Consider the following 72089-nt stretch of genomic DNA (forward strand, 5'->3'; position numbering starts at 1 on the left):
ATGTCACTTCATCTGGAGAGACACCTTCATGTTGCATACATCGGAAAGAACTGATGGCATCCACATCGAGATTACGTTCCACAAATCCTACAAGCAATGCATTCCATGAGATGACATCTCGAAAATCAAGCTTGTAAAAAACATCTTGCGCTTCTGAAAGAGATCCACATTTCACATACATATCTACAATAGTACTTCCAATAACAATATCTCTATCCATTCCTTTACTTGTAACTTCACCATGTATATTCATCCCTCCATCTAAGCATCCTACAGCACCATATAGTCTCAAGATGCAAGTATATGTTATAGCACTTGGAGATACGTTATCATTATACATTTTTCCTAAACAATCATTTGCTTCCTGAATGAATCCATTTTCCAAATATGCGGCTATGATTGAATTCCATGTGACTACATTCCGACCTTTAAGCATACTGAAAACCACTTGTGCACTTTTAATGGAACCGCATTTGGCATACATATCAACCAAAGCACTTCCAATCATGAGATTTCCCTCTTCAAAACCTTTCTTTACAATTTCAATATGCATTTCTTTACCTTTACTTGCGTCTCCTATTGCACTACAAGCTTTCAAACTGTAAAGAGATGTGACATCATCTGAAGAGATACCATCACAGTGCATCAATTTATACATATCAAGTCCTCTCTCATAATACCCGTGTTCTATATACCCTCCTATAAGGACATTGCAGCATACCACATTTCTAACTGGAAGCGTATCAAATACCTCTTGAGATCTTGCAAGAGATCCGCATTTGGCATACATATCAACCAAAGTACTACCAACGAACACATTTTTTTCCAACAACCCAATCCTCGCAACTTCACCATGTATCATACAACCTCTGGCAAGATCCTTTACGCTGATACAAGACTTCAACAACCCGACAAATGCATAGCAACTAAGTCCTTGATGTAGTGACAAGCGGCCCTCGAGCCATCTCTTGTATAGCCCAAGGGAATATTCTGATATCGATCCATGTCCCAATTCCTGTCTATCAAAGCAAGCCATGACGTGAGATTCTGAAGACTAATGCTCATTTGAGAGACCCAACCCACCTTTGTTCAAATAGGCATGGATGTATGATATGTGAGAAGTCATGCTCTTCGTCTTCCTACATTGGAGAAGGATGTATGATAACATCTCGGCAGATGGCAAAACAACCACTACCACAACCATCATCATCATCATCCTTTATTCAAGTTGACAAACGATTCGCATTATGTCGAACATGAAACGCGCCCTCACAGGGTCATCCATAGCCATGCTCTTCATGCATGGAAATCAATAAACATAGATACATAGGAGAAATCACCATCCAAAGACATGAACTTGATGCAGAGGGAGCAATCATGTGAGGTGACTCCCATGGGGATGGAAGGTCATCCATGGTGATGTTCCTGCTCTGTTCAGCTTCTCAACAATCTTGGACAATCTCCAAGATATATCTGTTATACATTTGGAGGAGATAGTGGGGGGGGGGGGGGGGGGAGGGGGAGATGGATTTGTTTTGATTAGAATGCCCCTCTATTTTCCGAAAATGCCTAAAATACCCCTAATGGTTTCTGAAATTTTCAAACTACCCCTCATTGCTTGTAATCCTTCAACACACACACACACTTCAAACAACACTACAAACTATATGTATATACATATCGATCATTTGTAGACAAATGATGATGATGGTATATTCACATCCGAAGGGACCACACATGACCCATGGGACCAATCCATCGTTACATTCAGCATTTTGTCTGTGCGCATTGTGCACTCTGCTTGGGGTTTCTCTCGAGTGGGGGTGGAGGAGGAGATATATGATAAAACTCTAGACTCAAAGTTGGAAATTGAAATGAAAAAGTTAGCCTCTTTCCGAAACTTTAACTGCTCCAACCTTCACATCGGTTTGGTTACGTGGTCAAGTAAACGTGGAAAGTGCTTCTTGGTGTTGTGACGACGAGGCTTTTTTTTTACTTCGCTAGGCCTCCTTGAAAGCTCGTATGACCTTGAAGGAATTCCCTCAATGTCCATCGCGTTTGCAATATGCGAGGAGGCATTCCTAGAGTGGCATGCTCTTCAATTTCTAGCACGCTTTTGCGACATATGCATGCCACATCTTCTCATTTGTCTCCCCGAAATGTTCAACAAACCCCCACTTTCTATTTTCAATGTTTTTCAACGTGTTACCAGTGTGCTAACTATGTACATCTCAACTTCGAGGATTTTGAAACTTTGAACCACTTTCGATTGCCTCTTTTGTATGGTTACACTATTGGCAATAAACTTCCATGTTTGATAATGCTAACCATGTTGATTACTATGATGATATGCTCAAAAAAGTATGCACTACATCTAGAAGCTTTTTTTAAATCTTAGTTAAGAATATGCTAGAAGTAACACCATCCTTCTAATATTTGCTTGATTCTCATTACCAATATATGCAAGATAGATCGTTGCAACCATTGTGATGTGGATTTGTCTAATTGCAATATAAGTTTGTTCAATTTCAATATTGCACACCGCAAATCTTGGTGCATGGCATCACTAGGTGTGTGAGAGATTAAGGGAGATGTCACTTTGTTCTTTGTGCACTTTCACCTAGAGTTTCTTTATATATTGATGGTTTGGCCATATCTTGCTCAATCAAATGTTCCTGTTGTAGCTATAAATTATTCACATGTCATGCTCTTTTATGTGAGAATATTTTTGTGTGAGATGATCATTTATTGATGATGGCAGTTGTGTTGTTTTTTCACAATATAACTCATAAGTAATTTGAGAATCAGAAGGTAAGGTTAGTGTGATTGATCATGTGTACTCTTAGGTTTAGCTTGGGCTATACATGATATTTGTCTATCATCCCCTCTCACATTACAACACAATGAATTGGATTATTTTCAACACTTTCGTGTGGATGAGATCCTTTTGTGCCCTACATTCCACACGTATCTCATTTCAATTAACCTTTCATGTTTTGTCTCTTCTTTCTAGAAACAAGCAACCAATAAGAATAAAAAGTGGTTTCATACATTGATTGGAGGCCCCATGCATCAAATGATGAGATGTTGCCAACCATTGTGAAATGGGTCTTTTCGAATGTGATACTTTTGATTCGATTGGCTCAATTTCATTGGGGCATTGTACAAATGTGGACTTAAATTGTATGTCTAAGCCACTGCCATGATAAATGTTATGATATGTGTGTTGTGTGCGAGTATTTTGTCTAGATTGTACTTTAATGTGTAAAGTTGTTCAGAATGTTGAGCGAGACATGGAGGAAATATCAACATTGCGGATGTGGAAATTATTTGAGTTGTTATTTTTTTTGCTTTGCTTTAAACAACTCCTCTCTCGGCCCCTCCAAAAAAAGGGTATTTGAACAACTACCTATTGTCGCTACCTTCACATCAAGACCCACGATTGTCTAATATGGATAACGAGATCATCATACTAGAACCATATCTCACTTGGAGTAGACAGAATTATCACTCAGTTGTTAAACACGTGATGAATACTTTCACGAGATATTTACCAATGGAATCCATGGCTAGTTAGAATAAACAAGTTATATCAGGCTCCGGTGGACTAATGTAAGTCTTTACAATATCTACATACATGGATGGATTGGAGTCTGTGGTGGATTATATACATAAACAAGCATATGCAAAGTCCACTCTAAAGGCACATGTAACATGTACAACTAGAGTTAGAGAAACATACATACGCGTACACAAGCACAAGCACATACATATACACAGTCACAAACTACCGTCAGAGAAACATACATACGCATACACAAGCAGAAGCATACATATACACAGCCAGAGAAACATGCATATGCATATACAAGCACAAGTACATATACACAGTCACAAAGTACCGTCAGAGAAACATACATACGCATACACAAGCAGAAGCATACATATACACAACCAGAGAAACATGCATATGCATATACAAGCACAAGTACATATACACATGGACATACACATACACATGGACATCCACATCCACATGCACATCCACATCCACATGCATATCCACATCCATATCCACATCCACATGCATATCCACATGCACATCCACATCCACATGCACATACACATACACATACACATACACATACACATACACATACACATACACATACACATACACATACACATACACATACACATACACATACACATACACATACACATACACATACACATACACATACACATACACATACACATACACATACACATACACATACACAAACACATACACATACACATACACATGTATGACTAAATGAAATAAATAGATAAAATATGATTGTAGTAGGCTGTATAAGCATAGATATATGTTGTATATGCCCTAAAAATGGGAAAACAAGAAGGAAAAATATGAGTCTTCCAAAACTAAATGAGATAATTCATTAATTAAGAAAGAAAAAAACAAAATAAATGGAAGTTGCATCTTTGTCCTTATCCATATATCACTTCCATCTGCCCACCTTCTCCCTCCCCTGTTCTTGCCCTAACCCTAACCTAACCCTAACCCTAACCCTAACCTTAACCCTAATTCAACTCTAATCCTAATCCTGAAAACCCTATCTCTTGCTCTCTCAAGCTTCCTTTTCCTCTGTTTTGATCCGACAACTCTTCTATTCTAATCTTAAAAATCCCCCTTTTCTGCTTTCTGGAGTTTTCCTTCTCTGTTTTACTCAACCCTAATTCTGCTGTATCAAGCGTGTCTTCAATCAGTTTAACCCCAACCCTAAAACTAATTCTGCTACACAAGTCTCTGAAATGGCATATTGTGATACGGAATCAAAAGGAGGCAATTGGATCTGTGAAGGAATATCATCAACACGATTGAATGTTGGTCTCGATACAAAATGCTCAGAGGCTAATGCCACCCAAACTTCACAGTTCAGACCCAATTTATCAACATTACCATCACCATCACCACCAATAAATAAAACAGAGCAAAACAATTATAGCGATGAAGGTTTTGTGAATCAGATTACGACGAAACAGAAGTGTAGGGAAGGTAATACGAGAATCATGAATCATGGATTTTGGGAAACCTCTGTTTTGGCTGTGGTATCTGAAGAAACACCTTGGGAGAATATATCAGAAATGAAGGATTTTCACGATGATAATGATGATGATGATTGCTTTTGCTCATCTTCTGCCTCTTCTTCCACCAAAGTTAGTAGTGAAATTTGTATTACATCACGAGAAGAAGAAGAAGAAGAAATTCAAAGTTGCCATAGAAGGAGAGGAGGTTTGGATACTTTGGCCTCACTTCAAGAAGCACTTCCTTGCAAGTAAGTAAATCTAATCTAATATGATGTTAACCTAGTTTAGTCTAGCCTAATCTAATCTAATTTCACTGTAATGTAGTCTAGTTTAGGCTTATCTAATCTAATCTAGCCTAGTTTAATATAATGTAGTTTAGTCTAGTTCGGTTTAATCTAGTTTAGCCTAGTCCAGCATAGTGCAGTCCTGTATAACCTAAATGAAACGAAACTAAAGAAATCTAATCTAATCCTTGCACCCCTTTTCAGTCGGATCAAATGTCCAAATCGTACTTTTCATTGAGCACTATGAAGCTTGTTATGTATCCGGTGATAGAAATCCTACTTATAACAGTTTCAATTTCATATTTTCAATGTCCTACATACAGCACATATGGATATGTACATTTAAAAAGAAGAAAGATGGCTTTGCTATAAGTTTAACTATATATTGATCCAATTATAAGAAAAGGTTTTTATGTTGTGCAACCAGGAAAGGTTTATCACAATTCTTTACAGGGAAATCTCGTTCATTCAGTTGTCTAGCAGATGTGTCAATCAAAGACATTGCCAAGCCGGAGAACCCATATGCAAAGAGAAGGAAGCTGGATAATTTGTCCTCAGATACCTATTCAAGTAAATCGCGGTTTCACGCAATGCAAGGTGTGGTGACACCATCAACGAAAACCTTATGTTCCGCTGTTGTCGAGAGCAAATATACAATGTGTTTGGCTACCACAACTTTAATCAATGAAAAAAAGGATGCACCACCACTGCAGAGAAGTTGCCATAATATAGTTGCGAAACGGAGAAGAAATCCTGCACCAATGAGGTCTTCTTATTCCCTCTCTGATCTACAGAGACAAGATTCAAAGCCAATCATTTTTCCTCTCAAGTTGAAGTGAAGAATGGTTTCAGTTTGCCACATATAAAGCACTCTTCCCTCATCAGCATACAAGAGTTTTTCTGTTTTGGAAAGAAACATAGTGTGGATACATTTGTACATTCGATGAATCCCAGCCTTTTCTTATAGATTTGATAAATTTTGTAACATACAGTAATACAAGTAGTGTTTTCCTGCCTTTATTATCTATAAAACTATCTGTCCATCTTTCTTCTTTCTTGAATGGCTACAATTGGGACTCAGAAAATCATGGCAATGATTTTTTGTGAGTTACCCCATTATTTCCACCTGGCTCTATAACTAAGGTAAAGATATGTTACTATAGCACTATGTGCATATATTGCCAAAAGGCGAGGATAACTATGTGGTGATGTGCATAGTATTGCTCTATTGATTGATGCATATTAACCAATACAATATCCTCTGTAATGTGGCATTGTCAATAAATAATATGCATGTCTCTAGATCTTACATTTTGTAATCTAATCAAGATAAACAAAAAAAAAACTAAACGGATGTTACAAAAGCTTTCAACACCATAGCCTTGATAAGTCTAAAAATGACAAAACAATGTATTGAATTTATGAATATATTGCAATACATTCAGTAGTTAAACAATATAGAAGAAGAATTTGAAAAAGCTAATAATAATATCCAGAATATGGTTTGTTCTTGAGAACTGAATTGCATAAAGAAGTCTGTTCTTCAATACTCTTTATCAACACAGAAACGCAAGAATAATCACCATACATTGAGTAAACATCACCATCATGTATTACAATCATCAATCACAGCAAAGAATATTATCATGTACTCGCGATCAATTCATTACAAGCTAAACTTTATACTTTAAAACACATTAACAAAATGATTGAGTTTTTCATATGTAATCAATCAAGCATACTACATAATAATCAACATCAAGGAAACAATACTGCTATGCATTTACCAACAAATAGAATGTGATTTCTCGTTTGCCACAGAGAGAGAGTGAGAGAAGAGAGACTTGGGCAACATAATCATATCCTTTTCTGTTAAAAAAACTGTGATGTAGACATCATACATATGGGAATCTCCACGAAAGGAAAACAAACACTAAGGAAATAATGAAACATATAATTGAGGTCCAAACACTAGTACAAGAAAAACAAGTGTTTTTTCCTTTTCTTTTTTGCTTCGAAGGAGAACCAAAATATTTAATCTAACCAAACCAACCAATAGCATAGAGGTTATAAGCAAAACATCTGTTTTCCATTTCATCATCTCATCTTGAGAAACTTCACTTCACACCATACTCAAAAGTAGTCGATATATATTTATATATAAGCATCCTCTTCCTTATTGTGTATCGACTGAAAACACTTACTTTGGCTTGAAGGGATCATAATTGCTACGATTCTGTAACACTAATTCTACATTTGGAACGTAACCTGTATGATTCATATGCCGTCTCATCTTCTTGATCTTGTCATAAATATGGGAACTCTCTTGATGGGTTTCATCTCCAACAATGAATTCATGCACTTTACTCTTGCATTCTATCCATGCTTTACCTGGTTTCTTCCAAGCTCGAGCTTGAATTCTCATCTCGTTTATTCGTTTGACTTCGTCCCACTTTCCACCATCAGCATATATATTCGACATAAGTACATAGCTTGCAGCATTATCAGGATTTACTTGTGCAGGTCCCATCGGTAACGAGCTTTGTTCTTTCGTACTCTGTTCTGGTGGAGTTGCATCTTCAACACTATCAGGTTTTTCATCTGTTTCCGCCAATGAAGACAAGAATGACCTCTGAAAGGCAACATTATGCGATATGGGAAATACCCTTCTCACATATGAACCACTGCCTTTACTTAACCTTGAACTGAGGATTGGTGCATTACTGAAGAAGCTCGGAAGAGTTTGTGTTTGCTTCTTCCTTCCGGTTGGATTTATACCATTGTTTATACAGCATCGACAACTACAAGGCATCTCCATAAATAAATAAATAAAATAATGCAATTAAGTAATTAAATCAGATATGCATGTACACGGCTATTAGTAGTGTCGCCCCATTATAATCAACTTGTCGTTTTTCCATGCTTTGAAATGTATAATATTGTTGTATTCACAATGTCACCTTCACTTGCAACCACGAGAATATCAATAAGCATGAGAAGGTAACTAAGTGGCTGCTAGGTAGCTAAGTACTACACATATAAAACATGAAATTTGGCAAAACTAACAATTCCCAACTAGCTGATTTTTGGGAAGTGAGATGATATAATCAAAAGGTGTTTGAAGTCAGAATCTTGAAACTTCTCTTTCAATTGGTGTGCCAAACGTTTACGATCAAGATATAGCTTTTTCGGGGAAAAACATTTCATTTAGTGGCAAAATTTCATTCTCTAACAGTCTCTTTATCAAGATAGACTCTATTGGACCCAAAAAATGCATAATGGTTCAAAGCAGATACTTCCTCATGTCAAACTTTAAGTGAAACAAGATGAGAATTATTTTATCTTATTAAACAATATCCTCTATCCATAGCCTAACTTTCCAAAAGAAAAACATATTTGTTCAAAAAATACTTTATCATATCACACTTGGAAGTGAAACATAAACAAGAATCATTGCTCATCATCCAGCTAAAAACACCATTTTCTATCTATAGACTAATTCTTAGGCTGAAGTTCAAAGATCCACTGACATTACCAATAATCTCTTATTGCATTAAATTATGAACAAATCAAACTTTAACAGTACTAAAAAGAAACGGTTTTACTTACGGCTCATTTTTTGATATGCACACATGATCATTATCTCGAACCACAGAATTCAACAACCCTCGGGTACCCTCCAAAGTACCTTGCTTTGTGCATGACTTATAACCCTACATAATATAGAATAATTTGTTTGCATATACTCATATACATAATATAAAACAACTTGTTGGGATATTCATACAATATATAGTAGAAATGTTGTGAAAATCTACAAAATAAAATCCGACAAAACAATCTGCACTAACAGTAGAGTTATAAATCCAGATAATCCTAACAGTTAATCTTAAACTCTAGAACCTGACGCTATGGATAAAATGGAAAGCTAAATACTAGGATATTCTGATCCCAGCACTACACAAAAACGAGCATATAACCTTAACCATAACCATAACAATAAACATAAAAGATAACTTAAACAAAATCACCATTGGAAGGAATGTGAAATAGAATTAGTGAGATCTGTAAATATGCAGATTGGATTATAACTTTAAACGTTTAACCAAAGCCTAACTTTAAACGTTTAACCAAAGCCTAACTTTAAACGTTTAACCAAAGCCTATAGGCAGATAGTATATATAGATTTCTAAATCCAATTAAAACATGTGAAGTTATTACTGCTACAACTAAACCGAGGGTAAGATTGATAATACTGTATGATTCGAAATATTTTGCCCTAGCCATCAAATCAAATCCAAACGAAATGGAAATACATCTATTTACATTTGACCCACCCAGCATTAGGGTCCGATACACACAAATCCTGACTTCCTGCACACAAGCACTGACTTCCTGGGCACGGAACTAACATAAAACGGCTCTCTGAAGACATAAAAAAACTGTTTTCAAGAAAACAGAGAGAGAGAGAGAGTGTGTGTGTACCAAGAGAGAAGAAGAACGACTCCTGAGAGAGACGATGATGGCATAGGTAGAAGAAGAAGAAGCCATGGCTTTTATCTCTGATTTCTCTCTTTCTTTTTCTCTTCTAACGCTCTCGCTGTGTGTTTTTCCTCTCTGCAGAAAAAACAGAGCAGGTAGGGTTTTGAAGGGTTTCAGGCTATTATTCTTATTATTAGTATTATTACTACTACAACATATTATTATTATTATTATTATTATTATTATTATTATTCTAAACCACATACCCCTCATGCTCAGGCTTAGGCCCAAGCTCATGCTCAAGGGGTGCTAATTTTTTGTAATTTATGAAAACTATGAAACTCTCCTCTCCATTCCTAAACCATGGAACTCTTCTCGTGATGATGATGATGATGAACCCAATTCCTGAGTCGCCCGACCAAGTTACTGATATACATCTATATATGGATTCAAAACTCTTCTCATGATGATGAGTGATACTCACCACATGACACACGCACGTGAAAAGTCTGTAAGGTGGTCTGCTTGATTCCCATCGAGTCACCGAAGTTAATGATTGTGTGGAACCAGAACTGCTACCCAACCAAGTTCCTGGTATACATCTATATATAGATTTGAAACTCTTCTCGTGATGATGAGCGATACTCACCACATGACACGCACGTGAAAAGTCCGTAAGGTGGTCTGTCTGATTCCTAGCGAGTCACCGAAGTTAATGATTGTGTGGAACCATAACTATTTCCTATGAAAGGTGGTCATCAGCTTCGTCCATGTGCACCCAGACTTAGAACTCTTCTATTGATGATGAGATCATCCCACAACAACCCACTTGAAAAGTCGGTCACCTCATGCTCAAAATGTAGTTATTGGATTCTCGACCAACCACCAAGTTAATGATATAATGAATCGGAGAACTCTTCTCATGATGATATCAATCGCATTGACAACCACTTTGAAATTTCAATCGCCTTGTTGTCAAAAGTGGTCCTTGAAATCCCTACCAATAACCAAGTTAACGAATAAGGAATCAGAACTTAGTAATATTATCCTAATCCCTACCAACAACCAAGTTAACAAATAAGGAATTAGAACTCAGTAATATTATCACAAGACGCAACCACTTGAAAACTCACTCGCCTCTCAATTGAAAGGTTTCCTTCTAAATGTTTTTTTGTTTTTGTATCGAACCTCATTTTCTCATTTTCTTTTTCCACACATAGCTAATGTTCGTGTGCTAATACATGCTTCGCACTTTCTTGAGATTCTAGCTAATGAAGTTTATACCAATGTGTCACAAATACCCCACATCATACATCTATGTTCGTATCACTTTTAATAGAGATGCATATAAATCACATACCTCTTTACATAGTGAAGTATTAACGAGATATGACCAAGAACAAAGCTTCATAAATCGTCTACTACATCTACACACAATAATAGGACAATACAAGTTTTACTACACACATGTACCATAATGGTTCTAGGTGAGACATTCTTTTGTGATCCAAATTGCATATGATAGTCACAAAGAAAGTTTTTGAAAGCTACTCATTGCGCCTCTGTGGGTTTGCCACCCATCGGCTCGCGCACATGTTAGACTCCTTGGTCCTTGTTTCAAGACAGGTCGGATGGAAAGCCCAGAGCGCCAAATCCCGAGCATGCAAGTGCATATAGCCCGCCTAACAGCACATGTTTCGTTCCTCGGCTGGTACAGCAGCATCGGCGAGCCAACGAAAGCTCGCCGTTGTCCCATCGTGCCAACCCACACTGACCAACGCCCCACATCAAGCAATGGACCACCTCACACCATTCGACAATATTAGACCTTCAATTTTATTGCAATGCCAACAATTTTCAAAAACCAACATACACTAATCATTTTTTTTGTTAGGTTCTTCACAATTAGACAAAATTTGGCTGTTTCTCTTGAGACCTATGACAATGCATCTCCGCATAGAGAATTTGTTAACAATTTATTTATTTTCCATTGATTCCATTATGAAGATCACCTTCAGATGTGTAAGTGTCACAAAGATCATCACTGGTTGAGAATTCAACAATATGCTCTACCATGGAAGGGGAGATGGAACAAAAAATAGTGAGAATTGTAAAAACCCTCCTTGCCAGCAACTACTTATACAATTCTCCCTACAAAGCTTATAGATGTGTGCGCCTTGAATCATCTTTGTCTCTCTAATGCAACTGGGATACATTTAGAATTGCAACCACCCACATCTCCTGTTTTCTTTAACAAGTACACAAATGTTATGTTCAGCTTTTTTTGGCACTTCTTCAAACAAATTAATAACAGTAATTAAGCTTCTTTATGAAGACACAATACACCACAATACTGTGTCATATTGCACTTCGATATTCTACCAAACACTTGATATCCTCGATTATACAAATGTATTATATAAATCACAAATTTATACACACGGATCGTAAATCAATCTAGACAATCAATTACAAAGCCTTGCGAGCCATGTAGGAAGTATTAAAGAAGATTCAAGTCCGAGGCGCTTCTGGAAGATGACATACAGTATGTGGAGAAGAAAAACAAATGAGCCACAATTCACCAAAACCTGCACAATATCGGTTAGCTTCTCAATACTTATCAAATGTTAGCACAATTCTATTGATTGAAAAAACTTTATAAGGACCTATCTTTCTTTTCTTTTCTTTTTTCTACACAAGACCCTTTTGCTTTATGAGAATACCCCAAGATTTTATTTCTTTTGCAAAGGGTAAAACTCAAGAATGCCCCCTAACGTATCAGAATCACTCCTGGATTTTTCTCCTACAAGGTAGAGGAAAACATGAGAATAGCCCTGAAATTTGGATATTCTACCAGAAATACTTCCCTGATTTAGCTTTTCAATACTTGGGAGTAAGCTAGTCATTACTTGAAACCAAGGGTATTCTGGTCATTCTTTGAAACTGGAGGTTTTGCTTGTCATGTTTCAACACTGAGGGGTATTAGTCATCTTTTAAGGCCAAACAGTATTCTCGTCATTCCAGTCACCCTTGAAAACCGTGGGATATCCTCTCGTGGTAACAATACCCAAATATGGGGGTATTCTCATGTTTTCCTTTCCCCAAAAGAATTCTTGAAGGAAAGACCTACCAAACTCCCAAATATGAAATAAATGGTTCCCATTGAAGGTACAAAATTGATTCCCATTGCCGAAAGCAGGTAAGCTATCGATGCATGCGCATTAATTGTGATCTGAAAACCGATAAAACATTATATTACATTTCAAAGAGTTGTTAGTAGAGGGTTCCTCCAAATCTAGTTTCTTTGGTTAAAGAAAAATATAAAAATGTTTCTTTAAATGTCATATAAATGCATGATTTAAACTTACAAGTGCAAGAAGATTATCTCGTAACAACCATGAAGAGAGAAGCACAAAGCCAATTGCACCCATGCTTCGGACCTGGTATACAACACACACACACACACACACACACAACATTGAAATTTGGTGTGAATGAGATATTTTGGAACGTAATAAATAAAACCTTGAATTCTAGAAATAAAAAACTGTAGTTCACGTAGTAATCTTTCACATTCCTATTCTGCCATGGTAGGCATACAAGAATGCAAAAAATGTCATTACTTTCTAGAGCATGACTGCATTTTCAGTGCATGTATGTGTGTGACATATCCCAAAGAAATTCAAATCTATCAACATAACTTACCAATGTGCAAATCATAAGTGAAAAAACCCATCTAACCTCCAACCTACACAAAGAAATGGATGTTACTGTCATTTGTGAAAACATATATGATGATGTAGAGAGAGGATAGACTTTAAAAAGTCACCTCCATAGTGCCCCCATTGTTAAGCCAAGAAAACCATGCATGAGCTGCAAAAATGACAGAAGAAAAACGTATATATGGTTATCTCAACATTTTCATTCATTCCACAATGATTAGTCCTATATTGAAGATCAAATTAATGACTTAGCTTTCAATATACATACCAAATAAGAGGCAGCTCTTATGGGACCAGATAACACAAGAAGTAACACAGCAGTTGCAACCTGAAAAGATTGTAATAGTTCGTATTGTCATTCTTGTAATTCTTGAGGTTTAAATACAGCCACAAAAATGAGATATCATAATATTCACACATATTTTCTTGATATATCCTTATATTTACAATCTGAAAATTTATCAGAATGTTTCTCGACTACAAGGATATTGGATGATCTATGACATTGATAAAAAAAACGTTTAATTTGGAAAACGTTTAATAAGAATGTCTCATATAGAATGATAGTAATACCCATACACCGACATATGGAATTCTGCTTTTCAACATATTTCCTCAAAGGATAAGGCTTCCTTAGAAGACAGGAAAATTATCATCAGTCCCAAGGCTCCTCTTGTGCCTTTTTCATAAGATAAGTCAAACATATTCCAGCATTGCTCACATTCCCTACTTAGTTTTGTGACTTCCCCTCAAATTATGCACCTCTTGACATTCTTTTGTGATTTATTTATAGCTTGAGGTACAGGTTTTCATTCTCTTAACAGATTCTGCATAAATTATTTTTATTAGTGATGCATTTCATTTACTACTGTTACCCGGCCGGCAAAGGAGCTAAGGACGCCAAGACTGTTGTTATTTGGGAATCTGTTGTAATTACTAGTCTTAATATATTAATATATGAGAAGATGTGGACAGACGGACCAGAATCGGTATGCCGATCCGGATACGAACCGATCCCGAATAGGTGCCGGTTGGCACCGTTTTGTACTTCGCACCGGTGACCTATATAAAAGGCCGGTTACAATGTAGTCATCAACGGAGAGTAATATAAACCTTTTGTTTAATCATTGAGTATTGTTCACCGTTCTGTGCTTATTGTATATCTTACTCGTGTTAATGACGTATTACTAAGTAACCGATTAAGGTCCAATTAAGCGTTGTGTCGTAAGTTATCTCGTCGTAACACCCTTTGGTGAAGTGTCTTAAGTGGACACCCTATGTTAGGCTATTGTCCGGTCCTAAGGATTAACAACTACTGCAAGTGGGACACCTCAACATGATGTGATAATCCACAAAGAATATTAACATGTTTGATTAGAAACATTTCAAAAAATATGCATAAAAGTGCCTCCCAATGTCATGAGCTACATGACAATGAAAGGGATCATTCGAGGATAAACCTAAATAGCTGTTAGGGATTAAAAGATTGTGGAATAGTCCATATTGTGCCTAGAGGCCCCAAAAAACAGACCCATGCAAAAAAGATAGCATGTGGCTCAAGCTCCCATGCTAAAAATCCAAAGAGCTAGAAGAACTTGAATTGATAAGCAAAAATATGCAGTTTAGCTTTAGTAATACGTACACCTAAACATACAAACAAGCACACATACACAAAGCAATACGAAAAACACTAACTACACACATGATGAGAAGTTTTATTGGTATGCTTTTTGAGGTTTGCAAGTGAAAAAGGAGATATACATCAACATTTTGTGCTACTAAGGATTAACACATTGGATTTAGGTGTCGGCCTAACATAATCACTCTTAGGTTTCTTATGTTCCACATCAATCCCAAGATGATAGGATCTGGGGAACAAGCTCACAGGTCTTCCATGTCATGAGTAAATTTGAAATGGCAACATCGATTTGGATGAGTTGTCTATTATCCTCACAAACAGTAAGCAAATGTTATATGCCCCATCATTAGCAGTGAAAAATCATGCTCTAATACATGATAGTCACGATTGTGATGGAAACTTAAAACCTTGGCTGTCCTGCCTCATCTCATATAGCCACTTTCTAGATCACCCATGAAGATGAATATCTATCCATATCTGATTTTTACATTTGTGTCTTCTTCGCATAATCTAGAGCATGTTAGACGAGAAGGGAGATATCGTTGCATGGTTTTATTAAACATAGAATTCTTGCAATGAGTATCGATTAAATGGTTTAAGGATTATTATACATACCATGCCTTTTAGTATAACAGAAGATGTAGATTAGGGTTGTGAATTCTAGTTTTCTAAATTATGAATCAAGGATTCCAGTTATGAGTATTCATTTATTGATTGAGCTGTTTTTGTTTTAGGTTTTCAAATAGAATACTAGTCTCTACATATGCCCTGGTTTCTAGGTCTCCAATCTCAACGATATACTTATTCAATTAAACAAGAAATCTCGTAGAATCATACCATAGTCTTTCTACCCGCTGCAGCTCCCCATCTCAATGATGAAATCACCAATGGCAACGGAAAGAAGCATCCGAAATAATTCTATTAAATTGAAAAAATTAAAGCAAAATGTCTGAGATTAGATGTTGCATTTGCAAACTTCAGGTAAGAAAGGCAAAATACCTAATTAACAAAATTGTGCTTACTATGAAAGAATACAAAAGATGAACTATAATTATAATTTTGGGGCAGATTAAGATATTTTATAATGACAATTGGTTATAAAAGACCCAAATGGCCATCGTAAGCTAGTGTTTTCAGAGCAAAGTGAGACCTTAACATAACGATAATGGGAAAGTAATGTTATATTTTGATCAATCATAGCTCCATACCTCAATTCTGAGTGATATGAATAATCTAAGTGTCCATCATAAGTTAATACTTCCAGAACAAATTAATCTCTTAATATAACAATAAATAGGAAGCCCTGTGTCATTGAAATATTGTCAATATAAATAGAATAAGTTTAAATTATTTTTCAATAATATGAATAAAATTAATGCAAATTTGAGGCGTTTTAACATAAGATTTAGTAAAATAATTAACAAAAATGAGAGACAAGTTTATGCTTGAAGCATGCTAACGAACCTATTCCTTCCAGAAAAAAACTGCTTTTTGGCAGAGGAATGATAGGATTCTAACTTTGAATGTTATAAATGAACTTAAATAACCATCATAAGCTATTGAGATCATCTCAAATATAGGCCTTAGCATAGCAATGAGGATATGCGGTTAAAGTACAATTATCAATATAAGAGGGCCCAATGCTACTAATACACACAGGTACATTTGTATGTACACACGTACATTTGAGCATGCATCCACATAAATATAAATGTGCATATCATCCACAGAAATACATAAGTTCATACATACACATAAATATGAAGTGCATACATACACACAAATACAGAACTGCATCCGTACACACATGCATTCATACATACAATACATGGATGTCACATGTGCATGCCTACTATGTTTAAATTTCTTAATATTACTGGCAGGAAACCTACATGCGAATTGAAACCCCACAAGAAATGAGTGTGAATAAACCAACAATTACACATCTGTGCATTCGTTCTTACATACAAGTACACGCGTGCATACACACTTAATACATATAAATATGCATACGTACATACACATATGTACATAATTGAGATAGTATATGCTACATAACCTATGTGATTGGGATAGTATTGGTACATACTTCAATCCTGAATGAGTTGCTTAGGAAGTAAGCAAGACCAGTGGCAGCAGCAAGCATAGCTGTCTCCACAAGACGTTTGGTCTCGGAAACAGCTTCCTCGGAGATAGGTATAAACTCTTCGGAAGAGAGAGATGATGGGCACGGAGATGGAGAGAACAACAAGCTCCCGTTTCCTCTGTTCCTTTGTTTCTCATCCTCTCCATTTCTTCTGTGCTTCGTTCCGTCGAAGATAGACAACGGGTAGACAGGGATGGAGCTACCCCAGGTTCCTCCGACCCCTCTTCTTCGTGGGGCTCTTCTTGATGCTGATCGGAGTGGGAGGAGATGGAAACTGAGGCAATGCGGGGAAGAAGAAACCCTAAAAACACAGAAAAATCTGGCGTGTGGTGTTTGCTGCAGAGCAGATGGGTTAAGAGGAGGGAGAAGAGCATCGCCCATTTGGAAGCTCTCTCTCTCTCTCTCTCTCTCTCTCTCTCTCTCTCTCTGCAGAAGCCACTGTTGTTGGGTTTTCTTTATTTCCGAACCATGCCCCTCTGCTTTTCCGTTTATTTCCCAAAATGCCCCTCCATAACATCCTTGAGCCCATCCATGGCTTCTATGAAACTCTGTGATAATTCATTAAGTTATCTATCTCTCATGTGCTCTCGATCGAGTAAGGAGCGGACAAACACGCACACACCCTTACACATGGCAACGTCCGGTCGAGATCAACTCAAAGATGTATGTTTTGCTATTAAGTTGGCATATTCGATGTCGTGTGGGTGGAACCCTATTTAAGTTATGCTTTCATAGAGAGACAAAGTTGGCAAACATATATATATATATATATATATACAGAGACAGAGTGAATGCATAGGAGACATTGAGGTTATTCAATTATGTTTATCCAACATATTGTATGTCCCCCATGTTAGCTCAACGACATTTGGAGACATCGGGATGTTGATTAACATTCCTATTCACCGTTTCCAAGTTTGGTGTGAATTGGCTTTGTAAATGTTGATGCTATTTGATACTTTTGTTTGTTAAATATGTGAATGATCATCCCCCCCCCCCCCCACACACACACACACATACACACAAAGAAGTGGTGGCAAAATGCGTTAATTAAACATGCATGTCCTCGAGAAACCCACATTGGATTTCCTCATCCATCAATTGCACAAGTTATCTCGAAATGTGCATGTTGTGCCTCTCGAGTGGGCTTCATTCCAAAGTTATCATGTGCAAGCAAAAGAAGTGAACAGGGCATAGAGCTCTATTGAGAAAGAATGCACGAAATGCGACTTGTCATCTGCACAACAAAGTGACGATAGTCACATCTTCTTTTTGGGAGAGAGAGAGAGACCTACTACTACGAGTAAATGAGACTAATTGAAGCTAAGTAGCCAAACATGTAATGAGAATAAAGACATTTATTGGAAATAATTAAAACTCAGGGGCATGTGTAGAAATAATGAGAAAGTCATGGGTACTGAGAGAGAAAGAAAGAAAGAAAGAAAGAGAGTATTACTGCTAATGATTAGAGTCATGGGTGAGATGGATGATCAGATGAACTCTTTAAGAAATATGTAATTAAGATAATGAGCCTTTTATATTGTTGTTTCAAGGGTGCAGACATCAAGGGAAATGCCTCGTTCTTGGAAGATTGGTTTGATAAAGCTTTTGTTGAAGGTGCCATCTCCATCTTCTTTTTCTCAGTAGAGGCTTATTTCATTTATGGGGGCAATGTACAAGATTTTTGCAGAAGTGATGGCTAATAGATTGCATAAGGTATTATCTTCTATTATTCATTATGTTTAGTTCTTAGCAAAAAAAGAACATTTACATAATCTTTTAAATGTTCAAATGACAATTGACTACGTAGAGGAGTCTAAACAAGAATTAGGGTTTTTACAATTGCCAGATATTGAGGAGGCCTATGATAATGTGGATTGGTCGTTTATAAATCAGTTGATGTCCCGTAATGGGTTTTGGTGATCATATGTTTAAGTTGATATACACATTAGGGGAAGGTTTTATTTCACATGTGATGTTCGATGAAGGAGTAACATAACCTAATTTTATTCAAAGATCAATTAGACAATGATGCCCCATTAGTAATTTATTACTCACTATTGTGACACATCCTATTATTGTTAAATATCACAATATAGCTATGGATGAAGAACTGCTTGGAGTAAGGTTGCTATCGGGGAAGCCATGTATTGTAGATGATCATATCGTGTTATTGGCACCTAATTGCGAAAATATTAGTAAGATGAGATGTGTGAGAATTGCTTTCAAATGCTTCAATGTTGACGATTAATATGCATAATTTTGTCCTCATTTCATGTCCAGAACATTATGTATTAGTGTTGGGGTGGTCAAGAAGGATAGTACATCGTGATATGATTTTGCTGTCACCTTGGGCATCCAATCGGGGTGGAACTTTCTCTTGTAAAATTGTTGAATTGGATGTCTTATTTATGTCATTTTCATGTATGAATTAACGTAGTCCAATTGATTATTGTAATTTGTCTCTATGGTGTTGTATTTATCTTCCTTTGTTATCATGGTTGAATAAAGCTCTTGAAATAGTGTCATATTCAATGCAGATGTTGTTGTGGAAGAGAAAAGGGAAAAGTGCCATTGTCGTGGTTGGCATGGGATCATGTTTATGCTCTGAAACATATTGATGGGACAATGAATATTGAATTTATATGGGCATATGGTGGCTCGTCGATTTACTTTCATTCGATTTATGTTTGAGGATGTACAACCTCAAACAAAAATGGTGGCATACTTCGTGGAGAATACAAGAATTAAGCTTGGTAATATGATGACTAACGCTAATTGATGGAATGTCATCGATTCTAAAAGGGATGTCAAATGTGTAGAGTCTCTCGTAGTTAATCGTTTGTTGACATTTTGGCAAAGTATGTTGGATTTTGTGCAATGGCATCCTCCATAAGGAAGGGAATGTGCAAATTCGTTACAAATGAAGGTTTTGGTGACATCAAGGTTGTTGATATGACAATTTCTTAACCTTCAATTTAATCAAATGGTTAGATTGGTTTAGTAGCATTCAAAGTTGCTCTTAGGGTCATTAATGGCCTTTTGATACAACTAGATCAACATTTCGTATTCCAAGAGGTTATACCTTTACTTGGGATAACTTGAAAGGATTATTATCGTCATACGAGTCAAATCCTCATTTAGATGGGGGGATCTCAAGAGCTTGATTGAACATTTGTTGGAAATAGGAGATTGACTATGATCTTGACAAATGATGCTTATAAAAAGTTGATTGACAAGCATAAACGGATGGAATAAAGGGTTATAAAGATATGGGTTCTTCGTAAGCCCATTACCTAGTGGTTTAATGTGATCAAGGCATGTCGGTGTACTCGATTGATGCTATGAGCTAAAGTATTCATTTGGAGAGTTATTGTTGGAGCTTTACCATTGGGGGATGCATTAAACAAAAGAAACAGTGCTAGTGAAACATGTTTCTTTTGTTCGGTGGAATTGGAACATAGTAAGCATGGATTTCTTTCATGCTCGATGGCTAGAATGGTTTGGAGTGTATCGATTTATTGTGGATTTCTTTATTTGGCATAAGACTTTCTTCAATCAATTGGGGTTTTGCACATATGGAGAACAATGAACCATTGCCTCATTTCCGAATTATTTTTGAGTTCTTGAGGTTTTGGGGGCTATGATTCAATTGGAATACGCGGAATGCCTTCACTTTTGATTTGCAAGTCGAGGTAAGAAAGCATGTTCCAAAGTTAAAAGGACTTCTTTTTGTGGCAATTGACAGTGCCGGAGAAGTCGCGAAATCTCAATCACGAAGAGGGGGAACTTTGCAAGGTCACACGTATTCATCATCATATTCGCCATTTGAACTGGTGTGTAGGGTGTCACTGTGTTTGTGGTTGTAGTAGAGTATTATTTAGATCCTTAGAAGGGTGTTATACATACTTTTTGTCGTAAGTTACTAGTCATGGTGGTGGTTTTTTTCTTTCGTAATGAAAGCCATTATTTACGAAAGAGAGAGAAAGGAAGAAAGATATATTAACGTCTTCTAAGGCCAAATTTGGCAAATGAGACAATTGGTTTACAACAAAATGGGATATTTACTAGCAATGGGCGCGGTTTGGTTTGGTTTCAAGGCAAAGAAACCAAACCGAACCGTTTATTTAAAACAAAAACCAAACCAAATCGTTTATGAACTCGCAAGATTGAAACCAAACCATTTAAGAAATACTTGAAACCAAACCATTTAAAACCAAACCGTTTAGGGAAAAGTTGAAACCAAACCGAACCATTTAATAAAAAAATAAACCTAACCACTTAAATTAAACTAATTAAACATCTAAATAAACAAAAATACATTAAATTAAATAAACATTTAAGTTAAATTTATTAAATCAATAAAAGAAACTTTAACTGAACCATTAAATTAAATAAACATTTAAGTTAAATGAATTAAATCAATAAAAAACCATTAATTAAAACATTAAATCAATAAACTATTAAGGTAAAACAGAAGTTAACCAAAAACCTATAAACCTTTAAACCAAACCTATAAACCTATAAACTCGAGTTTTAGAACCGAACCGAACCGAACCGTTTATCGAAAATCCAAACCAATATAATTTTTTGGAACCAATAAACCGTTAAACCATGGCTTAACGGTTCGGTTCGGTTTGAGCCGAAACCGTGCCCATTGCTAATATTTACCCATTCATCGAAAGTAAAAATAAAATAAAATAAAAATAGAGCTTAAGCTAAATAGTTCTAGTATGAGCAGCTAAACATGTACATAATGGGAAGAAGGGCATTTACTGGAAATAATGAAACCTTAGGGGCATGTGTAGAAATAAGGAGAAAGTCATTGGTATTCAGAGAGCGAGAGAGAGCGACAGAGAGAGAGAGACAGACAGAGACAGGGGGAGAGAGAGAGAGAGAGAGAGAGAGAGAGAGAGAGAGCGAGCTATGGCGATCTCCATCGCTGCCGAGTGGCAGATGATGGGTGACAAATTCTACCGAAAGCAAGATCTCTACACCATGAAGTGGACCAACACAGACCTTAGCAGACATAAGGTAGCTTGTTCGCGGTTCGGAGGCCCCATAGCCATCATCAGAGATGATTCGAAGATTGTCCAATTAAGGTCAGAATCAGCTAGACCTCGTTTATCCATATTCTCTTCATCAGGAAACCTCATATCTTCGATACTATGGGATCGACCAGGAGGTCGCCTTGTCGCGCTTGGATGGACCGAAGAAGAAAACCTAGTTTGCATAGTTCAAGATGGCACCATATTCCTGTACAACATCTATGGTGAGCTTCTGGAACCTCACATTTCCATGGGCAAAGAATGTTGGGACCAAGGTGTCTCCCAGTGTGTTGTGTGGGATCGTGGCGTCGTTTGTTTAACCGAGCGGTATGAGGTTTTCTCGATCCCTGATCTCCGGTCGCCTCATGTGCATAAACTTGCAAACCCCAACCTCGATGAAGACCCATTTTGTATGGTTGTTGTTGAGCCGCAGTTTACACAGTCTGGAGACCTTGAAGTGCTTCTGGCTGGTACCACATCAGTGATCCGAGTTGATATGCATTCGGCTCAGGAACAGGGGAGAAGTTATGGCCCTATCCAAAAGATGGCGCTTAGCCCTACCGGGACCCTCTTGGCTTGTTTCACTTATGATGGCCGGTTGCTGGTCCTGGCAAGTGATTTCTCGAGATTGTTGTCGGAATTTGATACCCAGGTTCATCTCTTAAAGCTTAATCATAGTTAATGTCAAGCTGGACTTACATATCTATATGTATGTGCATGTTGGTAAGTATAATATGTGCATGTAGGCATTGGATCTGTATGCAATGTGTATATTTATTCATAATGTATATACATATATATCTCATAAACAAAATAAAAGCATTTTCACATAATGCACTTATATTTTGTAGACTGATAAAAAGTATTTTACATAATTTATTCATAGCTCATGAAATGATAAAAAGAAATTCAACAAACATTATTTATCTATTAATTTGAGCTTAGCTTGAAATTACTTTCATATGGTCCCACATTGCATTATTCTTTATATGAGGTGAACCAACAAAATTGATCGACTAGACAAAGCTGGTGTCTCGTATAGATGTTAATAAAGTAAGTTTTAATATTAAGATATAAGATAAAACTAGTCTAAAGGCAGGCTTATATATGGCATGGCAGAACTATATATCATGAAACAGAAAAACAAAAAGGAAGTGACTTGCAATGAAGAATGCACTCTGAATGATATTAAAATTTGACCTTACCATGAAATCACTCCAGTGAAGGAGAATTTTCCCTAAATATTCCCCATGCATTCTCTGGAAAGATTTTGCATGGTTTGTCTATGCTTAACTCCAGTGGTCCAATATCATATGCTTGTTTAAATGAGGTGCAAAAATAACATTGGCCATGCAACAAATGTGATCAACAAGATAGTTGACCTCTAGCCATTAACAAAGAAAAGGTCTAATCTTATTGTATAAAGTAAAATAGAAAGTGATCAAGATTGCACCGAAAGTCATTAAATGGCTTGAGACTGTCCGACATGCTATTTTGAGAACCAATGCTTTCTGTGCACTCCCCATCTCTCTTTATGCATTCTCTGTGGCAGCCTACCAGTTTGACAAGAACTTGTAGAGAATTGTTACCTGAGAAAGTGCAAATGCTACCCCTTATTTCGAATACTTAGATTCATGAATTGTGACTCTGCAGGTGGCATGTAACAGATTCACTAGATTGGGCTAGATGGGATGCAAGAATAGGCTCGTTTTTTGATTGGTGGGATGTTGCAGTGTAACATTCCTTGCATTGCCCAGAAATGTGGTATAGAAGTTAATCTGGCAATTGCTATTCAGATAGATACTATTGAAGTGCTTGAAACTTGTTTGGTTTCTATGGTGATTTCAATTCCCTTCTAGCATGTTTTGGTCATTTTCTTTTTTTCATGTCCTTTGATTTGGTGACCTTAGGGGGATTGGACATTGAGTTGTGATGTCCATAATCAATGATGGTGTGGCCCATTGGCTTTGTATCCCAGTATTTGCATCTCTGTTGTTGTCAGCATTCCTTTTCTTGTTCTATGGTAACTCCTCTTCACATTGTTAGTGCATGTGCTGGCCTATGCAAAAAGCCAGTGATGTGCAATTGCCATTGCATCCTGTGTGGTAATATAAGGGTTCATTCTCTATGCTTTTAAAGATCGAGCAAAAGATTTGGCCAAAATCTTGTGGGCGGCTAGCCTTCTTCATCATCTTCTAAACAATGGTGAAGACTACAAAGAAGGTGGGATGCATCTTTCTTATGTGTTTGTAAGTTGAACATCTGCACATGATGTGTGCCCATCTCTTGACCTCTCTTTCACATTACTTGCAAAGTCTTTCAGCTCTAGGTATGTGAAGTGCATGGAATGAAATAGAGAAAATTCAAAATTTGTTTTTATGTAGATAATTGGGAGTTAAATCCTCAATAGCCTATCCTGTCATGCTATTAGAAACAGGTGCTTGGCCCATAGAGGTGATTGCCATGCAAAGAGTATAAAAGTATATAAAAAAGTCAAGAATATGCCCAATCACGGAATACCAAAACAATCTTTGAACGTAGGATGTAAGGTGCAAAAAACTAATAAGAGAAAAATCCTCTAATCTGGTTGGGTGCTTGATAGTACAAAATGGTTTGAAAGATTGAGAGTAGAAGATCTATTGGAGCTCTTAAGTATTGCCATGAAGCATGTGATGATCGAGGATAGATTACTAGAGGCACAAAGGATGATGTGGCAAGATGCTAAAAATGTCAAAATTAAAGTACTACATTGCAAATGTTAATCCTCAATGTTGGCCCTAATATAGGATAAAAATGCTAGACTGTACCCAACTGCATCTTCCTACCCTCATGAGTCTTTTCTCTTGGAGAATATTAACACTTCTATGAACTCACTCATACAAATTAGGTGTTGAGGTAGCATCATGACATCATCACCCAAGTGTGGAGATATACAAGGTATGCAATAAAAACCTAGTGGAAGATAATTATCACCTACTTTTTGCATGCACAAGGTAATTTGTGAGAAGTATGATGACTTATTGGACTGGCATGATAATTTATGTGTCAATACACAAATGTCACATAGAATCTTTACTATAGAATAGTAATTCCCTTCTTAGGAAGGAGTCACTGACAAGATGATATTATCTTTATTTGGTTCCATAGCTCAAAATTGACCTCCTGGTTGATGATAAAAAGTCTATTCTATTCTATTTTAAGGGATAGTCCTGCGTCAGTCTCTAATTGCTGGGAGGAGAAGAGTTGGCATATTGGTTAGTGAGCACTATCGGACTTGTAAACATCCTTGTGTGTCAATCTCTGAAGGAATTCATTGTTTGAGAAACTCATGAAATTATCTTTTGTTGTAGGCTAGCTTTCTAGGAATAGGATCCCTTTGTATGATACAAGACATTGAGTATAGAGTTCGCAAAGTTCTCCACTCAAAACCTTGTTCCATATATCATTTTGGAGAAGTGTAGGATATGGAAAGAGTTGCAAGTTCTTGATATCAACACTATTCTTGTTGAGCCACTTCATCATTTGCGAGTATCAAAATCCATCTCCCAATTCTGTTGTCATGATTTCCTTCAATGCTTTGAATGCCTTACATGTGATTCCTTGAGGTGGCTTTGTTAGATTTGCTTGATGAGGTTTATTGTCTGTAATAATGCTTCTATCATCATGGGAGTATGCCACTTTGGCTTGGATGATCTCATGTGCGGAAGATTTTCATGCACTCAGGTGGTTCATGTAGTTAACAGTACTTTGTGTAAATGCTGATAAGTGCTTTCACCTAATGGTAGGTATTTTTCATTAGTTTATAATCGTCAATGATGTTTTGGAAAAATCTATCGTCCTTTAGATGGATTTGTTGTGTTATGCAGTTCTTTAAGTATGCGTCCGTCATGTTCTATCTGGCTCATTGGCTCAATTTCACACACACACATACTGGATCTATAAGCGTAGACTATTCGTGTCTGCTAAAGATGCATTTTACTTTGTTAGTTTACATCACATCTGCAACCATAACGATTTAAAGTCATGCTTCATTTGTATCAGTGCTATCTTTTTTGTCACCAGCAATCTTAATGTTGTTCGTCTGGTGCCACAGTCTGCATTGCCACCTGAGCAGATTATCTGGTGTGGACCTGATAGTGTTCTCCTCTACTGGGAAGAAACATTGTTGATGGTGGGTCCAAATGGTGGCTCAATAAAGTACGAATATGAAGAATCACTTTTTCTTGTACCTGAATGTGATGGTGTACGCATCATATCAAATTCACATTCAGAGTTCTTGCAACGTGTTCCAGATTCCACAGTTTCCGTTTTCAAGATTGGAAGTACATCACCTGCAGCAATGTTGTATGATGCACTTGATCATTTTGATAAGCGCAGTGCTAAGGTAAGAATGAAAATATCATCGTCATTTGTTGCTATCAATATTTACACACTAAAGAATATATGTTTTTTTCATGTTGACTATCATTACTAAGAATCTGTAAAACTATGGCCTACCAAGATCTGGTTTGGGACATTGAGTGTACAAACTCTTTACAAACTTTTCAGTAAGTTAATTTCGAGGTGTACGAATTTGAGCAAGTTGCTGATATCGTGGGTCTTGACAAAAAGTATTTGCGAATCTTGACCTCCATGTGGCATTATTTCTTGATGATCTATATGTCTCAGGTTCCACTTTTTGATAAAGATTCATGAGCTATCACTCAAGTATGCCGTATTCTGTAGGTTGAATCATCCTCCTGAAGAATGTGATATCCTTCCACCATTTAAAATTAAAAATTCACAAAGTATGCAAGAAATATTATGCATATTTTAATGTTTCGTTGTTGGTGTAGCTGAATTGCTATGAACTATTAACAAGCCCTTGTAGAATGTTCAATTTTGGTGTAACTGGGCTTATTGCATTATTGAGTAGCCAAATGGTGATGTTGTCACTTTTGCACAAATAACATGTGATTGCACAAGTGCTTATTACTTTCTTTGGTGGTAATTCAGTAATTTGAAAAGCCTCTTGAGACTATGGTTTTCCTAAGTTCTGAAGCTGTTAAGATGGTTGATCACCATGAAATGTTGCTGTGATATGTTGTCGAGTTTTCATTATTAATTTCTATGGATGTAGGCTGATGAAAATTTGAGGCTTATAAGACCTGCCCTTACTGAGGCAGTCGATTTCTGCATTGATGCTGCTGGCCATGAATTTGACATTGGTCAACAGAAAACTCTGTTGCGCGCAGCAGCTTATGGATTAGCTTTTTGCAGGTATCTTGAATTTCTTGAACTCATTTGTGAATAGCTGTACTATCTATATTTGTATGTGCTATGAACAGTAAACTCAGGAAAGCTTCTATAAAGCAATTGTCAGTGTGTGGGTGTTTTGGTTGCTTGTGATAATTTTTCTACAAGTTGGTTATATTTTGTCAGCCATGTACAACATAGATGCAGATAATTTCGAAGGGATTTTGTTTGATGAATAAAACCTACCTTCAGTTATTTAGGGCTTCCCTCATTTGTTGCCATGAAGATGATGTTTCAACCGTATAGAGACTTTGTTTATGATGAAAATCCATCTCAGCTATCTATGTTCTGTTCATGTGTTCCCATAAAGATTAATGTCTCAATCTTACGGCCTTATTCATTTACTTTGTTAAAGTTTATTGTTTTGAAAGAACCACGAAGAAAGATAAAAATTTCTTGTAATTTTATGGAAATCATTAGCAGTGAGTTTCATAGCCTGCTTCAGTCCATGAGATCGATTTGAGTCTCATAGCCTACGTCAGTTTGTTAAATCAACTGCATATTTAGTTGCTGTTATTTAGTTCAACTGTGTGCATTGTTAGCTTTACGCCTTTAGAAAGTCCGTCTATTGCATAATCAGAGCTCTTGCACTCTTATCTTGCTTATATGTTCTTTATTGAATGATTTGCAATCATGGTGACTGGCAATTGTTTTTTGAAGCTAGTGGATGTCCCTGAAATTCATTATCATGGTGCCAAGAGGGTTTGATCCATACCCTGAAGGAGAAAACTTGCAACGTGCATGCTTCATGCTTTGGCTGAAGTGCAGAAATTGACAGGTCATTTTTCATTGTAATATGTAGAGGCAAAGTTGATATCAGAGAACTCAATATGTGGCCATATAGAAGTTAAAACTCATTCCATTGCCATAGAAACACCAAAATCCAATGTTGATTTACCACCCAGGGTATATGGAAACAACAAGACAATGATAATGACTTTTATCTTCTACTACTTAGATCATATCAAATAAATGTCTTTAGTTGAGTAAAATAGAAGAACGTCTTTAGATCATAGCAAAGTTCTGCTAGTTGGAGATCATTTCCCTTCACTAGCTAGGATAGGTATGTTCTTTGTGTTTCAGTATGATTAGAGGAAAATGGCAGACAAAAGTGTTTGTGTGAGGTACAATTTTCTGGTGACTCATAGGGATTGATATTTGGTTTATGGACTGGCTTTAAATTCAGGATGGCACTGGGTACCTTACAACTAGCCTGAATGTGAACCGATTTTATTGTAATCATCTCTTGAGACATGGATACACTGAAACTTGTTACTATGATGTCATGCAATGTCTCTTTTGTTTTCCTTTTTAATGTGTTATGCAAACAACAATTTATGCTTTTGGCTATTATTCTGTTTTTATAGTCATTTTCCTCGGAATCGGTTTCGTGAAATGTGTAAAACTTTGAGGGTTCTCAATGCAGTTCGTAGTTTGGATATTGGCATACCACTCAGTATCCAACAATTGAAAGTGAGAATTTATTAGGCATTTCCATTGATCCGGATCTGATTTGTTGCTCCTTTTGTTAATATAATAATGTTACTATGTTTTTTTGCAGGTTCTTACTGCACCCAACTTGATCTCCAGATTGCTAAATGCTGATTATCACTTATTGGCATTTAAGATATCTGAATATTTGAATCTAAGCCAGGTTTGTATATAAATTCAATTTGTAAGAAAAATCAACGGACAATGACTGGAAGTTATGTGATTATGATTGTTTCTTCTGTAAGTAGGAGAAAGTTCTGACCAATTGGGCATCCAAAAAGATTGATCTTTCAGTGAGCATACCTGATTCTACACTATTGAATTTGATCGTTGCCAAGGTAGTTATTTAAATAAGGAAAAAGCTCCAAAATACCCCTGAATTGACCCAGAGTTTTTCTTTATTCCCCCAATGTCCCTGCGCAACTTCCGAAAGAGAGAAAGAAGGGTATAAATTGATAATTTAACTGACCAAAACCATTTGAGGGAATGATTAAAACTTAGGGGAATTTGGGTAACTGAAGAAAACTTGGGGTATTTTGGAGTTTCCCCTTTTAATTATTACATAGTACAGTTCAAAGTTATATTGTACCTAACTAATTATTATGCTTCTCAGCTAAAAGTGTGTTCAGGTATTTCATATGCTGCAACTGCTGCAATTGCACACCAGAAAAAAAGGAGTAAACTTGCTGCTTTGCTCTTGGATTATGAGTCCCAATCCTCTGAGCAGGTTTTATTTCTAGATATTTTGATATTCGTTTAGGTATATGAATTTATTCATTATAGAAAGAAATCAAAGCAAAGTCATAAACATGTTTATATTTAATTCTCTTGTGGTCTGATTAGCTATAAAAGGAAAAGGAATTATGTGATTAGTCATGGAAAGTATGTTCTTTATTAGATTAAGGCTGTTTCTAAAGTCATATTATATGGGACATCATTCGGAACTATATTAAATGAAGAGTGTAACAATGTCATTTCTGAGGTCGGTTTCTGTTTTAGGCTTTCTAGATCTTGTATGTGATTTTTGGTAAAATAGCAGACATTTATTTGCAACATTGTAACTTTGGGAATGTATGAACACGCAGCTTCTTTATTTGACTGATGCATACATATGAAAACTATCACCAGATTGACTAGTATTGTATTTTCTTTGAATTTTAGATTCCTTTACTTATCGACATGGGAGAACAAGAACGGGCCCTAACAAAGGCTATTGAAAGTGGGGACACAGATCTTGTTTATTGTGTCATCTTTCAGATCTTGGGTCAAGTATATCCTCATTTTGGTCAACACCCGTCAATGATCTTTAATTACTAGATGGCTGTCAATAATTTTATTTTTGCTCAGAAAGACCGTGAGGAGTTCAACCGCATTATTTTGTCGAAGCCACTTGCCCGTGATCTTTTTATTTCCTTTGCAAGGTTAGGATGCTATTCTAAGATCATCAGAAGCTATCCTGATTTGTATGGATCCAAATGATGAAGTAGTTCTACGATTGCAGGCAAAATGACCTGGAAGTTCTGAGGGAATTCTACATTTCTATTGGACAACCGCAGGTAGAAATTGCACTTTGTATATGTTCTTCTGAGTTTTTAATATTTCAATGCATTCTTTCTTCTGCCATAACCTTTCTCGTTGGTTTCAACACAGATTTTTTATGTTTCTCTTTGTCACGAAATTCTAGCTAGCTAATGCTGTGTATATTTCTTGCTAAATTCCCATATAGTTAGCCTGATGGTATAAGGTAGCATTTTGTAAATAGCGGATAAATTACAGTATATAATATATATAGGATGGCATATATATATAGTAGTGGGAGGTTTTTAATTTGGGTATACAGTGTGTCTTTCATAGTTTGTTTTTGGAGATTTCACTCGTGTAGCTCACCTCACCATTGTTACTTTCTTGTGTACATTTATGTTGCACATTTATGTAGGTTTAAGACTTGAATGCACATTTTTCCAAGGTAAAAGTTGTTGAAATCAATTTTTTTCTGATGATATGAAATCAAGGTAGAGTTATGGTAGATTTCTTCTCTACTAAGCTTACTCCATCATTATTAATTTTTTTACAGGGAGCAGCAGAAACATCAATCCGAGAATCTTGGGAACAAGTTAAACAAAAAAAGCAACCCCGGGAGTTGAGTGTGAGTCCATCTGCTAGTCGTCAGGCCACATTGTTCCAAGGAGCTCGTATTAAACATCTTGAGCAAGCTGAACAATATTATGGGCAAACAAAGGAACATAACCTCGAGGCGAGATGTGTAGAGGAACATATCAAGCTGTTGAGGTAAAATATATAGCCAGGGTAAAAGTATAGAAGATGCCTCATTGAAATACTAAATATAAATAAATGGTTGCACAAACTTAATAGATTTTATGAAACCTTACAAGTATAACTTATTGTTGGCAATTATTACTTGCAACTCAAATTTGTTGCTAAATTAGGATGAATCTTTCAAAAGAAACACTTGTGTCAAAATCATCTCAGTATATTACTTGTAGCTCCATAATTTTATTGCCAATTTGCGGAGAATCTTTCAAAAGAATTACTGGGGTCACAATCACAGAATCCTGGAAAAAAATAGCTATTTGGCAATAAGTAGCCTTTATGTTTTCCCCCCATATGTGATTTTTTTGCTTGCACAGTGTGGAAATTCCATATTGAATAAGCATTTACTTTGTTTGGTTTGTAGGATACAACATGATCTAGAGGCTTCCACTGGACAACCAATCTTTGTTGATTCAAGTGTTAGTGACACCATCTGTACTTGTCTAGTTATGGGGAACAATCGTGTTGCGGAAAAGTTAAGGAATGATTTCAAGGTATATGCTATTTTTTTGATATTAATCTCCCTAAAATAAGATTTTTAATTCTTTTAAAGATTATCGTGCTGTACAAGAGAAAAATATTAACTCTAAAGCAAAGCAAAAAAGATTTAACCTGTTAACCTATGATAAATCTGTGATGTGGAACTTTTAATGTCAATCTAGGTCCCCGAGAAACGTTACTATTGGCTTAAGGTCAGAGCTCTGTCGACTACTGGAAATTGGACTGCACTTGAGAAGTTTTCAAAGGAAAAGAAACCCCCAATCGGTAATATCATATAAAAATTGATAGCATGTATTTATATACTATCATCAAATATAAATAGTAATATCAAGAAAACCCCTAGTATGTTTTTCTTGATCAAACAACGAAAATTATATGCTTTCAGATTCATTGGCCAAATAGATTAATATTATAATCTGATTGATCAAACATGTTAATCCTTTCAGTCTTACCTCAGGTGCATGATTTCTTCTGTTGATGTTGTAATCCCACCACTTTCTCTCATATATTGTTTTTAATTAATGAAAATTGTTTAAGGATTAATGCATATAGCTCCTGAAATTAAAAGTTTAAAACATTAATGCATCTATTTTTTGACCAAGGGTATGGAATGATATTATCCTTTACATTAAATCTAGCATTGATATTATTATTTAATACTAGCTGGGTAGTATCGTTTTCTCCCTTTATACCAATAGGGATATCATTGATACTTTACAAGAATTGACGAGGTGATGTAATGTGTTTGTTTTTGCTGTTATCAGGTTTCAAGCCTTTTGTGGATGCTTGCATTGAGGGAGGTGAAAATGGCGAAGCATTGAAATATATTGTTAAACTTCCTAACCCACAAGACAAAGCTGATGTAAGAGTTTATGATAGTGCATTCTCATCCATTCACATTTGTCTATTGTTTTCTAGTTTATTCTTTGGGAGTTTTTTGGGTCTTTTTTAGTTCTTTTAGTGTTTTAGTTTTTTGATCTTTGCATTTTCGTTCAGGCATACAAACGCATTGGCCTACATAATGAAGCTGCCGAGGCTGAATCTCAGAAAGAGAACAGCGAACTTTTAGGTAGACTCAAGTTGTTTGGACAGAACTCTTCAGCCGGAAACCTCTTTGATAGCATTCGAGATCGTCTTTTGTTTCAAGGAAACTGAACTCTTCAGCCGGAAACCTCTTTGATAGCATTCGAGATCGTCTTTTGTTTCAAGGAAACTAACTAGCTCATGGTTTCTCTTTTTCTCTCATACCCAAGATTGAGACTAGGTATAAAAATGTAACAAAAATAAAGACAAATTGTCCTTATATGATTTTTCTGCACACCGTCTTTGTTTTTCAAGTTTTGGAGTCATACATGTATAATTGAAGGTAATTTCTTCTAATGTATATATTAGTTGGGGATGTCAAACCTTTTCTAATCATAAACTTTGCACAATTATATTGAAGATTATTGTTGTATTTCTTTTTCTTGAAAGGTTTTGAATTTGTTTTGATTTCTTGCGATGAAACAGTAGGGAGAGAAAAAGAGTCCTAGAGCTGCTTGTTCTTGAAGTAATCCCCGATACCTTGCATTGTCAAGCTATAGTAACTTGGTATGGTTTTATTGTTGTCCCTGGTGTTCAAATATGGCCTATAGGACCAAAAATTAAATGTCACCTAGAGTGTAGAATACTGGCCATTCTAGATGTACAGGAATTTTACCAACAAAAGTTGCGATTGAGATATAAAGGTGTATTGATAGGTCCAAATTGTCAAATGTTATCTAAGGTGGAGCATTGTAATAGTGGGGCACTTGAAACTCACACTCGTATTAAGGACAATTGCAATATCTTTACAAGTGGGGAGTTTACTTACCTATGCCCCATTTCACATCTGAGATAATGTGAACGAAGTTGTATGAAAGCAATGGTGCAAATGGTAGACAAGATTATTGACTCTAATATTGTATGTGCAATTTCAATTTCCCAATTCAAAGAAGATGGTTTTATAGTTTGGTGCAACATATGTTATATATAATGCGACAGGGCTTGGGGTTCCAACATATTACAATTACAAAAGAAAACTCATTCATAGAGGAATCCATTGAACTGTCTAGTGTAATGTGTCTTATCTTCCACCTTTTGTTTTCACATCTTAAATCCTTTTGGAAGAAAAAAAAACATCACGTCTTTGTGTGATCCGAGGAATTCAATATGAGGTTTTTGTAAGGCAGGAAACCCTTCCATGCCGTTGATCTTAATGTGTAGGTATCTAGACTGTACTAGAAGCATATATGGTGTTTGTAACTTGAGGCTTCACTTGAAGAAAATTTGTAAGCAAACACTCTTGTACATTTCAAACTCTTCCCAAAGTAGACTTAGGAACACTAGCACTCCCTTGTTTACACCATTTCACTATTACCACTATCTCACTAAGTTTGTTTTTTTTGCTAGGATTAAATGTAAGGATTACGTATCCTGAGCCCAAATTATTGACGGAAGTTTTCTTGTATACTTACAGTAAAGCAATATCAACATGCCACATGAATAATATAAAATTAATGTTTTAAGGAAGTTTTCTTGTATACGTATGCCACATGGATATTTTCTTGGTTTGCTCGGATCAATATCAACATGCCGCATGAATAATATAAAATACTTGGCTTTAACGAAGTGTTCTATTTTCATAGCCAATGAGTGCTTCTGAAAGCTACCATGTAGTGTTCATCAACATGCAAGGGAGTCCATTGTAGCTTCCTGCTAGATTAATATATAATTGAGTTGTCTTCTTTGTTTCAGTTTTATGCAGTCACATGTCCAGTGATGATCGCAGTGGTCAACAGGTTCAATTCCTGCATCGTCTTGGACACATATCACGCCAGTTACAGGGTATAAATGTTGTTTCTATGAGTTCATCCATAGATTTTCACAAGAAGACTGTTCTGATAAAATATACAATGGTTCATATAAAGATGCTAGTTATGAATCTTCTCATATATCTTTACATCAACTATAATAAGTTGGCCTTCATTGGCATAACTTATTCATTTAAATCAACATATAAATATTCCAAACTGACTGAAGATATGAAGTGCATCCTTTTATATTAGTTTTTATTCAATATCAGCTTGCAACAAAAAATTTAATAAAAAATGTACAATGAAGAAGGTATCAGATAAGCAAGATGTACAGTGCCGATCGACATGCGAACTACAGAAAATATCATGAAATATATGGCCGTTATGATCACATGAGATATAAGAGTAATTAAAGAATGTCTTACAATAGGAAAAAGAAAAAGCTGACTAGTCATTTTTGCAGAAATGCATGAGACATCCATTACATTTTTTTCCTTCCCAAGGATCTATTCTTGTCTTTGATTTCCTAAAAGTTAATCTACTCGTGTTAGTTGTCAATATGGTTATATGAGATGAATATCCTTAACCCCAAAAAAGAAAAAATCTTCTACTCGCGTCTTCGTTTCCCATGTCTTGATCTGCGAGGAGCTTCATCCTCACTTAAACTATCATCATCATCTTTTCCATATGATTCACCACCAAAGTCCCCCTCCTGGAGCTGAGTAACCTTTGGAGAGTAGCGAGTGTCTGCATCACTCATCCCAAACACTTCTCCACCAACTGATTTCTCCATACTCCTTGGATCACCCACGCTACTTTGCAATCTCTCGCCACCCCCCAAGATATTCTCATTCTTTTGCACCCGGGCTGGTGGTTGATCACGCCTGACCCAACCCTGGCCTGGACCCTGGGCTGGAGGTGGACGAAATGGAAGGCCGCTTGGCCGCCCAGGGCCACCAATGAAAGGCGGTGGTCTTGGGGCAGCCATTATAGTACCTGGCCGCACACCGACCATCAAAGCCGAGCCTGGAGGTCCCATCATCCCCATTCCAGTGCCAGTGCCAGTGTGCACGAATAAACCATTTGGCGGTGGTCTTCCGGACAGAAGCATACCTGGCGGTGCCAAAACACCTCCATCCATCGGGCCAAATGCCATATTGATATGACCCCCATATCTTGGAAGGGATGGGTATGTTGGAAACACTCCTCTACCCAATGCTTTATTGAACCCATTCGTAGAGCTTGCAAACCTATCATATCCTACCCCAAAAAGCGGGTCACCACCGGGTGCCAAGTTTCTTCCCCGGCCACGATTCTTCTTCCACATAATCTCAGCCGCAGTCGCCGTGCTTACTCGCTTGCTTGCAATATTAGCTGTTGGAGTCGAGCTATCTTCTTCCTCACTTTCTTCTTCATCTTCTTGGTCCTCTTCTACAACATCAAATGGTGTATCCTCCATATCGTGGGTGGTGCCATGGGTCTTCTCTTCCTCCCATTTCCGCTCGGCATCATTTGCAAGTTTCTGGCCCAAATTATGCAACTTACATCAGATAAAGATTCCTTTCTAATACATGCCTACTATGTTCATGGTGTGGGAAAAATTGCGGTATTATTATTTGAAAAAACTCTATACATGCTTAACAAGTTCACTTACCATGAGCTCACTATCCGGTTCCATATACAGAAGAGACGCAAGCTGCTCACCCACGCTTGGCTCCAATTCTTGGCAATCTCTACTTATCTGGAACAACACGATAGCACAATATGTTAAGAGAAGTTATGCCATTACTTCCAATGAAACTCTCATCACATTTCAATATGGAAAATTATGGAAACAGTTGAACCTTGAAAGTCCTCATCTAGACCATCATCAATTTCCAAATTGAGTTTTTTTAATACATTTCGATTTAAATACACAAAACTTGGCAAGACAATGTGGAGAAGTGAATCAACCAACCATATATATAGACATTGTTTATTAATGTTCATAGAATTTATTTCCTAATTTTTCATCGTCATGAATGATGATTCTACTTCTTTCTCTCCATAAAACTAGGATGCATTTATGATCTGTATAAAGAGTCGTATATATACAACAGCCATAGCCAAAAACCTCACAACATACTCAATATCATAGAGAAACAGAATGTGTCAATTACAATCAACAACAAAATGCATTATTCATGAAACTCCATGGTTTGCAAATTACGGATGGGAGTCAAAATGTATCTTCAGCTAGATCATAAGCCTAAACCAGCTGCTATTGATATACAACATCAAGTAGTGTACTAAACCATGAAGCTTATCATTTTCAAATACCACTGTTGATGAAGATTCATCATGCATTCACTGGTCCAAGCCTTTCCATACTTTTTCCTTACCAGGGAGACATTATCTATCAACAATCACATACAGCATAAGTGATAGAGAGTTATTTATTTCCTTCTTGCTGTAATCACCATCGTCAGCCCACCACAAGGGAACACTATTGGGATTTTGGTGCAAGGCCATAAACTGACACTGATTGTACCCTTCATTCTTTGCTTCTAGATAATTTCTACACCCTCAGTCTTGCCGTTAAATTTGAACTTGAATATTCAAAAGGCAGAATTATACCTAAAAAATTAAGGTCATGGAGTCTGGCCAGAGTAAGTGTCTGTTTGGACCTATTCTCTTCCAATACTGCATCTTAAGACATAGATATGCCTTCATAACCACAGTAAATAGAAAAAAACATAAAGAATATTCAGACAATCTACAGTATACTCATCAACTTTCTAATTACAAACTCAATCACAATTCACATTATAGATGAACAAAGGGTTACATTCTCATAAAAAGAATTGACAAATTTACTGTCTTTGACTACTTAAAACATGGTAGAGAATGTAATCAATGCATAATAAAGTTAAGGAAAGAGATAATGAAATTTTCAATTTACAACCAATTCATATTAATTCATAACACATATACAGCATACCTTAACTGGAAGGTTCTCTTTGTATGGATTTCTCAAGTGTCGCGTTTTGTTGAAAGATAGCTCACATAGCTGCAAAGTGACAATACAGGATGATACTGTTTAAAATTTTCAAGCACACTGAAATAACATTCACAGAAATGACACAGCAAGCTCTAGGACTTAGAAATCACCTTGTCATGTCACAAATTCACTAGTTCCTATTTCATGTTCATGGAATCAGAGAATAAAATTGGTTTTCCTGGTTACTATAATACCGATTCCTTCTCCTAGTTTATGAAATTGTGTTTAGAGTTTCTTATTGGATTAGATGTTTTGAGAAGAAGCTGATTCACATGAATCAATTCCAATAACAACCCATCTTCAGGATTTGTTTAATCCGACCTACCTATCGAATATCTTTCTTCAATTTGGAACTCATTTACTGGTCAGGGCCCCAAAGACCAAAGAACAATTGGATTTTAATATACTATCCATCTAACTTCATTCTTAGTCCTAGAGCTAGAACTCTTAGATATACATGTACACTTTTTCAAATAATTTTAGGGATCTAACATGCCTTAGCTATCAAATATTTGCTTCAATTTGGAACTCATTTACTGGTCAGGCCTCCAAAGACCACAGAATAATTGGATTTCATCTAATTTCATTCTTAGTCCTAGAGCTAGAACTCTTAGATATACCTGCACACTTTGTCAATTAATTTAGGGATCTAAAATGCTTTACAAGTTGTAAAGCAGTAACTAAGCACCACATTCTATATTTCTACAGGGAAATATACATCTGCAGACATTTTGTAAATCTAATTTCTTAAATACAAAATCTATGAGTAAATCTACAAAAAGCTATTATCTCAAGCTATTTCATAAAGGGAAATTTTGGGGTATGTCCAGCTTTGTTGGAATATTCATCCACAGACATTATTTTGTAAATATAATTCCTTAAATACAAAAATCTATGACTAAATCTAGGAAAAGCTATTATCTCAAGCTATTTCATAAAGGGAAATTTTGGGGTATGTCCAGCTTGTTGGAATATTCATCCACAGACATTATTTTGTAAATATAATTCCTTAAATACAAAAATCTATGACAATCTAGGAAAAGCTATTATCTCAAGCTATTTCTAGCTTTCTGAAGGGAAATTTTGAGCTATGTCAGCTTTGTTGGAATATAGATCTGCAGACATGATTTTCGAAAATCTAATTTCTCAAATACAAAAATCTATGAGTAAATCTAGGAAATGTTATTATATCAAGTTAGCTCTTTAATAAACATCTAGATATATCTCTTAGAATTCAATACATATAGTACATTCAAAATTCATATAATGCATCCATGCTAGATTATTGACAGAATAAATATTGCATATATCATAGGTATTGCAGGCCTATACTGTAGATAGTCTTATTTTTTTATAAATGCAACAACTGCAAAGAAAAGTAAGACAGAACCATAAGTCTAAACCTAGCATGTATTGCAAAAGAATATCTCATCAGAGAAATTCCACTTCCTTTCTTACACACACCGTGATGGTACGGATACAGAATATGTATATATATATATATTAACACCTCTAAAAAACCAAAATGGCTTTGTGACCCAAAAAAACATAACTGCTTACGTTATCAATCATCAGCTTATAGCCTTATATCAAGCTTAAATGAATCTACAAAAAGCAAGTTGGGATTAAATTTCAATATACAAAATCCTCAAAATGATATGAGACCTTCAGCCATTTGAGACGAAAATTTCGGCCATAATGAGCAGTTCCATGGGCATATTTCCAACCTCCTCCACCAACTATAACACCAATCTTTGACATCATCCTTGCACAACCCTGCACAAGTAAACTCCATTAGAAGACAATGCAAAGTATCGTGACATTATCCTGCGAAGCATTAATTCAGACTTTACCTGAAAGTGTCCTGTCTCATTCACCGAGAAGATCAAAATAACATTATCACAGGAATCAAATGCCTCATTTAGCTTAGATTCATTGTTCCGATGCGTTGCCCACAACCCACGTGCAACAGAAAGTTCCAAATTTTCACGATTACTACTCTTGACTATAAAAAACCTGGTAAAAACACAATACTAAACATCAACTTCAACACTTATCACATAATCATGAAAATCATAAAGAACCTATCAACATCTTTTCGGAAAAGTATAATTAGGAAAGTTGGATCACTGGAAGTACATGGCAATGCCAAGAACAATTATTGCACTAGAAATGGAAAACAAGAAAACCATAAACAACGAGCACATGTCCAAAGTATCTTTACCACCGTACCAATTAATAAATATATTTATATACACACATTCTGCATATAATATATTTATTTAAAATGTGATGTGCACACAGAACACATACATATTCAAATTTGCAAATTACAAGTACGTTTACAAATCAATTATAAAATTAGAATAAATACGACAGGAAGACAGTTGCAAGTGGAAACAAGCATACAATGGAAAAGCAATGTTACTGAATTATAAATTAGCATGCAGATGATTGTATTTCAATTGCTAAATGATGAATAGTTATTTCCAAAGTACAGGGATTGAGCATACAAGGATCACATCTCAAAATGCAATGCATTGAAACGTTTCTCATGAAGGTGACCAATCAAACATGAAAACTATAGAAATGTAGCCAGAAAATCTAAATCTAGAGGAATTAAACCTTTGGCACCATCAGCATGATCTACTATGGAAGGTTAATCTTCAAAAATTGTAAGGTTTATGAGTTGCAAGTCAAAACCAAGCTGTAGCCTACCAGGTATATTGAAGTTGTTAATGCATCAAAGGCCCATGACAACAATAGGTTCCCATTTTATGTTGATTCAGTTTGCAATATAACTGTTGCCAATGAGCTAGTGGCATAAAACTATTTTGATTGTCATACAAGCCAGAAGTGTACATAAGGGCCGATGAGCAAAAGGAGAAAATCATTGAGATTATTCTTTACCCAAAAAAGTTGCTATTGTAACAGATCACAATAGCAATCCCAACATCCTTTCATCCCAGATCTCATCTGTGTAAGCTACTACAATATTAGCCAGCACATCCTTCCTGTCAAACTAAGGAAAGGTAAGATCTTATACAAATGATGATATGTACGTGTAGCTATATAATTAAATCATAAATAAGCTATCATAAACTATTTAGTCTTATATAATATCCAAAGCATCTCATCTAAGCACAAGAAACAAGGCTCAGAAAAAAACTCTTTTAGGAAAGGGGAGGAGGATGACACCCTTCATATGAATCTACATGCCTGAAGCAAAAGGATATCAAATTCCCCAAAAATCCTGATAAGGAGAAATCAACTACTAATTGATTTCTCTTCCTTATATGGTGTTAAGATGGCAAGGGAAAATACTTCCATATACAATATAGGTAAGACTATTTACATAATCAATCTCCCCTTTGCAATGACAGGTTGTTTATGCAGCGGAAAACATATGACAGGCAACGAAGAAATGAACCAGCTTTCCATGATGCATTCATAAAACCATGAACAGAAAATGCCACTATGTGCTAATTCACTGTCACAAAATATAAATACATCAGCTGTTATGAATCATGCAGCAATACCAAAATTCAGAACACAACTCCAGAATAATAATAATTATAAAGAGAGTAAAGATTACCAGAGTGAAAAGCTTTCAACTATAACCAAGTAATACTGATTGACAAGACATATGAAATGAACAATCAACTCTAGAATCTAACATCATGAATGCATTTTGTTAGTCTTATGGTTTTACTTGCAAAAATAGAAATGTAATTACCATAAAATTGTAATCAAGATAGAAACTCTCTTTAAGAAGGAAATAATCCACAGACTGTATAAACCTTTGCAAATATGTGACTCTGCGTATATATCAATGTAAGATCAAATGATATATGTTTACATACCATTATTTAAGTCGTGCATCTTTATCTATTGCACATTAATTGAGCCTCTTCAAGTACGTAATTACAATCATAGGTCACATCTTTATTTAATTTACAATAACTGAGTCATCAACATCTCAAAACTCAGCTCTGCACTAAAAAACAATAGGTTTCCACGTAATAACACATGTCCAACAAATTCACCTTGAAAACCCCTGAGGAAGGGGTGAAGATGCAGAGACCACCTGGACCTGGCTTGAAGGTACATTGGCGGCAATTGGTTGCCATACTTGATTTTGCCCTGTTTCTAATTGTTGTTCCATCCTTTGAGTCGATGAAGGAAGAGGTGCAGGTGGAGGTGGTGGGAGTTGAGCCTCTTGATGTGGATGTTGTAGTTCTTGAGGTGGTATAGGCGGTAATGGAGGCAAATTTTGTACATCTTCTCCACTTGCGAGTGGTTGAGAAGAAGGCAGAGCTAAAGTTCCATCTTGGCCAGTGAAACCTTGTCTTTGGGAGATATGTCTTCCCCCATATTGTCGGGCACCAGAAGCTGAGTTTCGAACTTGAATTTTCTGTAAGCTCTCCTCTAATGGTGGAAAAGGGCCCGGAAGTTTGATGTGGCGATATCGGCACTCACCTCCATTTGGACAGAATCCCATCTTGTACCTGCAAAACAAAGACCCCAAGATTGATTGCCAGAAAATGTTTATATTGCCCAATTTATTTATAAAAAAACATCTACCACCTTTATTAGATCACCATAAAGCAAAAGGGATTCAGCTTATAATAATTTACCTTTATTGCATGCCATATGACAATAATATAGTGTCTCTATCTCTTTTAAAGACCTTTGCTATATTTAAATGATTGGCATATGGATTTTGCAAAAGGGGAGCAAAAACTGAACCGAGATTCTCAAAACTGGTGTTTACACATATCACAAAGTCTACAGGCAAAGTATCATGACAACATGCTCAAACCCGTTCTAGTCATTTACCATGACTAGTAGCACTTAAACATTTGGATTTTACAAAAGGAGAGCAAAAACTGAACCCAGATTCTCAAAACTGGTGTTAACACATATCATAAAGTCTTCTAGGAAAAACAGAGATATCCCTAAATTATATATTAGCATATTAAAGCAATTCAGATTTTAAATCCAGACACATGAGCAAAAAATGAACCCATGATTCTTAAACCTTTTATGTTCGGTCACAGCCACTACTCTAAGCTGGGTACATATAAAGGCCCTTTCAATCATTTTTTTATCTAGATTTCATCTATCATATTACCCTTCTTTTATATGCTGATTTGGGCCCCTTTCCCACAGCCTAACCCCAACACTTCTCACCTTGTCACAGTCTGCTCAAAGCCTTGTGCTCCTTTCTATTGGCTTATTACAGAGCTCATTCTCGCTTATGTGTGGCATGTCTTATATGGTATCAGAGCCTAGGCTCTCAATCTTAGATCTCTTCAAGAAGGGTTCATGTTTATCTCTAGATCTGTATTAATGCCTGTAAACTTTTTCATTCACAAAATCTCATTTCTCCTTTCCACAAACAGATTCTCTAGAGACTTTGTCCTTTGGAACCACTTGAGGGAGGTGCGTACTAGAGTTAAAAACGAGACACCAAGCTACATTCAATACATTGGTCTCACCCACCCTGTTGTCAGACAGAGATGTGGGACCAAGTCTCTGCAGTGTGGAAGATCTGAGAAAACTTGTAAGTCCATTAATTATAATGATTGCCCCATGTTAAAGAGCAAAAACATCAAAACCACATGAGATAGAGCTGAGTTAGGACCAAGTCTCTGCAGTGTGGAAGATCTGAGGAAATTTGTAAGTCCATTAATTACAATGATTGCCCCATGATAATGAGCAAAAACATCAAAACCACATGAGATAGAGCTGAGTTAGGAGCAGCCACAATAGTCATAGACGTATTGTTTTAAGCTGAAACTGCATACATGGATTTGGAAATTACTCAGGCATCACTATCCACAGTTGTCTCTTGCCTCCAAGTAGTCCTTTACTTGAGTCTCTATCATTTACATATAGTTCTTGTACATAACTACAACATGTATACTATGCCCTAGTCCTTGAGACCAAATTAAAAGCTTTCAACAGTCTGGAATTGGAAAACTCAATATGATCAAGTTCCACCCGGCAGGGACCGGAGCTTCATCTCCATGGATAGATGGAGATGAATCTCTAGATAGATGGACAGCCGGCAAATGTGTGTCATGTTTAGTGGTCCCTTTTTTGCCTTTTAATGGTATGTGAATACACTTGCATATTCACAATCGCATGCATTATAAGTATCGACGAAATCCCATGTAACAGTTGCCCATGAAATAAATTCATTGGGAATGCATGGGAAACTATTAAATCATCTTGTTAAAGTTTCGGTGAGATAAGTTCAAATGAATTTCTTTGGTTCAAAGGGTTGCTTTATTGGTTTTAATATTGTGAGTTGCACATCATGCAAACAACATAGATGTGAATGCCTAATTAACAGCCTCTTTTTTTAAGTTCTACATACCAACATGTGATCCCTATGAGGACTTTATATTATATGAACGTTTTCTTAACAATGTCAACATTAATGTTATTTGGAAACAATGCCGATTACCTTTACTTATTTATGTATTCAAGTTACTTCACAGGAATTCTGCTATGGAAGTAACATGAATCAAATTCTTAGTGCATGGAATTCTATGGGAGTTCTCAAAGATCAGGGGAATTATAATAACATCACTGTTTGCCTTTTATGGTTTATTTATCCCCACCCTAAGTTTGCTTTCCAGTCAGCATTCTTGGCTCTATCTACTTTAAGCCTCAATTGCAATGCCACAAAATGTATTTACCTTGGTTTTTTGCAATTCGATATCATGAAGAAGGAACCGGAAATCCACAGTTATGTTCCTGTCAAGCATAGTGCCAGGCTACTTGTTTCACAACATTGTTACTCATTTTCTTCTCTCGTTTCACCAATCTAGTTTTTCTCTTTCACGTGCTCATCTGAGCTTGTTTCCTCCGACCCCTCATAAGACTTCTCACCTTCTACAAGTTTCCCATAGGCAAGTGCCCTTTTGGCTTGGTTTATTATAAGGCTTATTCACGTTTTAGATGTGATATGTCTCATTTCTTGCACGCATCCAAATTGGCCACATACATATTCACACGCTGCTTACATAATATACAAATTTAAGACTCAGAACTTACACAACATTTTAGTCTCTTAGTCAATTACATAGAACACTCCTTTGTTTTTTTAAACATACTCACGAAACCTTCCAGCACATTTCTGAATTAACAACATACATGGTAACACTCTTAAGACATCCTCAATAAGTAAGTGAACTTACATATTACACTCCTTTATGTCCTCGTAGGTATGCTTGTAGACACAATCAGGTTCATGGCATTCACCATGTCTTGTAAAAAATCGACAAACAGGCATTCTACTCCGATCGAGCTGATGTAAAAAGCCACAGACATCTCCTTTCATACAGAGGCCTCTAAGCCAATGTCGACAAACGGTTTGCCGATAGTTTCTTCGGCCTGATTGAAGTGTTCCTCCACTTCCAGGGGTGGGTCCAGGGCCGTTTGAGGAGGTGCCCAATCCAGCAGCAGCAACTGTGGACACAATTGCTGAGGCAGATATACTTCCACCTCCCATATTGCCACCGGACATAGTGCCTCCAGGCAATACCACATTGTTATCTATGGCTCCCTCGAAATCAAAGCTAAACCCACCCTCTCCATCCTCCATTTTTACTTGATCTGTTTTAGGGTAGAGAAATAAAAAACTAGGGCTTTGGTTAGAGAAGATGTTATTTGTACAGTATCACCCCTTGAAGTCAAAGCTTTTGACCCCAACTTCTCTATCCTCCATCCTTCTTCTTTTTCTTGCGTTTCCAGGGTGGAAAAAGAATTACGCTTTTTTACTGGAGATTTTATTTAAACCTTCTTTATCTAAGTTTAAGCCCGGTACTTCATCCACCATATATTTGCTTTCTGATTTGTGAAAAACAAATTAGGGTTTGGTTTTAAGGAATACTATTCACGCAATATCACACGTCCGTCGGCTGTTTTCTGCCTTTCGAAAACGGAAACAGAATTAGGGTTTGCCTTTAAAGGAGATTTTAATCGCACTCGATGTCAAAGTGTTCCAGCCCACCTCCATCTTCCATTGTGAGAGGGGGGCGAAAAGGAGAAGAAAAAGAAGAAAAGTTAGCGTTTGGTTAAGAGCCGCTTTTCTTTGCGCAGTAGTAACCTGCCCATCATGGATAGAGAGTTTTACTTGTCTCTGTGAAGTGCGCTCTCTGTCTCTCTCTCACTCTGCCCTGTTCTTTGTTAAGTTAGGGATAGGGTCAGGGTCAGGGTCAGGGTCAGGGTCAGGGTTAGGGTTAGGATTAGGGTTAGCGTTAGGGTTAGGGTTGGGGTTAGGGTTAGGGTTAGGGTTGGAAGTGATGTAGGCCTGTTCTTCACGGTGTGAGAGGAAACCCTAAGCAGTGGAAAAAACTCTGCTCTAGACTCTAGTATGCTCTGCTCTGTCTCTCTGAGTCTTGGTAACTAAGTTCGAAAATGAATATCATGTCAAAGTTAAAAAAGCTTCTACTCGCTTATTTATTTATCTATCTATTTATTTATTTATTTATCTATTTATTTATTTACTTATTTATTTATTTATTAATCTATCTATTTATTTATTTATCTATTTACTTATTTATTTACTTTTATTTTGTTTATTTATTTATTTGTTCATCTATCTGTTTTATTTATTTACCTATTTACTTATTTATTTAGTAATTCACTTGTTCAACTATCGATTCATTTATTTATTAGCTGGATTAAATAATCTATTTAGTTTTTTCTTTTTCTGTTTTTTTTCTTTTTTGTCCCTTGAATTTCTCGTTATTTTTTCCACTCCAATTTTTGTCCCAGATGCCCCCCCCCTCCAACTCCTCCTCAAGCAGTTGTGTTCTTGGACTTTGTTGTATTTGTTAACAATTATGATATGATACCCTCATTGTCATATATGATATATGTCCAACTCAAACATCTACCATTGGCAATTAGAGAAGGTTGAAAAGGCTATTTATGATGGTGTTCAAGATCTAACTCCTGTATATGAACACATTTGTGTGAATGGCTCTGGATATGTACTACGTTGTCGTGGAGAAAACCGGCCTTAGGCGGAATCAGCGTAAAAGGTGCATGAACCGGCCCTTACGCGTGGGCACAAGGATTGATAAGTTGTACATAACTAGGAATAGGTCGGCTGATGTAAATATACTAGGTAGTACACATTTATTAGCTAGGAAATTGATGCGTATCTTTGTCCGAAGGGACAGAGAATAAAGATGATGTATTCAGGATGTGACAGACCTCCCAGGCAGCCTATAAAGGGGAGGGAAGAAGGCTGAAATTGGTATCGTGTTTTGGTGAGGACGGAGTGTTGTCGGACTAGGAATCGAGCTTTCTCCTCCTTTATCGTTGTTCTCTACAGGTTTCTTGGACGGTTGCCTCTGCTTCGAGGAAAGCCCGAGTGCTTCTGGCAGGGGCTCCACTGTGTGTGCGAGTGTGTGAGTGTTTGTGTTGAGTCTGTTGCTGGCTCGCCGGTTGTAATCTTTATTGTTGGAATCAATTATCCTATTTGTTGTCTCTTTGTGTTTCCCTTTCATTGTTTGGTGGGTGCACATCTCTGTTCGTTCTGTACACACGGTCATGATTCATTAGGCCGGTAAGCGTCGCTTGCCAGAAGCAGGCATTCGCTGGCTCAACACTTGTGCTCTCTCCCCTTTTGGTCTCTTGCACTCCTCAGTCCAAGGACCCCCCCGGTCTTGCCTTAATTTCTCACGCGTAAGCAAAACAACACGACATCAATTTGGTAAACCCGACGTGAAACAAGGCGGCAGAGGAGTCGAAGATGAGGGGATCTGAGCTTGCCGAAGCCATGGCGGCAGCCATTGATCAGATAATGAATGCTCGCGAGGGCACGGGCACCCTCGATAGGGCCATAGAAGCGATTGTCGGCACAATAGGCCGGTTCGGTGGGAAGAATGCCACGAGCTATTTGGAGGCCTACCGAGCCAAGATGGTGATGAGGCACATTTAAGAGGATAGGCGACTGGCTGGATTTCCCCGGGGGCGACATTGGGCATCCACGCAGAGGTGCTCGAGGTACAGGCTGGATGCCGAACTTGGGGAGAGTTTGAAGGGCGGCTCCTCGAAAGGTACGGGCTCCACAACTCGCTTCGACTGTCGAAGCGGCATTTCATGGAGTGGGTGGAGACTCCCAAAAAGGGGAGGAACACGTCGGTGCTCCTCCGAGAATTTGAGGAACGCTTTGCCCAGCTCTCGGCACCGGACAGGACCGTGCTTGACACGAGTTGTGTCCTGTTGTTCGTCAAAGCGGTGGACGTGCGGGATTGGGAGCAAGTGGGTCTCTTGCTAGAGACAAATGACGAGCTAACGGCCGATTGGGCCGTGGTAAAAAGAGTCTGCAGCCGTTTCGACAAACCGCGTGAATGGGGCGACGAGGGTTTGTCGGTGGCATGGCAAGGAAGTTCGAGGACCCTTTGCCGACACGAACGGAGGAAGCCTGGGATTGGCTTGAGACGGGCTCGACCTCGAGTGGCGTGGTCAAGGGCCCGTCCGGAGGAGCGACTCTTGAGGAGCTGACAAAGATGGTGCGCAACCTTTAGATCACGCAGGCTCGGAGAGACAACAGGGGGCAGCCACACGACTGGGGGGCCTCCGGCTGGACAACGGTGCATGTGGTGTGACGCGATCGGCCACATCCAGAAGGAGTGCGCGGATTTTGTAGAAGCACTCAGGACTAATGTTGTGTACATGTGGAACGAGCGGTTGCACGCTAGCGAGACCTGGAAAGCCCTGGAGTTGAATACCGAGCACGATGGAATGAAGCAGTTGATGGAAGAAGCCGCGATGCGACACGTTGAAGCCATTCATTACTCAGCGTTGGCCAAAATCCGGGTAGGGAGTGACGACGATAGCAAGGGGACGAAGGACTCTGGATTATGGCCATCGGTGCTACGAGGCCTCTCCGGAGTAAGACTGAGGAAGGAGGAAGCGGACTGCGCAGAGAAGCGGATCCGAGAGGTTACCGGATGGGATGACCCAATCGAGGAGAAGACCAATTTCGTAGAAGCCGCGTGCCAGAACTACGAGGTGCTAGTGGAGGACAAGAGAGTGAGGAAGGCTGGGGGAGCTGGACCTTTGAAACGGTACGAGACGCGGAGCGAACCAGGGAAGAACGACTCCGGTAGTTCTGAACCGCAAGATCGGGTGAAGCAAGCCGGTTACCGGCTGGGCATCGAGATAGAGAGGACAATGGACTTGCGAAAGGTCCTTGAAGAACGAATCCTCGACATCAAGGTGGAGTTGTCGCTGAGGGAGGTGCTTGGGATCGCCAAGAAGGAGTTGCATGATTCCATCGTGAACTTGGTGAAGCAGAAACGACTCTCGACGGAGCCGGAACTGAAGAAGCCTGTGGAGGTGCAAACGACGCACCTGGAGGACGTGGCCAGGAGCCGGTAGTGGCACTGATCGACCACGGTTCGGAGATCAACCTGATGTCCATGGACTTCTACAAGAAGGGGAAGTGGCCAATCAACACTAAGCACGGCTAGAAAATATGTGTGGCGACACGCGTTACGGAGGAGTTGCACGGGCATACCCGAATGTACGCGTTAAGATCGACGACATCGAGATTGATCAACACTTCTTTGTGCAGGAGACGTCCTCACACTCGGTGATACTCGGCGAACCGTACATTACAGCGGCACGCATGGAGACCAAGGTACTGGATAATGGTTCGGCGTACGCGTGTGTTGTCTTGGAGAAAACCGTCCCTAGGAGGAATTGGTGAATAGTATGTGTGAATCGGCCCTTACACAAGGGCACATGTTTTGATGTATTGTACATAGTTAGGTACAGGTCGGCGATGTGAATATCCTAGGTAGCGTGTATGCATTAGGTAGGGAATCGAGGAGTATCTCTATTCAAAAGGACAGAGAATTGAAGTGATGGAACAGACTGTAACGTCTCTCTCCTTGGGCTATAAAAGGAGAGGAAAGGGGACTGAGAGGGTATCACGTTGTAGAGGATGAAGTGTTGTCGGACTAGGACCAAGCTCTTCTCCTCTGTCTTTCATCGTTCTCTGCAGGTTTTGGGTTCTTTGTGTATTTGTGAGTTCGATCTTGATTGTGAGTTCTTTGTGTATTTGTGTGCACGACTCGGTCATGGTTTCGTGTCGCTCCTCCCTCTATTCGGTTATTCCCCGGTTCAAGGCCCTCGTGGTCCCGCCTTGGTTTCTCTTGTGCATGCAGAATTACACAACATATTTGGTGAACCCGACGTGAAACAAGGCGGCAAAGGAATTGAAGATGAGGGGATCAGAGGTCGCCGAAGCCATGGTGGCAGTAGTCGATCAGATAGTAAGTGCCCGCGAGGGCACGAGCACCCTCGACGGGGCCATTGAAGCAATTGTCGGCACAATAGGCCGGTTCGATGGGAAGGACGCCACAAGTTATTTGGTGGCCTACCGAGCCGAAATGGTGTTGAGGGACATCCCGGAGGAAAGGCGTTTGGCTGGGTTCCCTCAGGTGGCGACACCGGGCATCCATGCAGAGGTGCTCGAGGTGCAAGCTGGATGCCAGACTTGGGGAGAATTCGAAGTGCAGCTCCTCGAACGGTACTAGCTTGATGATGCGCTTCGATTATCGAAGCTGGACTTCATGGATTGGGTGGAAACCCCCAAAAAGGGGAGGAATGCGTCGACGCTTCTCCGGGAGTTTGAAGAACGCTTCGCGCGGCTCTTGACGCTGGACAGAACAGTGCTGGACACGAGCTGCGTCTTGTTGTTTGTCAAATCTGTGGACGTGCGAGATTGGGAGCAAGTGGGTCTCCTGTTGGAGACGAATGATGGGCTGACGGCCGACTGAGCCGTGGTAAAAGGGGTCTACGGCCGTTTTGACAAACGGTGGGAGTGGGTCGACAAGGGTTCATCGGGGGTAGGAGTGGTTGCGGCAAGAAAGCTCGAGGGATCCCCGCCGGCGCAAAGGGAGGAAACCCGGGATTGTCTTGAGACAGGCTCGACTTCGACCAACGTGGTCAAGGGTCCGTTCGGAGGAGCGGCTTTGGAAGTGCTGACGTAGATGGTACGAGACCTCCAGATTGCACAGGCAAGGAGGGACGACGACGAGCAGCCTCGCGACCGAAGGCCTCCGAGTGGGCATCGGTGCTTGTTGTGTGACGCGGTCGGTCACATCCGGAAGAACTACATGGACTTCGCAGAAGAGATAAGGGCTAACGTGGTGTACTTGTGGAACGGGCGGGTGCATGATAGAAAGACCCAAAGAGCCCTGGAGCTGAATATTGGACGAGGAGGAATAAAAAGTGTTGGGAGACAGGTCCCTCCGAATGGGAAGTGAGAAGAACAATGCTGATGAGCAAACTCTCCGAACGAGGAGTACCTGGCTACGGAACACCCGGTGAGAACCGGACGAGGAGTACCCAGCTACGGAAGACCCGATGAGAACCAAATGAGGAGTACCCAGCTACGGAAGACCCGGTGAGAACCGGATGAGGAGTACCCGGCAAGAGCCGGATAGTGAAGGCCCGGTGAGAAGTGCTCACCGGATGAAGGGACATATTCGTAAATATGTTTCCTGAGAGGCCATCGGGGCTATATTTGTAAATAGTCGAAAAGTCATATTAGTATAAATATGACTTAGGGCAAACTTAGGATAGTGTGTTGTTGTTATTCTTGTTGGCGTAAGATTAGAGAGCGTGTAACAGTGTACAGAGAGAGAGAGAGAGAGGGGAAGAGGTCGTTGCCTTTGTTGTAACCGCCGCCTATGGCAAAGATCGTGAGCACGAGGTCGTTGCCTCCGTGAGCTCACTGTTGTAACCATTGTGATATAGTGATAGTTTGCAGTCTGTGGGCTGCCGTGGTTTTTTTCCCTAGTTTGGGTTTTTCCACGTAAACATCCTGTGTACTCTTCTCTTCACTGTGTCGTGCATTCCATTCCCCGTTTTTCTGTGTATGATTTTAAGCTCGGTTGTGGCGAGTGTTGCGCATAGGGAGCGTGTAGTTCCTGTCAAAGTGGTATCAGAGTGAGACGACACAGAAAATAGACGAATCGTTGGGAGGCATGTTCAAGCTCACCGGCTCCAACTATTCCGTGTGGAAGTCGAAGATGAGGGACATGCTCGTGGTTAAAGATCTTTGGTTGCCGGTTCAGTTCGGGGACAAGAGACTGGACAAAATCGACGCCATGATATGGGAGGTGATGCACATGAAGACAACGACGTACATACGGTGCTTCATCGACATGAGCCTTTACAACAACTTCAATGAAGAGAGCAAGGCTCATGAGCTTTGAGAGAAGATCGACATTATGTTTCAAAACAAAAATGTTGTTAACCAGGTTTCGGTATTCTGGAAGCTAGTAAGACTCCGATACCAAGATGGCTCTAGCATGGCGGAGCACATGAATGCCTTCCAGGGGCTGATCCACCAGGCAACATCATTGGAAGTACCTCTCGCCGATGAGGTACTAGCGCTACTCCTGCTCGGTTCCCTCCCGGATAGCTAGGAGACGTTGGTTGTCACTTTGGGCAACGCTGGACCAGAAGGAAAACGGTTATCCCTAGCAAGAGTGAAGTCAAGCTTGCTAGATGAGGAGGCGCGTCGGAAAGATAAGGATACGAGCTCCGACTCCAAAGCGCTCCTTACCGAATTGGAATGCGGAAGACAAAGGAACCGTAGCCCCTAGAACCGGGAGAAGTCGGGGACACGGTCAAAGTCAAGGGGGAGGCCTACTTGCTTCTATTGCGGCAAGCCGGGACACTTCCAAAAGAACTGTCGGCATTTCCGAAAAGACAAGGAAACCGACGGTACTGATTCGAAGCGGACACTAGACCGGAACGGTAAAGACCGGAGGGGGCCGGACCGGAAGGGAACGACGACAATCGCGGCAAGTGAAGAAGAGTTGATGCTCATCACTGAGGAGAGTGAGCTAAACCTTGCCGGCGACGAGATGACCTGGGTGGTCGACTCTGGAGCGTCGTTCCACCTTATCCCGGACCGGAAATGCTTCTCATCCTACTCAGCCGGTGACCAAGGCTGTGTCCGGATGGGGAATGAAGGTACATGCCAAATTGTCGGCATAGGAGACGTGTGGTTGACAACACCAACCGGATGCAAGATGCTGCTGAAGGATGTTCGACACGTTCCGGAGGTTCGTCTGAACCTGATATCAACCGGTCGGCTAGATGATGAAGGCTACACGGGTAGCATCCGGAATGGTGTTATGAAGTTCAACAAAGGGAGCCTGATTGTGGCTCGGGCCCGGAAGGTAAACACATTGTACCTGATGAATGCCCGATTATGTCTGGAAGAAGTGAACGTGGCATCCGACACTGCCGGTGAGCTGTGGCACAAGAGGCTGTGTCACATGAGCGAGAAGGGGATGAAGAGGCTTGCAGATGACAACCTCATTCCAGTGAAGAATGTGCACTTGGAGAAGTGCACCGATTGTCTGGCCGGTAAGCAAAACCGGACCTCCTTCCGACCAAGGCCACCGATGAGACGTAATGCACCACTGGAGTTGGTGCATACTGATGTGTGTCAAGTGGACACGAAGTCACATGCAGGATTGCAGTACTTCGTGACGTTCATAGATGACCACAACCGGAAGTTGTGGGCCACACCGTTGAAGACGAAGGATCAGGTGCTATCCGTCTTCAAAGAGCTCCACGCGAGAGTGGAAAGAGAAACCGGTCGGAAGATGAAGGCGGTTCGAGCAGATAACGGAGGAGAATACCGGGGGCAGTTCGAGGAGTACTGCCGCTCGAAGGGAATCCGACTCAAATTTACTGTGCCGAAGACGCCGGAACTAAACGGGTTGGCCAAGAGGATGAATCGAACCATAATGGAGAGGGTCCGGAGTATGCTGGCGCATGCAAAATTACCCAAGACGTTTTGGGCTGAGGTGTTGTTGATAGCGACATATGTGATAAACAAATCACCCTCAGTACCCTTGGACGGGGACACGCCGCAGAGAGTCTGGACCGGTAAGGAAGTGTCCTACCGGCATCTGAAGGTGTTCGGGTGTCTCGTGTACGTGCATGTAGCTAAGGACTGGAGAGGAAAGTTAGATCCGAAGACCCGGCCATGCATATTCCTCGGTTATGGTGACGATGAGTTCGGCTACTGAGTGTGGGACCCGGTCGACAAGAAGGTATTCTGGAGTCGAGATATTATCTTCATGGAGGACAAGACGCTCGCCGACTGGGAGTCGGAGAAGAAGATAATGAACTCTTGTGTCTACCGGTAAGGATCGTTTCTACAATGCGCAGACCCAACTGGCAAGAGACTGGTTAGCACTCGAGGAACCAGCCGGTTACGGTGAGGATACCGAACCGGCAGAAGAAGAAGTAGAGGAAGTTGAAACCGGAACCGGCCAAGACCCCGAATCGGATTCAGATGAAGAGCAAATGGAGGAGCCGGTTACTGAAGCCCAAAGATGGAGATATCCTCTCAGAGAGAGAAGGGCCCTCTGGAGATTTCCGGATGCAGAGCATGTGCTGCTGACCGATGAGGGGGAGCCAGAAAGCTTCGAAGAAGCTAAAAGTGACACCCACAGCCGCAAATGGTTAAGTGTCATGCAGGATAAGATGGATTCCCTGCATGAGAACCATACGTACGAATTGGTGGAGTTGCCGAAAGGAAAGCGGGCACTCCGAAACAAGTGGGTGTACAAGTTGAAACTGGGAGATGCCAGCAACCCCCCGAGATACAAAACTAGGATCGTGGTGAAGGGGTTCCAACAGAAGGAGGGCGTGGACTTCGACGAGATATTTGCCCCGGTAGTAAAGATGACCTCCATCCGGACGGTGCTGAGCATAACGGCAAGCATGGACCTCGAGGTAGAGCAGCTGGACGTGAAGATGGCATTCCTTCATGGTGACCTCGAAGAGGAGATCTACATGCAGCAACCGGAAGGATTTGTGGAGAAGGGGAAGGAGCACTTGGTATGCCGGTTGAAGAAGAGCTTGTACGGACTGAACCAGGCTCCCCGACAATGGTACCGGAAGTTCAACTCCTTCATGACCGATCAAGGGTACCACAAGACGCGGGCCGATCACTGCGTGTTTGTGAAGAAGTTCGAAGGAGGCGACTTCCTGATACTCCTTCTGTACGTGGATGACATGTTGATCGTCGGACGAGACCAAGCCAAAATACGAATGCTGAAGACGGCTCTCAACCGGACCTTCTCAATGAAAGACTTGGGTCCGGCAAGATAGATGTTGGGGATGCATATTATCCGGGACTGGTCAATGAAGCAATTGTGGTTGTCATAGGAGAAGTATGTGACAAAGGTGCTTTAGCGGTTCAACATGTTAGAAGCGAAACCGGTCAGATCGACACTTCCAGCAAACTGCAGGTTATCCGATAAGCAAAGCCCGAAGACGAAAGCAAAGAAGGCGGATATGATGAAGGTTCCATATGCCTCTGCCGTCGGGAGCTTAATGTATGCAATGGTGTGTACCCGACCGGATATAGGATACGCGGTCGAAGTGGTGAGCCAATTTATGAGCAATCTCGGCAAGGAGCACTGGAACGCGGTCAAATGGATACTCTGGTATTTAAAGGGCACTTCGAACATGTGTCTCTGATTCGGCTCCGGTAAACCTCAACTTGACGGTTTTACCGACTCGGACATGTCGGCTGATGTGGATACCAGCCGGTCTACATCTGGGTACGTAATGACATATGCAAGGGGAGCTGTTTCGTGGCAGTTGGGGCTTCAGAAGATGGTTGCGTTGTCAACCATAGAGGCGGAGTACATGGCGATTGTGGAAGCCGGCAAGGAAATATTATGGATGAAGGACTTCATCGGAGAGCTCGGTATCCAACAAGATGAATACCGGCTCTATTGCGACAGTCAAAGTGCCATCCACCTTGCTAAGAACGCAGCGTACCATCCACCTTGCTAAGAACGCAGCGTACCATTCCAGGACGAAGCACATCCAGCGTAGGTACCACTGGATTCGGGAAAGAGTGGAGAACCAGGAGTTCGCGCTGACGAAGATCCACACAGCCGAGAACGGGTCAGATATGCTGACCAAAGTGCTGATACCCGACAAGCTAGAAGCATGCCGGAAGCGGATCGGACTAGTAAGACACCCGATGTCGGAGTGAAGGGGGAGTTTGTTGGGAGACAGGTCCCTCCGGATGGGAAGTGAGAAGAACAGTGCTCGGCCTCGGCTGAATCCAGACGAGGAGTACCCGGCTACGGAAGACTCGGTGAGAACCGGACGAGGAGTACCCAGCTACAGAAAACCCGGTGAGAACCGGATGAGGAGTACCCGGCAAGAGCCGAATAGTGAAGGCCCGGTGAGAAGTGCTCACCGGATGAAGGGACATATTCGTAAATATGTTTCATGAGAGGCCGTCGGGGCTATATTTGTAAATAGCTGAAAAGTCATATTAGTATAAATATGACTTAGGGCAAACTTAGGATAATGTGTTGTTGTTATTCTTGTTGGCGTAAGATTAGAGAGCGTGTAACAATGTACAGAGAGAGAGAGAGAGAGAGGAAGAGGTCATTGCCTCTGTTGTAACCGCCGCCTATGGCGAAGATCGTGAGCGCAAGGTCGTTGCCTCCGTGAGCTCACTGTTGTAACCATTGTGATATAGTGATAGTTTGCAGTCTGTGGGCTGCTGTGGTTTTTTTCCCTAGTTTGGGTTTTTCCACGTAAACATCCTGTGTACTCTTCTCTTCACTGTGTCGTGCGTTCCATTCCCCGTTTTTCTGTGTATGATTCTAAGCTCGGTTGTGGCGAGCGTTGCGCATAGGGAGCGTGTAGTTCCTGTCAAAAAGGCTGATGGAAGAAGTGGCGGCACGCCATGCGGAGTCCATCCATTACTCGGCGTCGGTAGGAATCCAGGTCGAGAGTGATGAAGGTTGGAAGACAAAGGACTCCGGGTTCTGGCTGTTGGTGCTAGAAGGCCTCATCGGTGTGCGGTTGAGGAAGGAGGAAGCGGACCACGCGGAAAGACGGGTCCGGGAGGTAACCGGGTGGAGCAACCCGGTCGAGGAAAAGACTGGCTTCATGGAAGCCGCGTGCCAGAACTACGAGGTTCTGGTAGAAGACAAGCCTGTAGGGAAGGCCGAAGGGGCCAAACCCTCGTAGCGGTATGAGACCCGGTTTGGGCAGAAGCAGAATGACGTCGGTACTTCCAGCGCACCAGATGAAACAAAGAAAGCCGGTTACCGGTTGAGCACCGAGATAGAAAGAACGACGGACTTGCGGAAGGTCCTTGAGGAACGACGGACCTGCGGAAGACATGGCCCTGGAAGACGAGTTGGACGACGGACTATTCGAAGCTGCATTGGGCAAGAGCTAGTACGGAGACCCCGGTTTGGATCGGAGACATCCAGGAGCCGGTGGTGGCGTTGGTAGACCACGGTTCGGAGATCAACTTGATGTCTATGGAGTTCTACAAGAAGGGCAAATGACCGATCAACACTAAGCACGGGTGGAAGATACGAGCGACGACGCGCGCCACGGAGGAGCTACATGGGGCCTGCCCAAATGTACGGGTGAAAATCGGTGATGTCGAGATTGACCGACACTTCTTCGTGTAGGAGACATCCTCACACCCGTTGATACTCGAAGAACTGTACATTACGGCAACACGTATGGAGACGAAGGTGCTAGATAACGGTTCGGCGTATGCACGTGTGAAGAGCCAAGATGGGCGACACTCCGTCCAGTTTCTGACGGTGCGACTGAACCACGAGCACAACCGTGAGACCCTCGGCGGCGAAAGCCGAGGGGATTTTTAGAGAGGGCTATCAAGGCGTGGGGCCACGGTAGTCTAGAGACCTTGGAAAAACCCCACAAGTGTAACATAAGAAGGAAACCCTGTACTATAGGTAGGAAATAGGTAGGAAATTTTGGTTCAAAGGCTGTATGATAACTGGCATTAGCGGCCGGGAGAAGAAACGGGCAGAGGGACATCTCAGGGCGTGCAGAGTCCTAGGCCCCGACGATGAGATTGGTGGAACCGTGGAGGCAGTCTCTTTCGACGACACCTTGGGGGAATTAAAGAAGGTGTTCAAAGAAGGCCTTAGCGAAGAACAAACGATTCCGGTTAGTTCGGAAATGATGTACGAAGTCATCGCCGACTTCGGGGAAAGGGTTGAGTTGGATCGGACGACCCATGTGCATAAGAAGTACAAGATTGTGGACCGGAAGGTGAAGCCAGTCGCGACACCCTTGCCGGAGGGTAGCGGGTTACAGATGAAAGGGGTCGCGTCGGACCCAAGTCTACGGGATCCGGCCGGCATAGGACACCGGTGTCGTGAAGATTTTCGTCCATAGGGGGAAACCGGGGTGGAATGGGCAAGTCGGTGGTGTGAACATGTGCACACATATACTAGGAAATGGTGTATAGAAATAAGAGGGGAAATTTTATCCCACATTGTAAGGTCCCTCCCTCCTTGGGCTATAAAAGGAAGGGAGGGGTCACTTATGAAGGGGTTGCCTATTTTGCGTATGAAAGGTATACCACTTAGTCTAGAGTTCTTACCGTTTTAGGGTTAGGGTTTCGTTTAGGGTTCCTTATTCATCCTCGGTTAGGGTTTTCTCATAGTCGTTTGGTGCGGCCCACGCGACCACCATTATTGTAATCATTCGTTTGTTTTAATATAACTTGTTGAGCATCTTGCCTTGGCCGATCTCTCCTTCTATGTCATGGTCTTATTCTTTCCTCTTCTCCTCTTGAGCTAAGCTTCCAAAACATATCTTATTCTTTCTCCTCTACTGCCTAGTCTGAGACCCCGGTGGTCCCGCCCCTTCTACACGCACGCGCGTAACAACGCGACATCTTTGGTGAACCTAACGTGAAGAGCGGCAACGGAGCATGGAGATGGAAGAAAACTTCAACTTCGAGCAGATAATGGCGGCAGGAGAACCATCACCGGCACCGGTACTCTTCTCGAATTCGGAGGAGAGACCAACGGTGGTGGACACCAACAGTCCGGTAATCACGGCCATTGTAAAAGGGAAAGAACTCCCCGACACAGTTATAGACAGAGGCTCTGGGGTGAATGTAATAAGCCTCCGGACGTGTGATGCCCTAGGAATCCACGAGTGGGAGCCGTGTCCGTTCTGGTTGCGGATGGCCGATACAAGCTCAGTGCGACCGACAGGATTAATACGGAAATTAGAAGTCACAGTCGGCGGTCATACATTTCACATCTCGGAAGTAGTGCTACAATTACAGGCACAAGGCGCATACCCGCTATTGCTGGGGCGGCCATGGTTGAAAACGGCACATATCAAACAGAATTGGAGGAAAAATATAATTACCTTCTGGCGAGGAAAAGCCAAGGTACGGGTACCAACACAACCAAGGACGAGCACTGGCAAGGAATGTACACCGTTGTATGCGGAATGCGTCAACATGCTAGAAGGGTTAGTTGACGAAGAAGAAGCTCAGTACTTGCAGGAAAACCCGAAGATCATACCCCTCTTCGAAATTGACATTGCCGAAGCAGTAGCACCATACTTACCGCAACCGGAAGAGGCTGAAGCAGAACTGGATAAAGACGCAATCCGGGAGTTACGGCAAGCGCAGGAAGCGTTGGAACGGGAAATGGCCGTTTCACAGCGCGTAAAAGCGTCGCAACTGGAAGAGGTGAACCTAGGGACCACGGACGAAGCAAAACCGATGCACATCGCCAAGGAGATGAAGTCCGAAGACAAAACGACGATGATCACACTTCTCACGGAATTTCGCGATGTGTTCGCCTGGTCATACGAAGACATGCGAGGACTCGACCCTCAGTTATACCAGCATCAGGTGCACTTGAGCAAGGACGCAAAACTAGTGGCACAAAGACGATACCGGATGAATCCCAATTATGCCATAAAGTCAAGGAGGAAATCGACAAAACGGCTTTGGTCACCGAATGGGGGGTGTTTGTGGCTGTGGTGATGATGTTCGGACTCAAAACGGCACCGGCAACATTTCAACGAATCATCATGGAAATTTTTGGTGAATATATTCCGGCTTTTATGCAGGTTTTCCTTGACGATTTCGCCGTCTATAGCCGGGAGGAGGACCATTTTCAGCACCTCCGTCTTTGTCTAGAAAAATGTAGAACGTACCGGCTAAGCTTGAATCCGGCAAAGTGTGTATTTGGCGTATCCAGTGGAACTCTATTAGGACATATTGTGAGCTAGGAAGGTATTGCAGTCGACCCGGACAAAGTGAAAACCATATTAGAAGCACCGGCGCCGGCAACGGCAAAGGCATTAATCCGGTGCTTAGGCCAGATCCGGTGGCACAGCCGGATGCTCCGATACTTGGCCGACCTGGCTACACCGTTGCATGCCGCCGTACATCGGACACCATTCCAGTGGACCGACACTGAGGATAGGGCGTATAGGGCCCTCAAGGTACTATTGTCGCAAGCACCGGTAGTGCAGCCTCCGGATTGGAGTAAAGAATTTCACGTTTTCGTGGACGCTTCCGACATCACAATCGGAAGCGTACTGATGCAGCTTACAGAACCAAAGTGGTACCGGCCAGTGTACTATGCCAGCCGAAAGCTATCCCAAGCAGAACGGAACTACTCTACCATGGAACGGGAAGCTCTAGGGATGATCTACAGTGTGACAAAGTTTCGACATTATTTATTGGGAAGGAAGTTTTCCTTCCATGTAGATCATTCAGCACTCCTTTACCTGGTGTCCAAAGCGTCACTCACCGGCAAATTGGCTCGATGGACCTTACTGTTACAAGAATTCGAGTTTGAAATATTCCACCGACCCGGTATTCAGCATGCCGTGGCGGATTACTTAAGCCGATTAGAGTCCGGAGAGACGGGTGACGGAGTAGCGGATGAGTTTCCGGATGCGGAGCTGTTTCGAGTCACTACGGAGACGGCAGCAGATGAGACGGTGGCCCAGGAAGACAAGTGGCTCACAAATATGCACCAGTTTTTGAGCACAGGACTGCCTCCGGAAGAGATGAACTGGGACAAACGGAAATGTCTGGCGGTGCAAAGCCGACATTTCTGCTTACTGCAAGACACACTGTACCACAAGGGCGCGGACGACATATGGAGACGGGCGGTGCGCAGCGATGAAAAGGAACTGATACTGAGGGAAGCCCACTGCGGAGTTGCCGGAGGTCACTATGCCGGAGATGGGACTGCGATCGCCGACGAACGTGCAGAAAATACAAGACGCTTGGACGAGGCGGAGAAGGTCCGGATGGAGCTCCAGAGGCAGCAGCAGGAAGAAAAAGAGAGAGCGTCAACAGTATTGCAGAAATTACAAAGCACATATCAAAGGCAATTGACGCATTACAAGGCGCAGGCGGAAGACAACGTAAAAATCATCAAGCAACTGAAGGAGGAACGACAAGCAGCAGAAACCAAATAGCAATTAGGAACGGGCCGGATTTAGTCTATCCTCCGGGCATGGCTGAATCAGACAAAACACTTGATTGATGAAAGCTCCGTAAGATGGTGGAAAAAGTGGGCACAAAACGCGGCGGAACTCCAATTGCTACGGGCAGACGTGGCAAACCGGCGGAAGGAAGGAGATGATTGTTATACGTTGACTTCCGAGGACTTCACCGCCATACGGGACGAGCTGGCCGACGACTTCCAAGTCCTGGCGGATGAACAGCTGGCGCAGGTCAGGCAGCTAGTAGCTCAGCGAGACGATGATAGGCTGGACGCTCAAATCCAGTTTGAAAGCTACGAGCGGTCCCGAGTTCGAGAAGAAAAAGCACGGGAAGCGGCAACGGTTAACCTTAGTGATGAGGAACCGTCGCCGGCTGAGGGCCAGCCCGGAACCAGTCAACCGGAGACCACTATGACGAAGGGAGCAACGACGGAGACGCTGGTGTCAGAGCAACAAACGGAGGAGCAGCAACAGCAGCCATCAACGGACTCGTCGCAGCAGACGTCAACAGAGCAGCACCAACAACAACAACAACAACAACCAATTCCAGATGAACCATTGGAGACTCTCGAACAAAGCATTCTGGATATTTTGGACGAAGAATAGCAAGGGTCGGTTGTGGATTCGACGTACAGGGTACTGTCCCACGGGCGTGCCATGTGTTACCGGCCGGCAAAGGAGTCCAGAGTGGGAAACGGAGAGTTATTTAAGTACTAGGAATGTGGTTGTAATTAAGCTATGAGTGTGGACGGACGGACTGGAATCGGTATGCCGTTCCGGATCCGGACCGATCCCGAACATGTGCGGATGGCACCGTTTTGTAATACAGACCGGAAACCTATTTAAAGGCCCGTATACAATGTAATGAATAACGGTTAATTAATAAAAAGCTTAGCGTTGTTATCTCTCTGTGTTAATTGCCGTTCTGCCTTAATTGTTATATCTTACGCGTGTGATTAGGAAATACGATCATGCTAAGTAACTTAATTAAGTCGGATTAAGCGTTGAGTCTAATCCGGTTGCCGTAACACCCTTTGGTGAAGTGTCTTCCGTAGACACCCTGTGTTAGGCCATTGTCCGGCCCTAAGAGTTAACAATCCAGAAAACTGGCTCGAAACCGACATTTGTAGTTAGCTGATTCTCAACCGGCCCTTTAGCCGAATTGGCTCCCAACCATTTCGGTTCTTCTTCCATAAGGAGGAACATCATTTCACAACAAACTCACCCTTCACTCCTATATGGGAGACTCAACCATGGTTGTCTTGAGCCAGCAAGCATTAGGTTTTTCCATAGACAAATATTCTGGTCGACGGTGTCGCACTACATGCACCTCAGGTCGATTGGTGGGCGTCGATCGCGTGATTGATCGCCCCCTTCCCTTCGGACCTACGCAATCTAGAGATTGAGCACCACCTTTGTCGTTTCTTCTAGAGCCACGCCTCCGGACGGTCCCTCGACCACGTTGCCTAGAACCGGGCTCGACTCGAGCCACCTTCTTGTCTCTACTGACCGAGTCGGAATCTCCTCCAACCTCTTCCTGGCCGTTCGTTGACGATCCCGCGTCGTTCCATTCGCGTCATTTTTCGAAACGGCTACAAATCCTTTTGAGCATGGCCCAATCGGTCGTGAGCCCTTCATCTGTCTCCAAGAGGAGACTAACCTTCTCTCGATCAAGTGGATCGACCAACTTGATAAATACCAGGACCTTGCTCGTATCGAGCATGGTTTGGTCGTGTCTTTCCGGTTTTCTGTTCATTCAACCTGTTGTCGTGAAGATTCCTGGCCACAATGAGAAAACCGGGTGAGATAGAGAGGGTCGGCAATGTGCACCGTGTGCACATGTACATTTGAAAATGTGTATGAAATAAAAGGGGATATTTATCCCACATTGTAACGTCCTTCCCTCCTTGGACTATAAAAGGAGGCAGGGGTCTCTTGTAAAAGGGTTGCTCTTTTTGAGTTAGGAGGGTATACCACTTAGGTCCAAGGTATGGTAGCTTTCTCTTTACTTACTTCTTACTTCTTTAGGTTTCGTCTAGGTCTTCTTCTTCTTCTTCGTCGTCATGTGGGTTGAGTCTTCGTGTCTGTTTAGACCCCAGTCTGGCTCGAGGTCGGAGTTGTATTTCATTGTCTTGTACGAATATATATATATATAAACTTCTGTGTGTGTTTCCTATGCAAAGCGTTGGTGTTCTATTCATCTCCACGGGTGCATGTGTCGGGTGTTTTTGAGTGTTGAGTCTTGGAGCGCTATCCCGAGCCCCTCTTTGTCTGCGTTCGGTTCGGTGTGTTGGGGTTTTGCTCTTCCCAGTGTATGTGTGTGCGTGCATGCGACCACGGTGAATCAGACTGTAGTCCGCCTACTTATTATTATGTGTATAAATATATATACACAAATATCTATCGGGCCTTCTGTACATACGACTCGCGAAGGGCCAGCGGGTGTGCATATTGTTGAGAACTCGACGTTCCTTATGTCTGACGCTCGGCCACAACCGAGATTCTTTTCATACACAGAAAACAGGTAATGAAACGCGACACAAAAGAAAAAAGAAGAGGAGAAATGGTACACAGGAGGTATACGTGGAAAACCCCAAAATAGGGGAAAAACCACGGCAGCCCACGAGCTGCAAACTGTCACTATGCAGAAATATACAACAGTAAGATCACTGAGGCAACGACCTCGTGTTCTCAGATCTTCGCCACAGGCGGCGGTTACAACAGAGGCAATGACCTCGTCTCTCTCTCTCTCTCTCTCTGTACAGTTACGCGCTCTGATTTCTTCTTGCACCAACAAGGAAGAATAATAACAACAACATCATAATCAAAAGTTTGCCCTAAATCATATTTATACCAATATGACTTTTCGGCTATTTACAAATGTAGCCTCGATGGGCTCCATCCGGCTCTCAGCAGTCGGGTACTCCTCATCCGGTTCATACCGGGCCTGCACCATCCGACTCTCCGAAGTCGGGGCCTGCACCATCCGACTCTCAGCAGTCGGGCACTCCTCATCCGGTTCATACCGGGCCTGCACCATCCGACTCTCCGAAGTCGGGTTCTCCTCATTCGGCACTGTTCTTCTCCCTTCCCATCCGGAGGGACCTGTCTTCCTACAAACTCCCCCTTCACTCCGGCATGGGGTGTCTTTCCAGCCCGATCCTCTTCCGGCATGCGTCCAGCTTGTCGGGTGTCAGCACTTTGGTCAGCATATCTGACTCGTTCTCGGCCGTGTGGATCTTCGCCAATGTGAACTCCTGGTCATCTACCCTTTCCCGGATCCAGTGATACCTCCGCTGGATATGCTTTGTCCGGGAATGGTAGGTCGCATTCTTAGCAAGGTGGATGGCACTTTGACTGTCGCAGTAGAGTCGGTATTCCTCTTGCCGGATACCGAGCTCCCCGATGAAGTCCTTCATCCATAATATTTCCTTGCCGGCTTCCACAGCCGCCATGTACTCCGCCTCTGTGGTTGACAATGCAACCGTCTTCTGCAGCCTCGACTGCCACGAAACAGCTCCCCCTGCATACGTCATCACATACCCGGATGTAGACCGGCTGGTATCCACATCAGCCGACATGTCCGAATCGGTGAAACCATCCAGTTTAGGTTTTCCGGAGCCGAATCGGAGACACATATTTGAAGTGCCCTTCAAATACCGGAGTATCCACTTGACTGCGTTCCAATGCTCCTTGCCGGGATTACTCATGAACCGGCTCACCACTCCGACTGCGTATCCAATGTCCGGTCGGGTACACACCATTGCGTACATCAAGCTCCCGACGGCAGAGGCATATGGAATCTTCATCATATCTGCCTTCTCTCCTTTTGTCTTTGGGCTTTGCTTGCCGGACAACTTGCAGTTTGCCGGAAGTGTCGATCCGACCGGTTTTGCATCTGACATGTTGAACCGGTGAAGCACCTTTGTCACATACTTCTCCTGTGACAGCCATAGTTGCTTCTCTGACCGGTCCCGAATGATGTGCATCCCCAACATCTGTCTTGCCGGACCCAGGTCTTTCATTGAGAAGGTCTGGTTGAGAGCCTTCTTCAGCATCCGTATTTTGCCTTGGTCTCGTCCGACGATCAACATGTCATCCACGTACAGGAGGAGTATCAGGAAGTCCCCTCCTTCGAACTTCTTCACAAACACGCAGTGATCGGCCTGCGTCTTGTGGTACCCTTGATCGGTCATGAAGGAGTCGAACTTCCGATACCATTGCCGGGGAGCCTGCTTCAGTTCGTACAGGCTCTTCTTCAACCGGCATACCAGGTGCTCCTTCCCTTTCTCCACAAATCCTTCCGGTTGCTACATGTAGATCTCCTCTTCGAGGTCGCCGTGAAGGAATGTCGTCTTCACGTCCAGTTGCTCTACCTCGAGATCCATGCTTGCTGCAATACTCAGCACCGTCCGGATGGAGGTCATCTTTACTACCGGGGCGAATATTTCGTCGAAGTCCACGCCCTTCTTCTGCTGGAACCCCTTCACCACGATCCTGGCTTTGTATCTCGGGGGGATGCCGACATCTCCCGGTTTCAACTTGAATACCCACTTGTTTCGGAGTGCCCGCTTTCCTTTCGGCAGCTCCACCAATTCATACGTATGGTTCTCATGCAGGGAATCCATCTCATCCTGCATGGCACTTAACCATTTTCGGCTGTGGGTGTCAACCTTCGCTTCTTCGAAGCTTTCCGGCTCCCCCTCATCGGTCAGCAGGACATGCTCTGCATCCGGAAATCTCCGGGGCGCCCTTCTCTCTCTGAGAGGATATCTACGTCTTCGGGCTTCGGTAATCGGTTCCTCCATTTGCTCTTCATCCGAATCCGATTCGGGATTTTGACCGGTTCCGGTCTCAGCTTCCTCTACTTCTTCTTCTGCCGGTTCGGTATCCTCACCATAACCGGCTGGTTCCTCGAGTGCTAACCGGTCTCTTGCCGGTTGGGTCTGCTCATTGTAGAGTCTATCCTTACCGGTCGACTCGGGGTTCATTATCTTCTTCTCCGACTCCTAGTCGGCGAGCGTCTTGTCCTCCATGAAGATAATATCTCGACTCCGGAATACCTTCTTGTCGACCGGGTCCCACACTCGGTAGCCGAACTCATCGTCACCGTAACCGAGGAATATGCATGGCCGGGTCTTTGGATCTAGCTTTCCTCTCCGGTCCTTTGCTACATGCACGTACGCGAGACACCCGAACACCCTCAGATGCCGGTAGGACACTTCCTTACCGGTCCATACTCTCTGTGGCGTGTCTCCGTCCAAGGGTACTGAGGGTGATCTGTTTATCACATATGTCGCCGTCGACAGTGCCTCAGCCCAAAACTTCTTGGGTAGTTTTGCATGCGCTAGCATACTCCGGACCCTCTCCATTATGGTCCGGTTCATCCTCTCGGCCAGTCCGTTTAGTTCCGGCGTCTTCGGCACGGTAAATTCGAGCCGGATTCCCTTCGAGCGGCAGTACTCCTCGAACTGCCCCCGGTACTCACCTCCGTTATCTGCTCGAACCGCCTTCAGCTTCCAGCCGGTTTCTCTTTCCACTCTCGCGTGGAGCTCTTTGAAGACGGATAACACCTGATCCTTTGTCTTCAGCGGTGTGGCCCACAGCTTCTGGCTGTGGTCATCTATGAATGTCACGAAGTACTGCGCTCCGGCATGTGACTTCGTGTCTACTTGACAAACATCCGTATGCACCAACTCCAGTGGTGCATTACGTCTCATCGGTGGCCTTGGTCGGAAGGAGGTCCGGTTCTGCTTACCGGCCAGACAATCAGTGCACTTCTCTAAATGCACGTTCTTCACTGGGATGAGGTTGTCGTCTGCAAGCCTCTTCATCCCCTTCTCACTCATGTGACATAGCCTCTTGTGCCACAGCTCACCGGCAGTGTCGGAAGCCACGTTCACTTCTTCCGGACATAACCGGGTATTCATCAGGTACAGTGTGTTTACCTTCCGGGCCCGAGCCACAATCAGGCTCCCTTTGCTGAACTTCATGACACCGTTCCGGATGCTACCCGTGTAGCCTTCATCATCTAGCCGACCGGCTGATATCAGGTTCAGACGAACTTCCGGAACGTGTCGGACATCTTTCAACAACAATTTGCATCCGGTTGGTGTTGTCAGCCACACGTCTCCTATGCCGACAATTCGGCATGTTCCTTCATTCCCCATCCGGACACAGCCGTGATCACCGGCTGAGTAGGATGAGAAGCATTTCCGGTCCGGGGTAAGGTGGAACGACGCTCCGGAGTCTACCACCCAGGTCATCTCATCGCCGGCATGGTTTATCTCACTCTCTTCGGTGATGAGCATCAACTCCTCTTCACTGGCCGCAATTGCCGTCGTTCCCTTCCGGTCCGGACCCCTCCGGTCTTTACCGTTCTGGTCTGTACCGTTCCGGTTCGGGGTTTGCTTCAAATCGGTACCGTCGGTTTCCTTGTCTTTACGGAAATGCCGACAGTTCTTCTGGAAGTGTCCCGGCTTGCCGCAATAGAAGCAAATCGGCCTCCCCCTTGACTTTGATCGTGTCCCCGACTTCTCCCGGTTCTGGGGGCTACGGTTTCTATGTCTTCCGCGTTCCGATTCGGTAAGGAGCGCTTTGGAGTCGGAGCTCGTATCTTTGTCTTTCCGACGAGCCTCCTCATCTAGCAAGCTCGACTTTACTCTTGCTAGGGATAACCGTTTTCCTTCCGGCCCGGCGTTGCCCAAAGTAACAAGTAACTTCTCCCAGCTATCCGGGAGGGAACCGAGCAGGAGTAGCGCTAGGACCTCATCGGCAAGAGGTACTTCCAATGACGTTGCCTGGTGAATCAGCCCCTGGAAGGCATTCATATGCTCCGCCATGCTGGAACCATCTTGGTACCGGAGTCTTACAAGCTTCCGGAATACCGACGCCTGATTGACAGCATTTTTGTTCTGGAACATTGTGCCGATCTTCTCCCAGAGCTCATGAGCCTTACTCTCTTCATTGAAGTTGTTGTACAGGCTCATGTCGATGAAGCACCGTATGTACGCCGTTGTCTTCATGTGCATCACCTCCCATATCGCGGCGTCGATTTTGTCCGGTCTCTTGTCCCCGAACTGAACCGGCAGCCAGAGGTCTTTAACCACGAGCATGTCCCTCATCTTCGACTTCCACACTGAATAGTTGGAGCCGGTGAGCTTGAACATGCCGCCAAACGATTCGTCCATTTTCTGTGTCGATTTCGCTCTGATACCACTTGTTGAGAACTCGACGTTCCTTATGTCCGACGCTCGGCCACAACCGAGATTCTTTTCATACACAGAAAACAGGTAATGAAACGCGACACAAAAGAAAAAAGAAGAGGAGAAATGGTACACAGGAGGTATACGTGGAAAACCCCAAAATAGGGGAAAAACCACGGCAGCCCACGAGCTGCAAACTGTCACTATGCAGAAATATACAACAGTGAGATCACTGAGGCAACGACCTCGTGTTCTCAGATCTTCGCCACAGGCGGCGGTTACAACAGAGGCAACGACCTCGTCTCTCTCTCTCTCTCTCTCTCTCTCTCTCTGTACAGTTACGCGCTCTGATTTCTTCTTGCACCAACAAGGAAGAATAATAACAACAACATCATAATCAAAAGTTTGCTCTAAATCATATTTATACCAATATGACTTTTCGGCTATTTACAAATGTAGCCTCGATGGGCTCCATCCGGCTCTCAGCAGTCGGGTACTCCTCATCCGGTTCATACTGGGCCTGCACCATCCGATTCTCCGAAGTCGGGGCCTGCACCATCCGACTCTCAGCAGTCGGGTACTCCTCATCCGGTTCATACCGGGCCTGCACCATCCGACTCTCCGAAGTCGGGTTCTCCTCATTCGGCACTGTTCTTCTCCCTTCCCATCCGGAGGGACCTGTCTTCCTACACATACCGTGTACGCGCGTCCTCTTCCTCTACGCGTTTCGGTCGTATTTAGGGACGTGCCCGGATCGGTTGTCTTCGGGTCGCATCCGGAACCATTCCGACTGGAGTCTTGATGGCATATCCGGCTCTAGAGAACTCGCCCTTCTGGAAACCCATCTCTCCTCGGTCCAAGACTCAGGTGGTCCCACCTGTATTTGACACGTACGCACGGATTATCGTGACATTTTTGGTGAACCCGACGTGAAAGGGCGGCAAGGGAGGATGGAGTCGGAGGACGATGACTTCGCGGAGATGGTGGCCGAAGTGGTGATGGAGTTCGGACGAGTGACGATGAGACGTGAAGCGGCGTAACAAGCTATTGAACGAGTGGTCGAAAGAGTCGGCCGTTTCAATGGGGACAAAGTCCTATTCTACTTGGAGGCCTATAATGCAGAGATAGAGATGCGAGGTATTGACAAGGCGTTGAGGTTGGAATTCTTCTGTGGGGTCGTAGCTGTTCGGATGCACGCGGAGGTAAAGGAGCTCCGAGAAGCTCATAGTTCGTGGGAGGGCTTCGAAGAGGCACTCATGTAGGCATACAGAGGATGGCCAAAATGTCGGGGACGACACGACTTCGACCAGTGGGTTGCATCAGCAAAGACCCACTAGGGCACAACGACAACATTCCAGGAGTTCGAGCGGCGCTTTACAAGGCCCCTAGAGCGGGAACAAAGACTGGTGGGGGTGGATAAAGTCCTTTTGTTCATTAGGTTGATCGACAGAGCGGAACGGGAGGCCATCGGAATCGAGCTCGAAGATGACAACAGAGCGAATGACCTTACTGAGGACTAGTCGAAAGTCGAACGAGTATGCCGACGGTTGGATGAGGAGCGGTCCACAAAAGGAAAGGGGAAGATAACGCGTGACGACATGTCATCACAGTAGGGAGCGGGCACACAGCGAGACGGAACGATGAAGATCGATGTCGAAGCTCTGGTTAGGGAAGCTTACGAGGCTCTAAAGGTGATGGTCGACGAAGAAGAGAGATCCAGTACGCGGTTGGATTCCGGAGAATCAAAGCTAGTCGGCCTTCCGAACGAGACGGACGTAGCCCATGCGAAGGCCAAAGTACGGTATGACGGTACGATGGGTGAGGGTGAGCAAGACACCCTCTTGACTTGGATAGAAAGATCGGCTGAGAAGGAGGTCGGATACGGAGAGACAACGATCGCGGGTTTGGAAAGAGAGTGATGGTTTCAGGCACTGTTGCCCGAAACTCCGGACATTGGAGAAGCAAGCCCAGGCGGGGCCTGTGTGATCAAAGTAGAAATAACTTCCACTGACAACATCAAGGAGTTGGTGGCTATGGACAAGTCGTCAGAGGGTGAATTTACGGAATCTTTCCCCACATCGGTTCTGGAGACTCTCACAATTTTTTCTCGCCGCTTTGCGCCGGCCCATGCGAACGACACTGGGCATGCTCGATTTCACAGGCCAAACAGTGGACATGATCATTGCCCGTGTTCTTCGGCTGGAGCTGGAAGATAGAGATGAGGGAATGTCCATGACAGCCTTACGACAAGCGTTACCGCGGGAGGACGAGTATCGTTTCCGACATGCCATTCAATGAACAGTTTGCCTTAACTCGGGCCACTCGGCGGTCGAATGCAACATATGGGCACACTGCCCTATTTGCCATTCTCGGGCACATACAGTTGACCAGTGCGAGTACAATCTTTTGAATTGACCATAGAATCGAACCACAACGTAACGGTCGGCAACTGAACGAGAGATTTCGACAGGACGAGTGTTATCAGAACGCGGAGCGCAATCGGCATAATGACCGACATCGCTTGGATGAGGAGCAATATTGGGACGAGGACGATATGGAAGAAGAGGGCTATCATCAAAATGACAATCATAACAATCGAAGTGGGCAACGCTATGATTATCGGCACCCCACAAACAATTGAGGTGGACAAGCCGAACCACAAGCGTATGACGACGATCGGCAACAGTCGCATAACCAGCAATCACGCGACGACAGTTCGAAGGAAAACCGATGTCAGGCACAGAATAACAACCGCCACGATTATCACAAGAGACGCTGAAATTCGCGGCATATCAGTACCAACTGCGATCTCGTGATGAGCCTAAGGCACAACCTGAGCCCGTGGCTCCACCAACAATAGAAAAGGTGAGTCCAATGTACATTGTTTTATATGCCAGCAGCTAGGGCATTACATGACTCAGTGCCCACGACGCAATAAGGGCAAGGGATTGGCGGTCAATACTATCACAACGCAAGTGCAACAGGTGACCACCCGTAGCCAAACAAAGGCAACCGAGTGGGAAGTACAAGATGACATAAGGAAAGCCGCAAAAGCTTGCATGGTAAAGGCCAATGAGGCCAGCGTCGAACACATGCGCCAAGAGGGAGCAATCGAGGCATCATTGTCACAAGCGGAGGATGCTACGACAGATGAGGACCCGATATGGCAGGCCCTCGCAAATTGTCAGATCACATTGATGATGAACAAGCTGTTAAACTTGGTTCCTCGATTCCGGCAAGCCATGGAAACCCGCATGCATAGAATGGACCAGGTAATGATTCTTGCCAATTTCGCCGAATCTACTATAGGGCCGGCCATGGTGGATCACCATAACCCAGCCATTAAGGTTATCTTACAAGGGGAGGAAATCCCAGGGTGTATTGTCAATGGCGGTTCTGGAGTGAACGTCATTAGCAAAGCCACTTGCAACCGCATGAGCATCACAACTTGGGAGGTGTTCCATTCTAGCTTGGAGTGATTGTCTCTTGATCAGGCCACATCCGTGCCTCACTCGGTTAGCCAGAAATCGAATAGGTCGTCTGATGTTATCTCCTCACTTGCCGTAACCACTCGAAGCAAACAAAACTCCAGGGGCAACACCAA

At 41.8% G+C, this 72089-nt stretch overlaps 5 protein-coding genes across 6 annotated transcripts; 2 read left to right on the top strand and 3 right to left on the bottom strand.

Moving 5' to 3' along the window:
* Positions 1-4514: 4514 nt before the first annotated feature.
* LOC147859328 (uncharacterized) lies at positions 4515-6439 on the top strand. Of its 2 annotated transcripts, none has more exons than XM_087325216.1 (2): positions 4515-5342; positions 5832-5970. In XM_087325216.1, exons 1-2 carry the CDS (start codon positions 4819-4821, stop codon positions 5923-5925), a joined length of 618 nt encoding a protein of 205 aa, XP_087181342.1. In that variant the 5' UTR covers positions 4515-4818; the 3' UTR covers positions 5926-5970. The 2 variants fall into 2 exon arrangements, with proteins under 2 accessions (XP_087181342.1, XP_087181341.1); XM_087325215.1 differs by having other exon boundaries at positions 4518-5342; positions 5806-6439.
* Positions 6440-7316: 877 nt separating this feature from the next.
* LOC147859329 (uncharacterized) lies at positions 7317-10011 on the bottom strand. Its single transcript, XM_087326384.1, has 3 exons — positions 9864-10011; positions 8988-9091; positions 7317-8179 (listed from the first exon to the last, which is right to left on the bottom strand). The coding sequence occupies exons 1-3, from the start codon at positions 9927-9929 to the stop codon at positions 7579-7581; spliced, it is 771 nt and encodes a 256-aa protein (XP_087182510.1). The 5' UTR covers positions 9930-10011; the 3' UTR covers positions 7317-7578.
* A 2046-nt stretch (positions 10012-12057) lies between these two features.
* On the bottom strand, positions 12058-17780 carry LOC147859330 (uncharacterized). The gene is made up of 8 exons (XM_087326443.1): positions 17311-17780; positions 16059-16139; positions 13851-13910; positions 13690-13733; positions 13566-13608; positions 13229-13300; positions 12991-13092; positions 12058-12448 (listed from the first exon to the last, which is right to left on the bottom strand). The coding sequence occupies exons 1-8, from the start codon at positions 17746-17748 to the stop codon at positions 12326-12328; spliced, it is 963 nt and encodes a 320-aa protein (XP_087182569.1). The 5' UTR covers positions 17749-17780; the 3' UTR covers positions 12058-12325.
* Positions 17781-22244: 4464 nt separating this feature from the next.
* Positions 22245-33495, top strand: VCL1 (vacuoleless1 (VCL1)). The gene is made up of 16 exons (XM_087326442.1): positions 22245-23067; positions 26509-26799; positions 27535-27674; positions 29078-29183; positions 29272-29364; positions 29450-29539; positions 29815-29928; positions 30363-30470; positions 30549-30622; positions 30703-30757; positions 31276-31490; positions 31897-32026; positions 32195-32297; positions 32798-32895; positions 33030-33143; positions 33206-33495. Exons 1-16 carry the CDS (start codon positions 22294-22296, stop codon positions 33248-33250), a joined length of 2550 nt encoding a protein of 849 aa, XP_087182568.1. The 5' UTR covers positions 22245-22293; the 3' UTR covers positions 33251-33495.
* A 1597-nt stretch (positions 33496-35092) lies between these two features.
* CPSF30 (cleavage and polyadenylation specificity factor 30) lies at positions 35093-46282 on the bottom strand. The gene is made up of 7 exons (XM_087325486.1): positions 45119-46282; positions 41954-42415; positions 39761-39923; positions 39573-39683; positions 37848-37916; positions 36522-36608; positions 35093-36389 (listed from the first exon to the last, which is right to left on the bottom strand). Exons 1-7 carry the CDS (start codon positions 45523-45525, stop codon positions 35475-35477), a joined length of 2214 nt encoding a protein of 737 aa, XP_087181612.1. The 5' UTR covers positions 45526-46282; the 3' UTR covers positions 35093-35474.
* Positions 46283-72089: the final 25807 nt, after the last annotated feature.

The sequence above is a fragment of the Azolla caroliniana genome, unplaced genomic scaffold, assembly GCF_043228905.1.
Source record: "Azolla caroliniana isolate FFs.n. ecotype wild unplaced genomic scaffold, voAzoCaro1.0.p SCAF_10, whole genome shotgun sequence".
NCBI classification, from domain to species: Eukaryota; Viridiplantae; Streptophyta; class Polypodiopsida; order Salviniales; family Salviniaceae; genus Azolla; species Azolla caroliniana.

Coding starts and splice junctions, on each gene's coding strand:
- LOC147859328 (XM_087325215.1), top strand. CDS start 4,819: ATGGCATATTGTGATACGGAATCAAAAGGAGGCAATTGGATCTGTGAA. Junction 5,343..5,805: donor CAAGAAGCACTTCCTTGCAA/GTAAGTAAATCT, acceptor TTGTGCAACCAG/GAAAGGTTTATCACAATTCT.
- LOC147859329 (XM_087326384.1), bottom strand. CDS start 9,929: ATGGCTTCTTCTTCTTCTACCTATGCCATCATCGTCTCTCTCAGGAGT. Junction 9,092..9,863: donor GTCGTTCTTCTTCTCTCTTG/GTACACACACAC, acceptor TATATTATGTAG/GGTTATAAGTCATGCACAAA. Junction 8,180..8,987: donor TGCATATCAAAAAATGAGCC/GTAAGTAAAACC, acceptor GATGCCTTGTAG/TTGTCGATGCTGTATAAACA.
- LOC147859330 (XM_087326443.1), bottom strand. CDS start 17,748: ATGGGCGATGCTCTTCTCCCTCCTCTTAACCCATCTGCTCTGCAGCAA. Junction 13,734..13,850: donor TAAGAGCTGCCTCTTATTTG/GTATGTATATTG, acceptor TCATTTTTGCAG/CTCATGCATGGTTTTCTTGG. Junction 13,301..13,565: donor CACTTATGATTTGCACATTG/GTAAGTTATGTT, acceptor GTTGTATACCAG/GTCCGAAGCATGGGTGCAAT.
- VCL1 (XM_087326442.1), top strand. CDS start 22,294: ATGGCGATCTCCATCGCTGCCGAGTGGCAGATGATGGGTGACAAATTC. Junction 27,675..29,077: donor TATGGATTAGCTTTTTGCAG/GTATCTTGAATT, acceptor CTGTTTTTATAG/TCATTTTCCTCGGAATCGGT. Junction 29,184..29,271: donor TCAGTATCCAACAATTGAAA/GTGAGAATTTAT, acceptor GTTTTTTTGCAG/GTTCTTACTGCACCCAACTT.
- CPSF30 (XM_087325486.1), bottom strand. CDS start 45,525: ATGGAGGATGGAGAGGGTGGGTTTAGCTTTGATTTCGAGGGAGCCATA. Junction 39,684..39,760: donor ATGAGACAGGACACTTTCAG/GTAAAGTCTGAA, acceptor TTACTTGTGCAG/GGTTGTGCAAGGATGATGTC. Junction 37,917..39,572: donor TTCGTCTCAAATGGCTGAAG/GTCTCATATCAT, acceptor GTCACTTTGCAG/CTATGTGAGCTATCTTTCAA.